A 72,089-nucleotide genomic window follows, 5' to 3' on the forward strand; every position below is an offset into this window, starting at 1 on the left:
ATACCGTGACCTATTTATGTACATGTGTTATATCTACAAGGACATATGTTTGTTTGTTGTGTATATATCTATTAATGTATCGTGTGTGTATAGATATATATATATATATATATATGTACATATATACATATGTCCATATATGTCTGTACATTCCTCATTTCATAAATTTCTTTGGTTTAAGTCTGTGGATATATGTGTATACACAGATATATATATATATATATATATATATCCATATCATACCTTTTAACTGTACAGATTTTTGCAGAATGTACAGATGTTTGCCTTTTATCTTTGGTCCGTTTTTCATAACCTTGTGGCTATCTGGCAAATTAGTGGCATATCATTAAAGACTGACGTTGGAAAATAATGACAAGCATTTGAGGTTACGACTTCATACCCTTCTGAGAATCCATGCTAGTGAAGCACCTGTTATTCTATCCACTTTCTATGTTTGTTAGGGCAATATTTGGGAATTGTCCCTATTTGTACCAGTTGTTTTCATGGCTTTGTCCAGTTTCTTACTTTACGGGGTTAACAGGTATGAGCCATATATATATATATATAACGTGGAGAAAACAGCATTCATTTGCTACGCTGTGAGCAGATTACACACGTGCAGGCACACTTGCATATCCTTATTGTGGGTTACATATGTTTAATAAATATTTGTGCTTACATGGCCTTTCCTAATTGTGACCGTAACAGTTACATATCTGTATTCCAGTTTACGGACATATGCAAAAACACCGTTCACCTTTACATATTTAAATGTGTTTATTCATTACACTTTAAACTTATATGTGCTGTGGTCGTAGTTCAACCGGGACTGCATTCACGTTGGCCAGATGCCGGAACCACTATTCTATTGGTGTTCTGCCTCATTGATATGCATATCCATAGTACTTAGCTACATCAACATACGCCTCACCGCTTCACTTACAACACAGGCATCCATTCTCCTGCTGGGAAAAACGTGGTACTACATATTACACATTCCCTATTGCCTACTGCTGTGGACCCCAGCTGCATTGTTAATCACTCCAAGGATATGCAGAACACCAAGGCTTATAGTTCTGGCACATACAGGTCTTTGATTGTCAGGGTGTTCATGTAGTGATCTGGGTTTAGGCTTGTCTGCCTGGTGAATGGTACTTCCCTGGCCGAGTTTAAATGTCAGACGAAGCACATGGGCAGGGGATTTCTCCCTACTATGACTTTTTACCTGTGTTTACAGACACAGGTGTTTGGGCACCTGTCAGCAGCTTATTCTGTTGGCAATACATATTATGAGTGGGGTTGTTACAGTCCATACTCCACAGTGAGGGGTGTTCCCATTCACATTTGACTATTTCCTGTATTCAGTCATACGGGGATTATTATTTTGGACATGAAGTGACTACAGGTATGCAGTTGTACATTACACAAACGTGAAAGGTTGTTACTGTAAATATGTACGGACCTCTGTAATATGCTGTTGTGTTCTGGCACAGCAGTAGCTAATCATTAAAGACTGAAGTCGGAATGTGATGACAGACAGTTGGGTTTCAGACTTTTCATACTCTTCATGACATTAATGCCAATGTGCAAACTGTTTTTCTATCAGATTTCTATGTTTCTAAGAGCTATCTTTACAAATTGTCCCTACTTTTGGGCCTTTGTCTCACATTTATTCACGGCTCTGTCCAGATATCTTGCTCACACAGGTTGACAGCTATGGTCGGTCACGCCTGCACACAGTGAGTGTCCCTCACACTTGATCAGGGTTATCCTGTTTATGTCAGTGTCATCATCACCCTTATGACGTTTGCCACTGTGCGAATGTGTGCAGTATATTCTCCCACCTATTCGTGTCGGCACACGTGCGTCACGGGAAGGTGTTTTATCCTGGGTAGTAAGTTATGCATGACCACTTCAGGCTGGACAGTGTCATGAACCTATACTGCACATTCTGACTTGTGTCCAAATGTCTACAGGAATGGACATCGTGTCTTAACACCCATTCTACTATTTACACAGGTTAGTTATCCCATGAGGGATATCCCAAAAATTTGACAAGACCAAAACAAGACAGATTCCGAAGATTTCTGTGGCTTTATGAAAATGTGCAGGGGGTTTTACTTCCAAGGGATACATGGCTTGCAATCCTGAAGCTGCCTAGGGTGACACTACCTACTACATATGCGTAGGTTTCACTATGTGTAGCTGTGTCTGCAACGAACCAGTAGGCCAAGTACGGCTGGATTTGGTGGACGTTCTGGTATGGGAGCGGGTTGTGTGATGTGGAGGGGATGCTGGGTAGGCCATTATGCATCCATGTGTGTTGCATTTGTTATGGCCAGTTCCATCAGGACCAATCTGTGGGTATGTGACGGTGACATATCTATACATTTGTATCGCACATTTCCATATTCATATGTTTGTGGGATTGTGTTCTACACTATGGCCTGTCTGTTTGTCTTGCAGCTGTTTCTACATGTGTTTGTGTTTCTTTCAGCTTCACCCGCTCCCCTCTCCTCTCGTACACCTCCGGTTCACCTTTTCTGCATACGCAGTATCGCCTTGGAGGATTTTACCATTACCCATCCACCCCTCAGACGCAAATTCCTCACACCCCATAGATCACTACTTTGGTTGCTGGCCCATGACATGGCCAGAGTAACACATTGAATACCCTACATGTGTCAGGTACCTTTATGGTTGTGTGGACTACCCTGCCATGTTTGCTTTCCACATGCTATACCTCACGCACATAGGTACACGCCCATACTTAACTTTCATTACTTGGTTGGTATACCCGGGTACTACCCATTCGACTGTGTCACATACAAGTTCGGCTGAGGCCGGTGACTTCTGGATTTTGCCTGCCTGTTGTACTCATTGGTAGGATGGCACCTTTTCCTATGTCCAAGCTATTCCTTACACATATCCGACTGTTGTGGACAATGCCTCCCCACAGTCGATGGTAGGGATTCCACCTTTTCAATTGGCCACAGTGTGACATTTGCGATGAACACATCACATTTTACAGGCCAACACATACCCACGGTCAGTTGGGCAGATAGAACTTACAATTCTTGCCTATATCTAAGCTTATTATATTTTTAAAATAATTTTTTTCTACTTTGGTTATTATTTTAAATAAAACATATTAAATTTAAATTGATTATTAATTTAGACTTGTACCCAAAATAATATGTCGTAGGCTGTAATGAACATCTTGTAGCATTTTGGTGGCTTATTCTGTTTCTTATGACATTTATGTAATATACATACAGAGAAACTCTTTAATGCAACTATTACATAATGTCTAAGGAATAATTATGTCCTATAATCTCTGGACATTTGCCATTTTTACAAGTTTGTGTCAGGACACATCTGCCCACAGAGGGACTGTAGCTCACAAACTGGGACAGGTGGTAATCTTAGTCGACGTTACGGATCCTACTGTTCTTTTCGGCCTACATGTGTTCTTATTGTTGTAACTGTTTATATGCTCCTTCTGTTTCATTTACATGCATATTCTATTTCCTATCACATTTGGTATGTGAAATGAGGACATAAATCTACATTTCTCCTCATGTATTTTGTTATGGACACATCTGTCCAGCTATGTACCCTCCCTCATATTATGGGTCAGCTGGTGACCCTCTCCATTGGGCTGGACGTACCTACTGGCGGTGCGCTAACATATGATGCATTTCACTTCCACGTGGTATAGCTTATCTACACTACATTGGACTACGGACACACGGTTTTCCATGTCATTTATTCAAGGGTTAGAGACCCGTTATTCCCTACCATGCATTTATGTTTGCTTATTCATTTTCTGTTCGCAGGAACTATCTTGCATGCTTTGCATACATTTCAGTATCCACAGACACTGATAGGTGCGATTACTATTGCAGGCGGAATATAATATTCAGCAGTTTAGGTTGCTCATCGACAGCCGACATTGACATGCCTCCGTGCGCAACTTCGATACACCCCATGCACTCGCGCACATTTCCTATGCACGTGGCTTTGGCGGCTACGCGCCTTCATTAATATGCATATGGTGCTACTATTCCATATATACGCCACACGGCCGGCGCAAGCCTTATGCCGGCCTTGCACCGAGCTTCATGAATCCCGGGGAATATCTCTTTAATCTCTCTTTAATCTTTCCCTTTTATTATACTTGTGTACTCTAGATACTATTGTTAATATCTTTCTCCCTGTTTCTCTCCTTTACCCTTCTGCATTTTTTGTAGTGCTTACTACCTTTGTAGGTAGTCCCTTTCTCCCTTTTTTCTTGTTCTTTAAAAAAAAAAAAGAAATATTTTTCAATATATTGATAGCTATTTCCTTAAGTCTTGTTGTCTTTTTGTTTGTACTTATAGTTTTTCTGTGTGGTAGTTGCTATAACCATTTGTTTTTGAGCTAACATGGCTGACAAAAAAAAACCCTGTGGGTTTTAAGAAATGTGGGAAGTTTGGTCAAAAAATTCCCTTCTCTGACTCACACACCCTTTGTATTTATTGCTTTAGTCCACTCCACTTGTGTGATATGTCATGTATTCAAGCCACGAGCATTAGTGGAATGCAAAAACAAATTAATCTTAAAGGGACTTTTAGCTTCTTCCTTTGGTGATGCAGGAGAAACCAAAAAACTGTCACGCTCCTCTCCAAACTCTTCTCCTGTTTTAAGACATTGGAGAAAGTGTCAAGAAGACCTTCTTTGGATCCAACAGTTTCCTTGGATTCATCCAAGAAAAAGAAAATTAGGCTATCAAAGCCATTAGGTGAAAGAAGTGGTGATTTGTCTCCCCAGCTATTTGGAATAGATAAGTACCTGTGTTTAATTTTGTTGAATGATATCTAAATTATCATTAAATATTGTCAAATATGAAATTATCCCAATAGAGTTCCTGCACTACAAGGCCTGTGTAATATCTATTCTAACAAATGCCTACTAAAATCTACCAACGAAGCACTGGTGGACATAACCAAAAGCAACAATAATTCCAGAGACGCCTTGTACTCCACTTTTGTTGCAAAAGCATGGAATTCCATTCCTGCAGATATTACGACCACAGACATCCAAAAGTACTTCAAAAAGCTGCTACAGTCCCATTTAAATAGATCTTGGATATGTAATTGTTCTGACCCAGGGTAGCCTCCCTTAATGATCTTACCATCTTTGTATCTGCTATGTATGCTTACAACAACTCCTTTTTATACTCTTACTAAAACAATGTATGTTTACTGTATTAGCCACTGATAAATGTAACCATATAACAGAACAGAATTGTCTTTACAACTGTCTTGTTTATTGTAACACAATGTGCTCCTTATAGTATACTTATTTAATGCATCTTTCTTGACCTAGTTACTGTATCTTATTATCTTTCATGACTTTGCACTGTATCTTATTAACATGTGCATTGTATTTACTGTACTAATCTTTGTAGAGCTTTTCTCTTCAGGCCTCCGCAGAAAATAGGATTCATGCCCAGTTGGACTCTCCCAGTAAACAAATGTAAAATAAATAATTAAATACATATCTTTAATCTCTCTTTAATCTTTCCCTTTTATTGTACTTGTGCACTTTAGATACTAATCTTAGTGTCTCTTTCTCCCTGTTTCTCTCTTTTATCCTTCTTTGTTTTTTTGGAGTACTTACTACCTTCGCATGTAGCCCCTTTCTCCCTTTTTTCTTGTTCTTTAAAAAAAAAAAAGAAATGAAACGATTTTCAATATATTGATAGTTATTTCCTTAAGTCTTGTTGTTTCTACTTATAGTTTTTTTTCTGTGCGGTAGTTGCTATAGCTATTTGTTTTTGAGCAAACATGGTGGACAAAGAAAAAAACGCCTGTAGGTTTTAAGAAATGTGGGAAGTGCGGTAAAAAAATTCCCTTCTCTGACTCACATGCTCTTTGTGTTTATTGCCTTCATCCCCTCCACCTGAAAGAGAGTTGTGGGATATGTCATGTGTTCAATCCTTGAGTGTTAGTAGAATGCAAGAACAGATTAATCTGAAAGAAATTTTACCTTCTTCCTTTGGCGATGCTCGACACCTCCAAAAAGGTGTCACACTCATCTCTGAACTCTTCTTCTGTTTCTTCTAAGATCTTGGAAAAAAGTCAAAAAGACCTTCTTCAGATCCTATAGTTTCCTTGGATCCATCCAAGAAAAGGAAAATTAAGCTATCAAATCCGACCACCTCAGATCAGGCAAAAGTAAAATGTCTTTCTTCAGATCAGACTGTTTCTTTGGGTCTGATGGCTCCAAAAATTAAGGATTCATCAGATCCGCCATGACTACTGGATATACTTCCTAGGACAAGGTACTCCCCATCTGTGTACCTGGTCCCATCAAGAGTGATTCCTTACTTTTTGTAGACCAGATTCTCCTTCCAGACAGTTGTCTCAGTTGTATAGAAGCCTCACTGTAGAAGATGTGGAGAGGGTAGTGACACAGATCCTTTCGGTGCATATCCACCTAGTTGTTACTTTGACTCCCACTCTTTTGGGTCAAAATGCCCATGCATCTAAGGCACCGCTTCTAACATTTCCTCCTCTGACTCCCTCTGTGGTTTTGGAGCCCTTGGATCTGAGTTGTCCTGTCCCATTTCTGAAGATGGCTGTATCCTCTGATTTGAAGCTTGCTCTGAACTCCTCTGTGCTATCAGATCCAGAGAGCTCTTGGAGCCAGTTCTACATTGTTGGGTCTGAGGTGTTTCAGTCAACTATGAGAGCTTCAGAGCTGTCTCTACACCTCAGAGCTTTAGCAAGAATTTGTCTGGCTCCAACTTCTGCCTCGGTGACTTTTCTTGGAGCAGGGAAGGACCAGGGATCAGAAAGCCCTCCTTTCAATCCCAGGTTCCTATCTCTCTCCAGGAAGGTCAGCCTTTAGGACTTTGGAGAAAGACCTAGCAGCTACCATGACCCAGATAGGCTCTATGCCCTTTGGTATTGCATCTACATCACCCCCATCTCTGCATCAAGAGTCTCAACTAACACTCCCATAGGGATAGCCAGTACCAAATCCCCAGGACACCCAGCTGGATATTTCCACCTCTTCTGATACCTCCTCAGATTATCCCACTGAGGAGGTCCCTTGGAAGAGGAGATGTAAGAAGAAGCATCCATAGTCTGGTGAATGTGTCACAGAAGATACAGATTTTTAAGAGGCTGAATCGTCCCCACAGTCACCTCCTGTGGATGTCTCATTTGGAGACATCCTCAAAATCCTAAAACAGAGAGGAGGCTGGAAGCCCAGCAACCCTTTGTTGGAAGAATCTGTGCTTCTGGAGGTGTTTGGTACTGGTCCATCTACTTCTTGGGTGATTCTGCCTGCTGACAGGCTACTTGAATTGTTTTCATGGCAGGCATGGAAGGAGCCTGACACCACTGAGCCCATTCCAAGGGAGCCTGATAAAATTATGACGTCTCTGGAGGATAAGCAGTTCTGATCCAAGGGCCCCCCTGTTGATGCCATGATCATAGTGGCAGCCACCATAAAGAAACTACCTGACAAAAGTTCCTTTGAGTCTCCCAACAAGGAATCACAGTCAATGGACAGGCTTGAGAAGCATGTCTACACTTCAGGGACCTTTGCCTTGAGGTCTCTGAACTATGTAGCACATTTCACCAGATTACAAAGGGATCCGATAAAAGAACTTTCAGATACCCTTGCAGGAACCGTGTCTGAGGAGGTTAAGGATTCCCAGCACCTCATAGCTGGTGAGCCTACAATCAATATCAAACTCGTCAATGAGGCTTATTTCCAATATTGCAGAAGGAATCTTAGGGGTAGTGGCTTCAAGCATAACCATTAGGAGATATGCCTGGATGTGCTTGTGTGATGTTGCAGAGCCTTTTCAGTCTATGTCCGTCAATGCTCCTTTTGATGGCATATCTCCCTTTAGCCCCAAAGTGAAGATACATTGTCCAGGTGTGAGAAGGATGGAAAGATGCTTTCTGCCATGGGTGTGCATTTTTCCACCCCACCCCCCCATAGAGGAATCACTAAGGAGGGTGGAAAGATGCAGTTCAAGAAATCACAAGGATCTTTCCAGGACACATGTGGAGGGTCTTTCCCCAGAGGCGGGGAGGGGATTCAAATGGTAGATGCCATGCTCATAGCAGAGGACACCCACAACATCAAGGGTCCAGACAGAGAACCATTCTTTAGCAAACCCTTCCTGCTCTCCTGAACAGAGGCCTGATTGTTTCTCTGGAGGTAATCAGGGGTCATTTGTCCCTGCACTGGAGAGCCTGGCTAGAGATAACAAAACGTACTTGGGTGCAGAGGATGATATCCATTTTACCATCCTCCTCCAATTTCCAGGAAAATCCCTGATATTTCACCCAGTCAGAGGGACCAAGTAGCCATACAAATACAAAAGCTGATAAGAGTAATCCCCCAGACCAGAAAGGATCCAGAACGTACTCGGGATTCTTTTTAGTGCTAAAGAAAACAATGGACTGGAGACCAGTTCTGGATCTCAGCAGCCTGAACAGATTTGTTCAAAAGACAAAGTTCTGGATGGCAATGGTTCAGTCCATTCTTCTGTTTTTGGAAAAGGATGACTGGATTTGCTGAATAGATCACCAGGATGTGTATTATGATATAAAAATAAACAGGAAATCCTGGGGATTTTTATGCTTCCGGCTAGGAGACGGTCATTATCAGTTCAGAGCACTGGCCTTTGGTCTCATCACAGGTCCCCGGACTGTTCACCAAATGTATGGCCGTAGTAGCAGCTCAGTTGAGACTGCAAGGATTCTGTGTGTTTCCATAGACAGATGACTGGCTCATTAATGCTCTGAGCAGGCATCAACTCATCATGACAACAGAATAAATCATTCATGCTTGCACAAGGTTAGGAATGACCATAATTTTTGAGAAGTCAAATCTATAGCCAACTCAAGTTCTAGAATTCATAGGAGTGTTACTAGACACAAGGTCAACAATAGCCTCCCTTCCCCTCTCCAGAATTCAAACTTTAAGTTCACAAGTCAGCAAGATGCTTTGCAGTACCATGCAGCTTGCCTAGTTCTACAAGCTCTAGGATCAATGGCATCGGCGAGAACTCTTGTTCTGCTAGCCAGGTTTCACATGAGGATTCTTCAATGGATGGTGACATCTCAGAGTTCAGTTCTTCAACTACCCAGGTTTCACATGAGGATTCTTCAATGGATGGTGACATCTCAATGTTCAGTTCTTCAACTACCCTTGTCCACTCCCATACGATTTACCAACTCATGCAAGAAAAGTCTGATGTGGTGAATCTAATTGGAACAACTGCTACAAAGCTGTCCATTTTTCCCCTCGCAGCCCAAAGGCATAGTGACCACAGATGCGTCCCAGCTAGGATGGTGGGGCATTACCTGAGAAAGTCAGTTCAAGGCATGTGGTCCCCAGAAGAGTCCAATTTGCATATCAGCATAGTGGAGTTGAGAGCAGTGCTTTTGGAGTTGCTCTTCCATCAGGAACAATTGCAATGCAAATAGCAATATGTCAGTAGTTTGGTACATCAACAAACAAAGGAGCAACCAGACCATACACCCTATGTCAAGAAGAACTAAGGGTGTGGCAATGGGCAATATCTTCCAACTGTTTCTTTTAGCAATGCACATTCCGGGGAAGTCCAATATGCTAGCAGACAAGCTGTGCAGGTGCATTCTGTTACTTCATGAATACTCCCTCAACCAGAAAATTGCAGAACAAATTTTCTGCAAGTGGGGCTAGCCTTGCTGCAATCTATTTGCATCTCTCCTAATCAAGTGAAGTGCAACAGCTAATTTGCCTTAATCCTCCCACAGAGGGAGTCACTGAGGGATGAACTTCTCCACAACTGGCCCCGGGATTGCTTTACGTATACCTCCAATTCCCTTAGTTTGAAAGTTCCATCAGAAAGTTGCCAGGTTGCAGACCAAGGTCATTCTCATTGCCCCCTTTTGGCCTCAACAGATTTGGTTTCCCTTCCTGTGGCCTCACTTAATTCACCCACCCTGGATAGATCTCTAGTCTCACCGGACGGGCATGACACATCCGGAGCTTCCAAACCACAAGATGACAGCTCATTTCTCCAATTCCAATAATAGCCAGACAGTTGATGCTGTCTTCCCCTGTTCATCACATCTTGTTGTCTTCACTTAAGCCATCCACTAGGAAACTTTATGCTAGTATGTGGAAAAGATTTGTACAATGGGCTCTGCAAAAGCATGCAGACCCTTTCCCGGCCCCAATCAGTCACTTACTGAAGTTCTTGACACTGCTTTTCAACCAATGGACCAGTTCTTCAATAGGGAATGTCCAGTTGGCAGCAATTTCTAATTTCCACACTGGTTTTGATGGCCATTCACTAATCTCTCATAAACTATGTAAAGTTTTCTTATGCAGCACAATTCCTCTCAAACCTCCTATTAAAGATCCCATGCCACCATGGGATCTGAATCTGGTACTGCAGTCCTTCATTCTTCCACCCTTTGAGTATAAATTTTTGTCTTCAAAGAATTTATTCTTAGCTGCCATCACTTCCGCCTGTCAAATTTCAGAAATTCAGGCATTGTCAGTGAAACCTCTTTATCTCTTTTTCCATAAGGATAGAGTTTCCCTATGAACCAATGCATCCTTTTTGCCCAAGGTAGTTTCACATGTCAAGATTAATCAATGCAGCAATCTACCGGTCTTCTTCCCGAATTATTCCAACAAAGGAGAATACTTGTAACATTTGCTAGATGTGCCCAATTACATTTCTATCTACATAGAACAATAGCTAGCAGAATGACTGATTAATTGTTGTTATATATTGCTGATCTGAAATTGGGCTCATCTGTATCTAAAGTCACCCTAGCTAAGTGGCTTACTGATTCTATTTCCTTTATTTACAAACGAATCACATATGAATTTGCCATACAAAGTACGCCCTCATTCAACTAGAGCTGTAGCTACCTTCTCAGTTTTCCAGTCAAGAACTTCCATGGATGAAATTCATGCAGCAGCAACTTGGGCTACCCCACACACCTTTACCTCTCATTATAAGCTGAATCTGGTGTCCAGAGGTAGGGCATGTTTTGGCTGAATGGTGCTCAGAAATATTCTTCCTTGAATCCACCCAGGGCTCTAAATAGCTGGGGACTCTGTCCCATCAGTTGAGGATGGAATGAAAATTGACATCACCAGATAAAGAAGTTATGTACTTATCATAATGTTCCATCTGTGTTGTCCATTTTCATTCTTGCTCAGCTACCCACCCACCAACCTCCAATCTTTTTAGGTTTATTTTAGAAGAGCGAGCAGATATAACAAATTTGTTACATCTTACAAATATTACCAGCTCCAGATGTGGCACTGCCTAGTTCTCTCTATTTATCTGATATATATATATATGTATGTATATATATATATATATATATATATATATATATATATATATATATATATATATATATATATATATATATATATATATATATGCAAATGTATAGATATAAAGTTATTATGAGTACATCTTTTTTTATAGCTTGCAAAGAAGATCTGAGGTAATGGGGGTGGTGCATTGTGGGTAAGGGAGAAGTTTGAGAGTTCTAAATTGCTATGAGCTCTTACAGCAGCCAAGTCAGATACAACACTTAGGATCCAAACCCATCAGTCGAGGAGGAATGAAAATAGAAAACACAGATGGAACGTTATGTTAAGTACATAACTTCTTTTTTAAATATGACTTTCAACAAATTGAGGTATAATCTTACAAAAAATCATTACTGTTTTGCTGAAAATCAATAATGTATTTGACAGAGACAGCATAAAACAGATTGTCTAAACTATTCAGGCTACATTGTAATGTTTCAGATTAAACATAATACATTTTTCCATTGACGTTAATGTAAATATGTTGTGCTCAATGTATATTAATCACTTATGTCCATGTTGCAGAAACATTGTAACAAAATGCAACATCCTGTTTTGGTAAATATGGTTTTGATAGAAAATTCAAATATCCCTGTGAATATAATGTAGAGAAAACTATAAAGCTGAAGCAAAGTATATTATACAATGTAAGGATTATAGTTTTCATATATTGTGCTCAGACCTCTCAGCTGTACTTTTGTATGTACATACCTTTTTTCTGTTTTGACTTATTCCAACATATAACTGTCTAAACCCCCACTAACAGTCACACATGATTTTCAATCTGTTTGGTACGCAGGGAATCCATTTATATAACCAATATACTAGTTTGCCCACTTGTTTAAAGAAAGTGTACCTATATCTTACATTTCCTTTTTTTCAGAATCAAAAATAAATGACTTGGTAATGCAGCTTGTGGCAATATCATTAGATTACAGAGGAGGAGCAGCTGATCTGTGATATATAGCAATACGTAGCCTGTTTTTTGCTTATCTATAGTAGTTATTGCTTATTCTAGATATTTATAGCAATTTTATTGTATACTGCATATTTGTACTGTATTTCATAGCTATTGGCTCACTTGTGATAAACATTTCTGTAGTGTTTTCTGCCTAAAATAGTTTAGGTAGTAGCTATGAAATTCTCCATATTGCTGATTGTGTTGTGGGCCTAGTTGTTTGTTAGAGGCTGTTTTCTGAGCTCATTGTCCAGGCCATTGTAGTTAGCAAAGACCAACCCCCACTTCAGTGAGAGTTTAGTGTTTATGGTCATTGTCTAGTTGGGTTGCCAGGGCTATGGCTTGGAGAAAGCACGTCACTGGTTCTTTTGTGCTTTTTTTAAAGTTGTTTCAGGTTTCAACTTTCTGTTAAGAAGTTAACTTGAGTGTTTCAGCCATTACACACAGAGCTATCTGAGGAGGAGCAGCTGATCTGTGATATATAGCAATAAGTAGCCTGTTTTTTTTTTTTTTTTTTTGTTTGCTTATTTGTAGTAATTATTGCTTATACTGCATACTTGTACTGTATTTCATAGCTATTGGCTCACTTGTGATAAACATTTCTGTAGTGTTGTCTCTCACCCTCCCTCCCTATCTCTATTGGTATTTTGTCCTTATACCTGCTGGACCTGCAGTTGCTCACCCCTACTCTAAATTTGATCTTGGACACTCCTCTCCTCCCATTCTAGTGTCATTAGTTAATTCTACCTAATACAGAGAGAACGTCTGAGAAGGCCAACCCACTCAGTTTCTTTCCTTCTGTTCCTCCTTTCTCCCTTTCTTAAAAAAAATTGAATATCCTTGTGTTCTGACTGTGCTTCTTAAACATTTTGGTAATATAGAGTATACTTTAGTGCATTTATTAAAACTGGATTTGCCTTAATATTTCAACAACTCAAGTGTTCTAGGTTGTACTGCATCTGAATTGCTTAAGTGTGTTTTAGCTGCTTTTCTGTATATATAGACTTTCTATATATGTAGACTAGCTACTTATTCTAGTGTATTACTGCCTCTTAAATAATTTTTCAGTTGTGCACTTGCCTTGCTTCATTTAAAAAGTTTTTAAATTGCTAATTTTGTAGAGTTCCAATTGTATTTAATGTTTAGGGCTACACACTCAAGTGCGTTAGCCTTTTCTATGTTTATTTATTGTATTATTGCATTGTTTAGCCTGTTTTAACAAAAAAAAAAAAATACTATCGTTTGCTCGTTTCCCACCTTTCCTAGCTAGTATAGTCCAGAACCCAGGCTTTGCTGGTTTCAGGACTTCTGTGTTCAGAGATATCCAGACCTTGCTGTGGTAGTCCTACTGTTTACCAGTGGGAGTGGTGAGCATTGTGCTGCCTGTCTAACACTAGAGGAGTGGTTTCCAGCTCTGAAATTGTAATTTTAGCCATTCTGGGCTGATTTCTATCGCTTTCAACTTTCTGGCTTAAAAACAAGCATGTTTGCACATTTTTCACATCGTGCAGCACCGCGGGGCTATGGTTAAACTATTCCAGGTACCAGAAAGTCTGCTCTTCAAATTTTCCCTTAGAACTAGCTGGTTTCTCAGTAGTAGCACTAAAATCTGAACCCCTGTGACTAGCACTTGCTCTAGAACCTGCTGGAAAGCACTAGGAAACCTTAAACTGACACAAGCACTCAACTCTCCTTGTTAATAAAGGAGAAATTAATCATAGGCACTAAACAGCCTATAATTGCAAAGTACCTTGCAAAGGTAAGGAAAAACAGCTCTTAAACTTTACATAAAAGCACCTAAACAGGCATGTCCAAGGGTCAGCTTCCGGTGATTTCTCCTGTCCACCTGGTGAATCTGGGCATACTGGGGCAACGCAACAACTACCTAATGTACACAGACAACCCTCTCCTCCTACCACCCAACACTACAAACTGCGAGAGATGCACTTACATAGCTAAACTGGAAGCAAAGCTCTCTCCAGCCAAGATTGTGCTAAGCAGTCAAGAGGAGAAGGTTAACACCTACACTACACCTCAAGCAGCATATAGCCCTTCAAAACCCACACCATCAACACCCACACATAGCAACACTAAACCCACATATGTGGAGGCCCTTAACATTAACCTGTCCAAGCAAGAAGGACCTCTGAAGCTGAAATGCAAATAAACCCCAGTCACAACCAAAGTGACACATAGCTAACAACACCAGTGTGCCACCCAACAACAACCCCTAAGGCAAGACAACATACCCAACACTTTAGTCATAGGTGACTCTATAGTCAGGCACACTGATGTCCCACTCACCAGGCTGAACAAGGAGAAAATTACAGTCAGCTGCCTGTCGGGTGCCAGGATCCACCACATAACACATGCACTCAAGTCACTCCACAACAAGTACAAATACGACTCTGTCATTGTCCATGTTGGAGTGAATGACTTGAGACATACCTCCCTGGACTACATGAAAAGAGACATGGAAGAGCTCTCAGATCATGTGGTCCAGGTAGGTATGATCCTAGCCCTGAGTAGCATCCTGCCTTCGCCCAGAATGATACAACAGTATAAGGACAAAATTATTGACTTCAACAGTTGGCTAAGCTTCGGGTGTCATTCAGAGGGGAAACAGTATCTGTCTGCCTGGGATAACATGATCGGCAAACTACGATGCAACCCCTGGGATTCAGGTTACTGGCTAAAGCTCTTGCCACCCCTATAGTGCCTTTTTAGGCAAGGTTCAAAGGATAAAAACACCACCGTACCAGATACAAGTATGCAAAGTCTGAAGGTAATGCTATTCAATGCTAGAAGTCTAAACCTCAAAATGCACTCTCTTGAGGCACTCCTAAAAATGAGAACATCGATATCTGTGCAGTAACTGAGATCTGGTTCAAGGCTCCAGAGAGCACCCCTGCAATACCAGGCTACAACTCTTACCACACTTTTCGGCCACCAAACCAAGACCGAAACACTAAAGGTGGAGGAGTGTCCATATTCACCAAGTATATTCACACCTCCAGGCTAGTTGCCCAAACTGAAATTCTCCAGGTGCAACTAACACTAGGTAAGACTGCAATCCAAATTGTAGCTTGATACAGATCCCCCACCATGCCTCAAGATTCTCACCACACCTTTCTAAACATACTGGAAAATATTAAGATACAACCAAACACTCTAATACTGGGTGATTTCAACTATCCTGCCATTAACTGGGAAAACTACTCAGGTACCAACACCTTTTTCCAATGTTTTTTGGAATTCATAAATTCCAATGCCCTGGATCAACTAATCCATTGTCCCACCAGGGGCTCCAATAGCCTAGACCTGGTCATTACCTACATGGGAGATAGATGCTCCACACAAGTGGTCACCCCCTCATTGGTCAGGTCTGACCATAAGCAAATCACCCTTGACATCCACATCCCATCCCCACCTTCCAGTAAGGAAGCCTCCGTAAAAAACTTCTCCAAAGCCAACGTCATGCTATTCAAGTCTGAAGTGACAAACTTCATGACACCCATGCAGACGGGAGCAGAAAGTTTGACTGCTGAATCTTACAATAAGGTACTGTATGAGCACATCCACTCGAGCATGAATCGTGCCATCCTAACTAGAACCAAGATGTGCTCCTCTAAAAAAAGGAAGCCAATCTGGTGGTCCCCTGCCATAAACAAACTATACAACAGAAGAAAGAAACTGTTGCATAAAAGAGGAAACTCCCAGGATGCAAAAAACTCCCTTACCAGCCTCAGAAGAAGCTGAGATCCCTCATAAAATCCTCCAAATCTAGTTATGAAAATAAAATTGCCAAAGATTCCAAAGACAACCACAAGGCATTCTATAGTTATGTCAAGAATCTAAATGGCAATGCTCAGATATGGTCTGAGCTACAACAGAATGGCATTAAATATACTGATCCCAAGAATATTGCCAATATCCTGGCAGATTGATTTAGTGCCAACTTCACCCCCCTATCATCCCCTAAAGGGCCCATCTCAATACCAAAAGATTGCCAAATTCCGGTAATCATTGCCACACAGGTAGAAACCGCACTCTCCGAAGCTAAGAATACAGCATCCATGGGACCAGATGACATCCCAGGCTGTGTACTACATGAACTACAAAATGAAGTGGCACCTCACCTAAGTGTCATGTTTAATCATAGCCTCACCTCAGGCTTCGTGCCCACCAAGTGACGGACAGCTACAATTATCCCACTCCACAGGGGAGGATCCACCTTGGATCCCGGGATCTACCGTCCCATCAGTCTGATGAGCCTTATCTGCAATGGCATGGAACGCATTATCATGGAACTTATAAACAAAGACTTTGGCAACCTTCAAACACTGGTCCCCACCCAGTTTGGGTTTGTGAAGGGCCAATCTTGTCTCCTGAACCTGCTTGACTTCTTTGAATAGGTCTCCAGAGCTGTGGACAAGGGTAAGGTGGTCCACACAGCCTATCTGGACCTTGTCAAAGCCTTCAACACCATCCCCCACTCTGGAATCATAGATAGACTTACTAAGCTGGGCAAAAATCCCTATGTCACTTGATAGGTTGCCAACTAGATTACTGACAGACTGTAAAAGTAGCTGACTCCAAATCCAGCTTCAGACAAAGTGACAAGTGGAGTACCTCAGGGTTCAGTCCTGGGACCGCTCTTGTTTGGCATCTACTTCTCTGAAGTACAGGTCAACACTAAGGGACTCTGGCTAACAAAGTTTGCAGATGATTGCAAACTGGGAGCCATTATTGAATCTCCAAATGATGTGGATATTCTACAAAAGGGCCTTAAGGAAACAGATGCTTGGTGCCAGAGCCATGGGCTCAAGCTTAATGCCAAGAAATGTCTGGTTATTCCCTTTGGCAAAAACCATGTACCCATGAATTTCCACATAGGTGGCAGTACACTAAACACTGAAAGTGTGATGAGAGACTTAGGGAGACATATGGACAGTGGTCTCACATTCGATAACCCCATTGCCACAACAGTCAGGAAATCCTTCTATGTGGCACACCTCATCACTAAGGGCTTTTCATCCAGAAAAAAGGAAGGCCGCAGAAATACCTCACTAAAATAATCACAGGCCTAAAGCAGATGCCCTTTGCTGACCATCTAAAAATACTCCAGCTATACTCTGTGGCATATCGTCTACTCAGAGCTGATCTTGGCTTAACATACAAGGCCATGTCAAACCCTGAGCTGTTGGACATGCTCCACTTAAAGAAATCCAAATCCCTCAGAGCCACATGATCCAGGGACCTAAACCTTGTCATCACAATGAACAAAACATGCTGGAGGGATAGGTTCCTGACCTAGAGACTGCCCATACTCTGGAATAGACTGCCCATACATGTCAAGCAGAGCACCTTTTTGGCCCTCTTCAAAAGGAACCTTGACGAGGAAATTCACCCCGGGGATCATGTCAGTCACCCTGTGAGACAGGGGTCCATGGAAGTAAATATTGTGGGAAGAAATATTCAGGGAATTGTTATGGTTAGGTTTGTATAGGCCCTAGGGCCGATAGCCTAGTACCAACCTATTAAAGTCAGAGTTTTCACTGTGTCTCTCATATGGTTTACTATGGTATGTTCGAAAGGGTTCAGTTTGAACAGTTGCAACATCGTAAAATAAGGCTGACTTTGAAAACAGTGGAAGACAGGAATGTCAAAAATAGAAAACACGAAAATGTGTATTCGACATTTTTGACATTCCCATCTTCCACCCATCTTATGCAGCTTACGTCTACTATTTAATAGGGGGGCTACACCCCCCCTGCACCCCCACCTCCTGCACATTAAATATACCAACTCCGAGATCGCACTACAGTGAGGAAATGGGCTACTTCCCTGTTCCTCACTGAAGCACAACTTCCCTCCACAGTCTCGGCACATCACTTGCTGAAAGGTCGAATGCACTATACAGCTTGACTAACCATGATCAACCACTTTTGGTTTGGTTTCCTGTCCCTTGGAGACCGTGATTTCAGACATAGGCCATTTGACTTGCTGCCATTCGCATAAGTCATAGTAAACCTCTGATATGTTTATATTTTAACATGCTTTTCAACTGACAGTGTTTTTTAATTAGTGTTTCTGAATGGTGTCTTACAATCTTAGAGGAAGTGGCAAGTGTCATGTGTTCTTTGATATACAAATTTTATGCTACTTAGATGCACCCAATTTGAGACCATCTCTATCTATACTCAGTGTCTCCAGATTTAGAGATCTGATTGCATTCCTTTGCAGAATGTGAGATTGTAGACGCCTACAGGTTTTCATGTTTTTTATTTGGTTGTTGGCAATTCTCTTTGATACATTTTAATTTCTGATACTAACTGTGCATCTAAATTGCATTTTGGCTGCTGCAGCTTAATGCAGGCCAGTTTCCTGGGTTAAATGACACCATATCTATTAGTAGTGTGTTAAAATTAAGAGCTGTGAAATTATGAACTTCAACAAATGTGGAACTTCTGCTGTGTTATGGGTGTTTTCTTTAAACATCTATTTGTTTTTAATTGTTAATTTCCCTAGAATGATGGAATGTTAACAAAAATAAAACATTTCTTTCCATTATAATTTATCTTTTATAATTAAGCTTAAGCATTTTATTTGTATTTTAAATAATTGGAGTTGCATTTATTTATTTATTTATTTATGTTTATCTTAGCAGGCAAATGCACTTTAAACCTAGGTAACAGTTTAGTCATGTGACTGCTAATTTGGGTTATTTAAAGTTGTGACATGTTTAGAAATAGTTCTGAAGAAGTCCTGATTTTATGGATGAAATCACTTAAGTTCTCTGTATGTTTCACTATATTACGAAATTCATCAGAGTTGGCTCATGTGGCTTATGGCAATGCTGCAACATTAACAACTGGAACTCTAGTTGCTGAGTATTTTATTAAATACGGGATTACCCACCTTTGATACCTGCGGACAGGGATAAACCTCTATTGATCATAATTTGAACAGCATCTTAAATGCCTATTCTTGTGGGGACAGAGAGAGAGTGTTTCCAGCCCAGCTCAGGCTATCTACTGCCAGCATCTTGACTGTACTGTAGAGGAAGGAGACATGAGCATGCTATTCCTTGCTTGTGGCAGTAGCCCTTGTTGGCACATATAGGGGAACCTGAAGGTGTGGACAGTATTCCCATCAGTACCGGGGATAAGGTTGAGCAATTAAAAAAATAAATGAAAAATGCTCTCACTGCCAGGATGCCAACATAAATCTTCCTTAAGACTGCTTGTATGACACACACTGCCTTGAGAAAAATGAGTGACCAGTTGCAAACTCCACCAACACAGAAGTGAAGAGTACAGTCAATACTGTTCACCCCTCCATGGCATACTTTCTCTGGAAGAGCATCCTGGACCATTTTCAGCACTCTGGACTGACGGTGAGATAGTCAAGGCACTCTGCTTCTTTGTTGTGGATTGACAGATCCATTTCAACCATCCCAAACCCCTTTTCCCATTTTTGCACATGGGCTTGGGGTGTCACTTCAACCATGACAATCATCTACAGCCAATGTTTACATGACCAGATGGCTAGCCTCCAACATTAGTTCTTCTATGCCACACACACTCACACATATGGCCAATTTAGAATGTCCAATCCACCTACTGCATGTCTGTGGAATGTGGGAGGAAACCAGAGCACCTGGAGGAAATCCACATGAACACGGGGACATGCAGACTCCATAAAGAAGGCACCCTAGCCAAGGATCAAACCAAGGAACCTCTTGTTGTGAGGCAATAACACTAACTGCTGTGCCACTGTGCTGCAGGTCCATTGTTGCTTGCAAATATGTAGAAGGTGGTAAGGATTCAGTACTGAAAGATCTTCATCATTATACACCAGTACTCTTCAATGACATTCTGCATTATGCTTTCTTAACAGGCCGCAGAGAGACCCCCGGATTCACCAACCCTTCCATGCAGGACTAGCTTAGTCCTGCATGGAAGCGGCAGTTTATGAGCAGGATGGCAGTGCGCCATGCATATTAATGAAGTCATACTGCCTGAGCTCCTAAACTTACATGGAGCATGTACGAGTGCAGGGGGCATGTCTGCGAGCAGAGATCTCAGAATATACACACCCCTACAATGAAGAACAACAGAGTATCAATGAAAGAATGAGTGAGACAATTCATAGGTGTCTTATACTGTTGGCTTGATTTCAGACCTAAAAGGACTGTTTTCGTATTTGTACATACTGAGTCATAAATATATCATTGAACAGATGAGTTTTTTCAGTAAAATTCAAGATGCCTGAACCTTTGCAATAATCAAGAATTCCAAATCTAATGTTTTTTTATAGATATGTAAACCAGTTGCACTCCCTGAATATTTAATTGTTGATCCATTTTGCAGATATACGCATACCCTCAGCAACATCCCCCCACATTTACAAGAGCAATAGTTAAACATAAAATATAAAGAATATTTTTTTTATGAAACAGATTAAATTTAACCATAGGTGCGAGGGTTTGCCCATCGCTTAGCTATGGTTAATGCAGCTTAAATAGCACAAGAGGATAAAAAGCAAGATATATGCAAATGAAGCAGTACAGCAGTAGTGAAGTGGGCAGAGCATTCACCTTACGAGCAATCATTCCCGATTCGAGTCCCACTCCAGTACAATCCAATTTCCATGCCAAATCACTGTATGATCAATTTATTTTGTTGCATAACCTATGATAACATATATTTATAACATGTACATATTTATAACATATATTTGTGAGCTGGAGTACTGCATTAAATGCAGATGTGAGGTGTCAGTGTCATAATGTTGCAAAGTCCACAGATAATCACAAGTGCCCCATACAGTATATGTACACAGGAATCAGGCATACAAATAGAAGGTAAAATATGTAATGAATGATAACTCCATACAGTTTCCAAATCCACCACCTACCCAAGAATCATTAGACATTACTGTCTAAATTAGCGCGGTGGTAAGCGGGACTAAGCACTAGTAAGCAAGTGTAAGCACTAATAAGAAGTAATAAGTGGGAGTAAGCAAATTTAAGCAGTAGTAAGTGAGTTTAAGCTGGTTTGCACGGGGTTAGGCAATGCGCACACAGGTTAAGCAATACTGAAGCTAACTCTCTGTAAGCATATTTAACCGAAGGTTAGCATTGCTTACCTTCACGCAAACCTGCACCAACCCGCTTACAATTTCTTAAAAGTGCCTTAATAACTCTGTATGCAACAGCCGCTGTCCTGGCTGGAAACAAAATAAATAGCCTTTGCAAGTCTTGAACCCAGGACCCTGTACACTATAGTCAACCACAAAGCCATCACAGCGGTACATATGATGAGGTATCACCAAACAGATCCTCACTATTGGAAAATCAAACTGAACATGTGAAAGGAATCTATATACAGTTTTATGTTATATAACGTACTACATAACATAAATATGTGAACTGAAGTACTGCAGTAAGCCCACATGTGAGGTGTCATTGTAATAAAGTGTTGAAATCCCCTAATAAACACAAGGACCCCATACAGTGTATGTACACATGAATCACGGATACCAAACAGATATATTACATATAATGAATAATAAATGAATGCCAAAAAGCAAATATAATACAACTTAAATATTAAGCAATGCTGAGCATTGCACAGCCCAGCTTGGTAGGTGTAAGCAATGTGTAGGCCAGCTAATTCAGTATGTCCATTGGTATACTTTCTTAAACAATGCCAACCTTAGGTAAGCAGGTTTTCCCATAGCTTAGCATTTTCAAAATCATCCAATCTCGGCAAAGTGCAGGAAATTGGCCCTATTTAAACACAACAGGTGGGAATACATCTCATAACTGGTTGTAGTTTCCCCTTGTAGGCAATATGTCTGAAATAGGAGAGGGTATCCAGGAGTCCAGAGTCATGGCAGGACTCCTTGTGAAAGACCATGACCAGAGACCACTGCAGGGCCAGTACCACGGTTCCCAATATAAAGCAGAAGCCTGGGACTGTCTCACCCATGACTTCACCAGTGCCATTGGAATACCCCGAACTGGTGAGCAGGTCAGGCATCACTATGCTGACCTGAAGTGGTGAAAGGGGTATCTCTTGGATCAGTGGATCCAAGATGCTAGGAGGACAGGGGAGGTCCCAGCCATGTGTAAGTATCAGTCCACTACCTGTTTAATAATTGACAGTGCATGTATATTATGGATAGGTATAGCTAAATATTCCTCTTATGCCCTTCACAGTGGCAAGTGAGTGGGCTATGAACCAGGAGGCCCATGGATTTCTCTTGGAGAGGTTGTGATGCAAGGCCGGTTAGTAATACTCTTGCATGTACTGTCATAGGAAATAAATGTAACAGTATTAGTAAGTTAATTGCCTGTATAAAACCTGTATTGTTTAAGGCATGTACTGCATACACCAGAGAATATGGCAGGATGAGTCTCATATAGGCTGTATGTAAATAAAAGCATAATAGCCTGACAATAAAGGACTAACTGCTGGACTGCATGTGTTTACCCTGGTATCATATGGTAATGTAGATTTGCAATCATTCAGTAGTACTGTTGGATTAAGCACTCTTACCCACAATGTGCTACATAAATAAAATGTGTAGGAATGTCTGTATAAGACTGGTGTAATCCCAAGAGGTCATATAGTACAACTGAGAGAGACATAGACAGAAAACAGAGAAAAGACAGACAACAAAATCCAAATAGCACACTCAACTGGCACGTGAACTGTTGTAATTTTAGCACACACAGCCATGGTTCAAATCCTGGGAGTGGTAGTAGGCTGCATACAGAATCATACCCACAATTGTACAGATATGTCCTGAATGTCAGGTAAATCGGACCATATCTGCTGCCTGTCCCCCTGTCCCCCCTGGGAAATCAGTGGGATGATCCCAGATGTTTAGGCAGCAAACAAGAAATACAACTGATTGTCAGACATCTATGAGAACAAACCTGTCACCCTAGCAACTCCCCAAAATGTTATGAGAGTAATAAGCCAAATATGTCCCATCTACACCCCCATGTTGTCAAGCTGTGACCAGAGTGTGTACAGTAACCGAGTGAGATTATGTGCATAATAGTAATGTGGAATCTGGTAATTTGTGTGGCAATATTCAGGTAGTGCTAACAAACATTGCTCCCACAGGTCTGTCAGATATGAACACTGTGCCTAGAAATAAAAGATTGAAACCCTGTACTGGTACTTACTGTGGTATTGTATGGCATTGATAGTGTTGCAATTGCTCTGAATAATAAGGTATCACTCATCACTGCCACCCATACTCTGCTACATAATATAACTGTCTAGGAAATCCTGTATAAGAGTGTTGTAATTCATGAAAGGTTTAAGAGGACAATAGTCAAAATATGTCCCAGTTCACCTGCATGTGGTCAAGATATGCCCAGAGTCTGTGCAAAAAGAGAAGGACAGGTATGTGCATAACATCAACCTGGAATCTGGGAGTATGTGTAGAAACAGTTGGTGTTAACAAACAATTCCTCCACAGGTATACCAGATAAGAGGTGTATAAAGCAGGTAAAACCAGTTCATGTATATAGTTGTCGACAGCCATACCACTGTCCAAAGTAAGGCAGTAGGGTAGTGTACTAATACTTGTAAGGTACACATAACAGCACTGACTAATAAAGTAATGTGAACTACAGGAATATACTAGTTGTTAATTGACATCTTTCTCCCCCCCTCACCATATCTGCAATGCTAAAATACCCAACTCAGTTGGTATGTGCTGACTTAACTCTAATGTTGGGACATATGTCCTATTGTTCGATAATTATTTAAATCTGTTTCTGTGTATGCGCTATGTTGAAATATTCACACATTGGTGGCATGGTGCCATCAATGTACCTGCATGCTGTTGTAATTACCACTGTGGTCCCATACATACATGTGTTCTGTTTGCTATGCAACTGTTCCATATCTTGTGTTTGGGTTAATGGGAATATCTATGCCTGCTGTTATACCTAATCCTGGAATGTGCTGACTATTACTAACCCACATATGTTGATAAAACATAAACACCATAGCATGTATGGGAATGCAGGTTGTAGTGGACCCACCTGTCCCACCTCATCTGGCTGTGGCACCGGGCACCAGAACATCTGGCGCCCACCCTGGGACCTCCTCATCCGCTGGCCTGCACCACCTTTGGGTAGAACCACCTCAGGGGATGGGGCTCACCACCGCGGGAGCAGGCACAGACAGGACACTGTCACCCATCGCCAGGTCTGGGGCGTGATGCATAGCGAGCTCCACAGGGTTTTGAGATTGCTATGCCAGCTTGAGGGCCATGTGTCACAACTAGAGGGTTGACCTGGCTCTCTGACTCAGCCCCCAGCACAGCCACCTTTGGGGCTGTGAAGGTGCAGTGGTGAGTGCCCATGGGTGGGGACCTCAGTCCCACTGTTTCCACTAGGGGGCTCATGGGCTTCCAATTTCCCATCACCCCTCCCCATCAAGGTGTTTACCCCCACATGTGTCATATGCCACCCTGTATGCGTCTTGTTTGTCTTGTCTGTTAACTTACCCAACCTACCTCCCCAAATATACCTACTATCCCTCCCCAACATCCCACTCTCACCTGAAAGAAAAGGGCAATGTGTTCCAAAAAAAAATCTCGCCCCATACATAGCTGTCCATTTCGCACACATGTCCACTGGACACATGTAATCTGGTCTAATTGGCTTAACATATTATTGTTGTCATCACCCTTCTCCCAGGGGTATGACTGTCCAAATCTATCTCCAAATTCAGTGTATATGTACAGCTGCTGCCATAGAAGAAATGGGCAGCTATGGACCTTCCTGCACATCCCTAGCTACTTTCCCTCTTTGTGTCCCTTTTCCACCACTTTCCTATCAACCCTTTTTCATTTCTTTTAAAGAAAGTAGCATGAGGGTATGCAGAAGTAAGCACTTTTTAGCAGCAGTAAGCAGGTTTAAGACTATTTGTACACGGGTAAGCAATGCATACACAGGTTAAGCCATTTAGAAGCTAAATGAGTATAAGAAACTGTAATCAGAAGTTAGCAGTGCTTACCTCCATGCAAACCCACTTACAACTGCTTAAAAGTGCCTTAATCACTCTGTATCCAATGGCCCTTGTTCTGCCCAGCATAAAAATAAACAGCCTCTGCAAGGCTCAAACCCAGGACCCTGCACACCATAACCAAAGTGATTCACCACTAAGCCATATTAGCTATACATAACCCTGATGTTTTCACAAACATATCATCCAATACAGTCACTCAACAGTACAGGAAATGCATTTATACATGTAGATGTATGTGTGTGTGTCTGTATATATATTTATATCTATATTTATATATATCTATATATATATATATATATATATATATATATATATATATATATATATATATATATATATATACACACACATATTCTTCTTCTGGCTTTTCCCAGTTAGGGGTTGCCACAGCAGATCATCTGTCCGCTCATGATTGGCAGTGGATTTTTACAGTGTCGAGTTGCCAGCCTGGCACCCAACCTTCCACAGAAGGTACACACATGCACACCTAGGGCCAATTTAGAGCGTCCAATCCACTTACTGCATGTCTTTGGGATGTGGGAGGAAACCAGAGCACCTGGAGGAAACCCACACGACCACAGGGAGGACAATGCAGACTCCGCACAGAAGGCACCCCAGCCAAGGATCGAACTGGAGAACCTCTTGCTGTGAGGTTGCAACGCTAACTGCTCCACCACCATGGCCGCCCCCTATATAAATATCTACGCACACACACACACACACACACATCTATATATATATATATATATATATATATATATATATATATATATATATATATATATATATATATATAATATGTATATATACAATATATGTATATATATATATATATATATTTATATTTAAGTATATATATATATATATATATATATATATATATATATATATATATATATATATATATATATATATATAAGAGAACATAGCAAATACATATACGACCACAGGCACCGTCAATGGGGGTGAGGGAGCCAAGCAACATACGTCTTGTACGTATTGATACCCCCCCCCCAGTCAAACAGTTCTGTCCTGCAGTACAGTACCAACTGTTGCAAATCCCATAACCAGGACCTGACATAACATGGGCACACGATGTTAACAGTAATCCATCCCACCTGTATGATGTCAGGCTGGTATCAATATCATATGCAGTACAGTCTGACTACCATAGGGAATGTAGATTGTGGAAGCAATAAACATTCCTAAGATACATATACACACACATATATATATATATATATCTGTAACTACACATACACACACAGAGATATGTATAGGAATATACATATGGAGAGGGTGCACACCATATGCAACAGCCAGTATGCCTACAGTTGCCACTTTACCAACTGGACACTGTATGAGTCACCCATACAAAAGACAATTGTTGCCTGCAACATATACCCTCAGAGAGGTCAAAGGATATAACACCACACACAAGTTTGCATACATGAGAAACCTTTATTTGTGTACTATTACAGTTGTATATGCCATGTCATAGAGCTGATTAGACTATGAAATACATATAACAGACTAATGCAACTGTCAAACAGAAAAATTAATACAGTATTCTGGAAACCATTACATAAGTTACTGTCCAGGCTAAGGCCTTCAATTAGTACAACAGTAAAGACAGACTGGGCCACAAGATAACAATCGATCAACAGTAAGTAATGCAGATATATAGTCCAGCAGCCTCTATCTGCACTGTACACAATCCTTAGGGGGTAAACACCTCAGTTGACACAATGGGGATGTATCCATTACATAACAAGGCATAACTAAAACCATCACAATCACACTGACAAACAGAACAGTCTGTATGGCAGGAAGCAGTAGGCCTGCATTTACCCAAGGTGAATAGTATGGCAATGTGCATCCAGATACCTTAATGCAGCTTACTCCTGATACCCTCACATGTTGTAACAGCCTAGGTTAGTGATGGTGCACCCCCCCCCATATAGACTGACATACAGGGTCATATACCACTGTTACATACACTGACCTCTGGACTGCATAAGGGCACACATGTATTGCGCAGATGAAGCCCACACATACATGGACCCAACCTCACAATATGTGTGGGGCCACAACAGCAGTAGAATGATGGCATGAAAGGCAGCATGACATACTCACAGACCACTACATAACCCCTGACAGCATGTCATATGGACAAAGCCTGATATGTAGGTGGAGGAGGCTGGAATACAGGCCCATATGTGAAATAGTGTTGTCATATACACTAAGCATGTCACTGGTGTTATGGGATAGTCTGCAACATACCCTTAGTTAGGGATATGAAGTCAGAAACACAAATGGATGTAGCCATGTACTGATAGCACTCAACACACACACAGCCAGTGATATATCTGACACAAGACCTGTGTGGTGGACAGGCAAAACATAACACACACACCTCTGGCCATCATGTGTATACGCACACACTTGAGAGCTATGCAGACAGACTGCAGTCCATGTTAAACTAGTATGTACACGCAAACCCTGCAACACTGCTGCTATACAATGCATACAACAACAGTACTCACACTCTATTTGTAGTTCTGGAACCTCATACAAATATGTAGCTGCCCTGAGTGTGCAAGTTCTCTTGTAAGAGGTATTGCTACCTGCTGTCTGTAACACTGCTGCCCACACACAGGAAGGGTGTCCACTATACTGGAAGGTTAAGGGGACCACGCCCACATGATGTAGGGATTTATAGTAGTGGGTTGCCATGACAGTGGTAATTGGAAGTACTACACAGCATGCTGCATGCAGGTAGCAAGTGGAAGACACTTATTGGTGCAGACGCTATCACCTGATCATGTGCCTCACCCACAAAAGCCATGCTGCAATCTTTTCCAACCAGCTCAATCCATTTATTGGCGGGATTGAGAGAGATGGAGAGAGAGAAAGAGAGAACAAACAGAAAACATAAAACAGATCCAGAACCACGACAACACCAAAAAAGAAAACATATTCAGAGGCTGAGAACGACATTGTGCTGAACTATCTCATCCAGCACTACCCTGTCCTGTTTGGCTGGACCACCCATGAGCAGCAAGAGCAAACTGCCCTGTGGAACGACCTAGTCCACAGGGTCAATGATGTCGGACTGCATAACCGCAGTTATGAGCAGGTCCGGCATCATTGTTCTGACCTGCTTTGCAATGCCCATCGGTGTGCTGCTGCAGTCTGGGGGGATCACCTCACAACGGGGGGGTCATGCTATCCATCCCCTCCTGACACATGTTGAGTAGCTCCTTGTCAGCCTCGTGGCACCTGCCTGTCCGCACAGCCAACAATTGCCAAACACCATTGTGGAGGTGGGTGCTACCCACACACTGGCTGAGGACTGTGCAGGTAAGGCCACAGGGCACATCAGTAGACCACTGCTGTGTATGCATCTGCATCTGTACAGGTAGATCATGTATATCTAACATGTCATACATATAGTTTATTGCTGCATAATAGTAATAAACAGATGTGCATAAGTGGTAGTATTGTGGACTTGTACTGTTGATGTACTGTGATGCTGTACCCACCCTGTAGCAATGCCACAGCTGTGACCACTGACATCGCATCTGTCACACTCTTATATAGGTCCCTCTGGTATACCACCAAGGCAACAGCCTGTGGCTGGTGAGTATGGTTTATGTTGATGCTTGCCAATACACCGGGCATGTAATTTCTATGGTATATTCCATGCACGCATCTAACACACCTACCCATAATGCATGCTGTACATGTTCACATATTGTTGCTGTTAAATGAACTGCATCATAGCGGTGACCACGATGGGGTATTGGAAGCATATGTCAGACATCTGCAAGATAACTAACATCCTGTCATTGTGAAGTGTATCCACAGGGATTAACATAATGGTGGGGCACATGGCCTACAATAGGGACATGTGTGAAACATCACCCTTACACAGTGCAGCAACAGCGTATTTACCAGCAACTGTTACAGATCTACACTATGTTGTTATATCATAATGTACACATATCAGAAACATACAGTGAGATACATCTGGGAAGGTATACACAACCATGATGTTTACACATGACAGGAATATGGATATGTACATATGGTTTACTATTGTTTATTCAAACAGAAAAACATTTTCTGTTCAAATAAATGAATGGTAATACTGAAAGTAAAAAAACCTACCGTTCGCAATGTCGAACCAAATGCTAGATGCATTTGACTCAACATTGTTGTTGAAACCACCACATGATAGCCATATAGGAGCTGATATAAATCAAACTCCTATACAGCTATCACGTTTTTACAGTGGGGGCAAGCCCCCCTGCTCCCCCCATGTTGGGGGCTGTGACTCCCACACCCCCCTACTTATATATTCTGACTCCGAGATCGCACTACAGTGGAGATGTGGATGAATTTCCACTAGCCACTGTACTGTGATCTCCGTCCAGATAGTCAATTTCCACTTATGCGAATGCAGTTGTGTATTCGCATAAATGGAGTCAGCTATCTTGTGAAAAACTGCATTTGACATTCTGTTTTTCAGCACATTGCAGCTGGTAGAATGTCATTCGCACAAACAATAGTAAACCTATACATATACATATGATGATATATGTCTATATGTACATACACATGTATATTCATACATATGTCTGTCTACACATTTGTATAGTGCATCATACATTTGGCCATTTGTAGATCTCTTGTGTATATATATATATATATATATATATATATATATATATATATATATATATATATATATATATATATGCACATCCTATGTGTACAGATATACCTATTTATGTTGATATATATGTAGATATCTATAACTATATGTGCATACATATCTATTCAGATATACCCATTTATGTTGATAGATATGTAGATATCCATAACTATATGTGCATATGTATCTATATCTCTATATGTGTAGACATATATTGCTGTGTATATGTATATATTTGAGTGTTTATTTGTATATATATATATGTACATATCTATATTCATACATGTATGTAGATATGTATATGTGTATATATCTATATAGACATATGGATAAATATATATACATATATGTTTACCATGGCCTCAAGCTAAATGCCAAAAAGTGTATAGTCATCCCCTTTGGCAAAAACAAAGTGCCCACAAATAACCACATAGGTGGTAAAATAAATAGACATGCTGGAGGGACAGATTCATACCAGAGAGCTCCCCCTTCACTGGAATAATATCCCAGTCCAGGTTAGGGCAGAGTCCTCTTGACTCTCTCTTCAGAGGAATCTTGGAGTGGGATGAGATCATAGGGGGTTTACGGGTATCATTTCTGTGTCACTGTTAGACAGAGGCACAGTATACTAACTCGAAAAGGGCATAGCAAAAAAAAATTTAAAAAATGGGTGGCTAAAAGCCAAACACATTCTGGCTAGGCTTATAAATGCCCTAGGGCAGATAGCCTAGTATGAACCTATGAACCTATATGTCCAGAACATGGAGTGGAGTCCTACCTCAGCACCAATAGTCCCAACCTGTTAGTGCAAGTGGATGTCATGTATGTATTGCAGTTATATATGTAGACTGTTGCTACTATAATAGGAGTTGTCTTAACAGACATGTTGTGTGTGGGAGGCCACATCTGCTTTTGACATGTGCACCATTGGCTACTGACAGACATCCTAAGGACATCATATTAAAGTACCACTGCCAGCACAGTAATGATCCTGTGGACTACAGCAGAGATATGGCCAATATATGTTGACAGTCTGCCACTCTAAGGTCAGTCCAGAGGTGTGCGCATAACCCCTTCATGTGAGACATGTGGACCACACCTTCCAATGTGGATGTTAATAGCCATGTACATAGGTATATCACATAAATACTGGACTACATATGCCCACACAGTTTATGCATGCACACACACCAGTCTGTCCTGACACACAGTACCTGGTGGTGCAGTCCTCACATGGCCACATACTACCTAGTAGTTAGTGGCATACATCTGTAGAGAATCCCACTGCTTTGTCAGAAATATACAACAGTTATGGCGGCCTGGAAGCAGTATGTCTTGCAAATAACTCGACATAACAGCACACTGGGTAATTACACTAGGCTGCTAGGCATGTCACAAAGCACTGTGCAAACTACAGGCAGACTGCCACAACACTGGGCAGCATTTTGTATGGGGGAATTCACATGTACCTGCGATTACAGTGGGCTCTACACACATCACAGCTCAGAGTAACAGACACCTGTGAGAAAGTGCATGCCCACAACCAACGTAAACACTGCCACAGCCACATATGGTACACAAGCTTAATATGACACTATATGGACTGTCTGATAAACACCATCCTCATATGTGCCCCTCACACACTAACCCTACATGCACTGGGTCATGGCACAGTGTGGTCCAATGGCTGTCTGTGGTATTGGGCATGTGTGTGTCTGGCTCTACAGACATGTGAGCCAATAGGGTACCATACACTGGAGCAGCATGTAACATCAGATAGAACAGGACCAATAACAATGGCATCTACCACAGTCTGTGCACAGCCCAAGGTACGTATGTGCAATAAACATACTGTCGACAATCACGCTAAGTACACAGACCCCAATACTGTACACACAACTGCAGAATACCCAAGTTATGTCCTCAGAAACAACACCTACTATACATAACATGTCTAGTAGTCTGATGCTTGACTGGCTTGTTATCAGGCATGTTGTCAATAAATAATGGTGTACAGAACATATGCACCTCTTACTGCATGACATATGTACAAAGGTTGACAGACTTGTGACTGGAGCTATGAACACTGGCCTAATATTGGCATGTTGCTGTGATAACCTTATACATTTACTGTCGTACCAGGGTTTGTTGTGACATATGTCATATGACAGATATGAAGTCAGTAAGACTCATGGCTGTCACCATGTACTCACTGAATCCTCACACTATGCTTCTGCAGTTCTCAGATAGGTGTTCTGTGAGTAACACAAGAAACAAAAGGCTCCACACACTGCCCAGTCTGCAGATGACATTACAGAGGGGAGTTTCATCATAAACAGAGCACTGCCACGACAGCTATTAAAGCATGTAGCCAGTCATATTCACACACACCCTGTTAAACCAACATTACTCCAAATGCAAAATAGCAACACTTATCATTTGGCACATACCCCTCCTGTCTGTTGGCCTGTTTCCACAGTGTATGTTGTTAAAGGTAAATCCCAAAACCATCTGTGATGCTGTTTGCCAAAAAACAGATCTAGGTCCTGCTCACAGTGAATGAAAAGGCCCAACACCAACATGATGTTCCTAGATATTGGAGTGTGCTTCCATGCAATTAGTTATGGGAATGTTACCACAGCTGTTCCACATGCAATCAGCTAGAGGAGGGCTGCAATTCATGCAGAGGCCAACAGCTGATCATGAGCATCACTTACAAAATACAAACTGCTGCCTAACCAAAGCAGGTGTACTTCTCCACATCCACCAGAGAGGGAGTGAGACAGACAGACAGAGACAAAGTAAGTCAGGGAGGGGGTGGTAGATTAAAACCTAAGCATCTTTGTGTCACACACCTAGCAGTACAGGGTTTGAAACCCCTGACTGCCTATGTATTGGTATTACATGTCTATGGAGTTATTGCATGCACCACATAGCTTACATATCGGGGAACTGTCCAATTCTATATGTGATGGTGAGTGACATCTGTAGCAGTGATATAGTAGCGATACGGTAGGTGTAGTACACATGCCTGTCCACATGAACAGGTGTCAGCATCAACACAGCCACACTCTCTCAGGGACTCACACACATTGACACACTTGGCAGGGCCAGGATTACACTTCCTAAGTAGTTAGTTTGCCACAATACAGTAATGCGCAGGTATCACATGCACCACAGGGTTTATCTGAAGGTTATATGGACAAAGGGTATGTGAAGGTGTCTGACATCAGACAGCATGCTTCAGTATGCCAATGAGAGTAGTAGGGAGTGTGAATGTGGTCAAAAGAATCATACACCACACACACACACACACACACACACACACACACACACACACACACACACACACACAGTTGCCATGTCCAGGATTAGAACTCCTACCTAACTAGTTTATCACACTACAGTATTACACAGTTATAGGATGCATCATGGAGATTACTGGACTACTCTTTCCCAAAGGTGTATTTCACTGGGAATGACATCAGCAGGCTTGCCAAAGTAGGGCAATGGAGGTCGTAGTGACTGTGAATGGCCTCAAAAGCATTGAACCCTACACAGACAAACAAACACACACACAAACATCCACACTTGCCATGTCTGGGAATAGAACCCCTCCTGAACTACTATATCACACTACAGCCTTATTCAGTTATAGGACACAACACGGAGATTACTGGACTATTCCTTCTCCAAAGGTATATTTCACTGGGAATGACATCAGTAGACTTGTCAAAGTAGGGCAATAGAGGTTGTAGTGAATGTGAATGGCCTCAAAACATTGCACCCTACACAGACAAACAAACACACACACAAACATCCACACTTGCCATGTCTTGGAATAAAACCCCTACCAAACTACTATATCACATTACAGCACTACACTGTTATAGGACACACCACGGAGATTACTGGAGTTCTCTCTCCCCAAAGGTGTATTTCACTGGGAATGACATCAGCAGGCTTGCCAGTGTAGGGCAATGGATGTCGTAGTGTTTGTGAATGGCCTCAAAAGCATTGCACCTTACACAGACAAACATCCACACTTGCCTTGTCTGGGAATAGAACACCTTCTAAGCTACTATATCACACTGCAGCATTACACTGATATAGAATGCACCACAGAGATTAACAGACTGCTCTTTCCCCAAAGGTATATTTCAAAGTGAATGATGTCAGCAGGCTTGCCAAAATAGAGCATTTGAATTGTAGTGAGTATGACTAGCCTAAGAAGCATTTCTTCCTAACCAGACAGCGACAGATGTAACTAGTTTATCACGCTACAGCATTACACAGTTATAGGACACACAATAGAGATTACCAGGCTATTTCTTTCCCAAAGGTGTATTTCAAAGTGTATGACATCAGCAGACTTGCCAAAGTAGGGCATTTGAATTGTAGTGAGTGTGACTAGCATACAAAGCATTGTTTCCTACACAGAGACTCACACAGTTGCCATGTCTGGGATTAGAATGCCTATCTAACTAGTTTATTACACTACAGCATTACGCAGTTATAGGGCATGCCACAGAGATTACTGGGCTATTTCCTTCCCAAAGGTGTATATCAAAGTGAATAACATCAGCAGACTTGCCAAAATAGGGCATTTGGATTGTAGTGAGTGTGACGAGCCTAAAACCATTGCTCCCTACACAGACAGAGAAACACACACACACATTTGCCATGTCTGGGATTTGAACTTCTCCCTATCTAGTTTAGCACACTACAGCATTACGCAATTATAGGATGCACCACAATGATTAGTGGGCTATTCCTTTCCCAAAAGTGTATTTCAAAGTGAATGATATCAGCAGGCTTGCCAAAGTAGGGCATTTGAATTGTTGTGAGTGTGACTAGCCTAAAAAGCATTGCTCCCTACACAGACAGAGATACACACAGTTTCCATGTCTAAGATTAGAACTCCTAACTAACTAGTTTATTACACCACAGCATTACACATTTATAGAACGCGCCACATAGATTACTTGGCTACTCTTTTCCCAAAGGTGTATTTCAAAGTGAATGACATTAGCAGGCTTGCCAAAGTAGGGCATTTGAATTGTAGTGAGTACGACTAGCCTAAAAGGCATTGCATCCTACACAGACAGAGAGAGAGAGAGACACACACACACACACACACACATAATTGCCATGTCTGGGATTAGAATTCTTACCTAAATTAGTTTATCACACTAAAGCATTACGCAGTTATAAGATGCGCCACAGAGATTACTGGGCTATCCCTTCCCCAAATGTGTATTTCACAGTGACAGACATCAGCAGGCTTGCCATAGTAGGGCTATGGGGAGGGCAGTGTGTGTGCATGGGCCATAACCCATTCAACTAGATGTAGACACACCACACTCAGGCACATGCAGATTTATATTCTGCAGCTACATGTATACAACTGCTACATGACTACTGCCTTGTACAGTCATGTTGCACAGCTAGCACTAGCACCACAGAGTCTTTAATGCTGAGGGATTCCAATGGCTAATTTATACAGTGAGTGTCATTTACACATCATGTGGTTGTAACCATTTGGCTGTATGCTGGGTTGGACAGGCCACATGATGAATGGCTCTTTGTCACTGTCACTCTCTTCCACACATCTATGTATGTGTACTTTTGGCATATTACACTTTCTTCCGCACATCTATGTATGTGTACTTTTGGCATATTATAGTGTGTTGTCCTTGGATATATGTGTGTATTCCTATCCAGTGTGTGTGCAAAGCATGACTGGTGCCTACTGAGGAGTGTATGCACTAACATCTGCAACTGTCAGATATGTATGGTCCACTATTGTTGGCAGACATGGACTTCATTTGCATAAGTGTGTGAGCATGCCCAGTATGACCTTTCAGTATGTTGTTGTCTGACATTGCCTTCATTTCTATGTGTATGAGCATGTCCAGTATGCCCTTCTGTATTGAATGTGTGGATCCATTCCAGGTAGATTGTACTCCAGTGCAGCCCTTTGTGTTCTACACCTACAGCTAGCAAACTGTTTCTGCAGGATATCTGTTGATCATTTGGCAATATGGAGTCAAACTGTGCAAGGGATAGTGTGTACTGTAGGTGACTTTGTCTGTGCTGCTTCTGCTACATGGTACTGCTGTTAGCAGAGATATTCAGACATGTACTGTTATGCACTGTGATGTTTTATGTCCTCAAGTAATGTCAGGTAGAGATTTTTGCTCACAGTGATGTCATGGGGAACACAGAGTGAATGCAGCTGTGTCGTGTATTGTGGTCAAACACCTACATATTCCTGGAAAGTCATGCCATTCTGGAGGGGGAGCTGCAGACACTTGCTGCTGGGTCTGTGAATCCAGTTCAGCACCTTGGTACAGTGATGGCAGAGGATCCCATATGTGTACATCCATCAACACAACAGTCTGGCCTTATCTTGCTGTGGCAATACTTCACAGCTGTACAGATTCACGCAGGTTACCTAAAGGCAGAGGTCATAATAGGTTCATAGGTTCATAGGTTGGTACTAGGCTATCGGCACTAGAGCCTATACAAGCCTAGCCATAACAATTCCCTGGCTATTTCTTCCCACACTATTTACTTCCCTGGACTCCTGTCTAGCAGGGTGACTGACATGATCCCCGGGGTGAATTTCCTTTCTCCCATCCAATCATCAAGGTTCCTTTTGAAGAGGGCCAAAAAGGCGCTCTGCTTGACATGTATGGGCAGTCTATTCCAGCGTCTGGGGAGTCTCTGGGTCAGGAACCTATCCCTCCAGCATGTTTTGTTTATTGTGATGACAAGGTTTAGATCCCTGGAGCATGTGGCTCTGAGGGATTGGGATTTCATTAAGTGTAGCATGTCCATCAGCTCTGGGTTTGACATGGCATCGTATGTTCAGCAGAGATCACCTCTGAGTAGACGATATGCAACAGAGTATAGCTGGAGTTTTTTAAGGCGGTCAGCACAAGTAATCTGCTTTAGGACTGTGATTCTATTAGTTAGGTATTTCTGCGGCCTTTCCAGTTGTTGCAGGTGTCTTGAGAGGTACATACCAAATGGAGCATTGTATTCTATAATGGGTCTAATTTGAGATGAGTACAGTGGGACAATGACCTCCTTTTTCTGGATGAAAAGCCCTTAGTGATGAGGTGTGTTACATAGAAGGATTTCCTGACTGTTGTGGCATTGTGGTTATCGAAGGTGAGACCAGTATCCACCTGTATCCCTAAGTCTCTTATCACACTTTCGGTGTTTAGTGTACTGCCACCTATGTGGTAATTCACGGGTATATTTTTTTTCCCAAAGGGGATAACTATACATTTCTTGGCATTGAGCATTAGCCCTTGGCTCTGGCACCAAGCATCTGTTTCTGTAAGGCCCTTTTGTAGAGTATCCACATAATTTGGAGATTCAATAATGGCTCCCAGTTTGCAGTCATCTGCAAACTTTGTTAGCCAGAGTCCCTTAGTATTGGCCTATACTACAGAGAAGTAGATGCCAAACAAGACTGGTCCCAGGACTGAACCCTGAGATACTCCACTTGTCTGGAGCTGGATTTGGAGTCAGCTACATTTACAGTCTGGGTTTTATCAGTAAGCCAGTTGGCAACCCATTGAGTGATGTAGGGATTGATGCCCAGCTTAGTAAATTTATCTACGATTCCAGAGTGGGGAATGGTGTCAAAGGCCTTGGCAAGGTCCAGATAGGTTATGTGGACCGCCTTAGCCTCGTCCACAGCTCTGGAGACTGATTCAAAGAAGTCATTCCGGTTCAGGAGACAAGATCGGCCCTTCACAAACCCAAACTGTGTGGGGTCCAGTGTTTGAAGGTTGCCAATGTCTTTGTTTATAAGTTCCATGACAATATGTTCCATGGTTTAGCAGATCAGACTTGTCAGACTGATGGGGCAGTAGTTCACGGGATCCAAAGTGGATCCCGACTTGTGGAGTGGGATAACTGTAGCTGTGCTGAACTTAGTGGGCATGAAGCCTGAGATGAGGCTATGATTAAACATGGCAGCTAGGTGAGGTGCCAGTTCATTTTGTAATTCATGTAGTACACAGCCCAGGATGTCATCTGGCCCCATGGATGCTGTATTCTTAGCTGTGGAAAGTACATTTTTTACCTGTGTGGCAGTTATTACCAGAATTTGGCAATCTTCCAGTATTGCGATTGGCCATTTAGGGGGTGAAAGGGGGGTGAAGTTGGCACTGAATTGATCTGCCAGGATATTGGCAGTATCCTTGCGATCAGTATATTTAATGTCATTCTGTTGTAGCTCAGAGCAGGTCTGAACATTGCCATTTAGATTCTTAACATAGTTATAGAATACCTTGTGGTTGTCTTTGGAATCTTTGACAATTTTATTTTCGTAAATAGCCTTGGAGAATTTTATGAGGGATCTCAGCTTCTTTCTGAGGCTGGTAAGAGAGTTTTTTGCATACTGGGATTTTCCTCTTTTCTGCAACAGTTTCTTCCTTCTGTTGTAAAGTTTGTTTATGGCAGGGGACCACCAGATTGGCTTCATTTTTTGGAGGAGAGCATCTTGGTTCTATTTGGGATGGCATGATTCATACATGAGTGGATGTGCTCGTACTTTGCCTTAGTGTAGGACTCAGCAGTTGAACTTTCAGTTCCCGTCTGCATGGGTGTCATGAAGTTTGTCACTTCTGACTTGAGTAGCATGATGTTGGCTTTGTAGAAGGTTTTTTATAGAGGTTTCCTTACTGTGGGGGTGGGATGTGTAAGTTAAGGGTGATTAGCTTATGGTCTGACCTGACCAACAAGCGGGTGACCATAGGTGTCGAGCATTGATTTTCCATGTTGGTAATGACCAGGTCTAGAATTTTGGAGCCCCTATTGAGACAATGGATTAGATGATCCAGGGCATTGGAATTTATGAATTCCAAAAACCATTGGGCAAAGGTGTTGGTACACGAGTAGTTTTCCCAGTTAATGGCAAGGTAGTTGAAGTCACCCATTATTAGGGTGTTTGGTTGTATCTTAATATTTTCCAGTATGTTTAGAAAGGTGTAGTGAGAATCTTGGGGCATGGTGGGGGATCTGTAGCAAGCTACAATTTGGATTGCAGTCTTACCTAGTGTTAGTTGAACCTGGAGAATTTCAGACGCATTGTGTTGGGCAACTAGCCTGGTGGTGTGAATATCCTTGGTGAATATGGACACTCCTTCCCCTTTAGTGTTTCGATCCTGGTTTGGTTTCCAAAAAATGTGGTAAGAGTTGTAGCCTGGTATTGCAGGGTTGGTCTCTGGAGACTTGAACCAGATCTCAGTTACTGCACAGATATCGATATTTTCCATTTTTAGGACTGCCTCGAGAGAGTGCATTTTGAGGTTTAGACTTCTAGCATTGAGTAGCATTACCTTCAGATTTTGCATGCCTGTAAGTCAGGATATTACTCCTGTTGTGGTGTACAGGCAGGTTTGTAGCCACCCATTTTTGTGTTTGCAGCCAGGGATAGTATGTGCACACAGCTGTGTTTTGGACTTTGCTCATTCCATGCTGCCCATGCTCCCACCCCCATTATTCTATCCTCTTCCATTCATTATGCAAACATTCTCTGATAATTCCTCTATAGTTATCACCTCATCAGAGCTGTGTTTTGGTGTTTGTCCACAGTTCATGCAGTGGGACATGGTGGACATGTTACTGTGGTTTGTCCACATGGCCTTGTATATGGGCTATTTGGAGTGTGTTATGTTGTTATTTGGGTGCCCATGACATAACATACCTTGGCAGTTCGAGTGAGATGCAGGCCTTTGGCAGAGGCAAGTAGGCCATTTGGTGGTGATGCAGGCCAGCTGTAGCAGGCCGTTGCATTCTGTAACTCCTACAGTCCCAGACTGCCATACAGTATATTCCCCTGGGGTGACAGGGAAGGTGTATGAAGTGTTCATGCCAATACTTTCTATTAGTATTGATCCGGTTGTGTGGATGCTGGCAGGGTGCTTCTTACAGCTAGGGAGACACATCTGCATGGGACACCTGCACTGCATGCTGCATTCTTTCACTATTGCCATACACAGGTGGGTGTCATATTGTACCCATTCCCAACAGCAGGGATAAGACTGGAGAGGTACCTGTGGGCAGTGTTTGGGTGAGCTGGGTTCATGTGTGCTATGGACACTACTTCCATCTGACTCACAGATATGCATGGGGCATTTCAGTTATGCTGGCTTGTGCAGGGACATCCACTGTTTCTCAATACATCAATCCTATCATCTTTGTGATCTACAAGTGTTCAGCCAGACAACATCGGTATTCCCTACTACAAGCCCAGATAATGTGATGCATATCTGTATGTACAATTCCAAGGGTGTGTCCATTTCATGTTTACACATTATACACAGTATGTCCGGGGTATTTTTCCCTGTGTACTGCTTGTATATCTAGCCCAACAGTCATGCCATGTCCATCTTTCAGATGGTGACACATATTACTGCCATACATTTACAATGGCTTATTGCCAGAATGTGTAATACTGGTGAGTATTGTCTTTGGCACTGCACTTTTGAGAACTTGGCCCTGTCATTGGCAGTAGTGGGCAAGGATCACCAGGTCAAACCTCAACATGTATACATACTAACCACTCTTACACAATATGAAACACACACCAGCCTAACACACACATACCTGCATATTTTACATTACATCATTGAACTCACAGGAGTTCGAACTATGTAATATCAAACCATGAAGTTCGAAACCCAAAGATTATGAAAACAGAACAGCGATTTTTTTCACAGGGAAAAAATCGCTGTTCTGGTACAAAAAAATATATATATACACGTACACTTTAAACTTAAACTAATGTGGGGGACTTCACTCCCCACACCCCCCTACATAAATATACCAACTCCGAGATCGCACCACAGTAGAGGAAATAGCAAAGCCGTGAAAACAGCCCACCGATTTTTTTTCCCTGGGAAAAAAATCGGTGTGCCGTGGCTTTGCTATTTTGGGATTTCAAACATTTGGGTTCAATATTACAATGTTTGGACTCCTGTGAGTTTGACGTTGTAATATAGACCCTATCCTGTTACTTTGGCCACCTCAGGTCATATGTGCTCCACTGGTATTATACCTACACATACATGTTACTACATGTCTACATCAGATTGGAGGGGGGGGGGCACACCTGACTGTTACTACATTTCTACATAGGATTGGGAGGGCACACCTGACTGTTTCTACATTTCTACATAGGATTGCAGGGGGGCACACCTGATTGTTTTTACATTTCAACTTAGGATTGGGGAGGCACACCTGACTGTTTCTACATTTCAATATAGGATTGTGTGGGGCACACCTCACTGTTACTACATTTCATTTCTACTTAGGATTGGGGGGGGGCACACCTGACTGTTTCTTTATTTCTACATAGGATTGCAGGGGGAGCACACTTGACTGTTACTACATTTCTCCTTAGGATTGGGGGGGGCACACCTGACTGTGTCTACATTTCTACATAAGATTGCGGGGGGGGGCACAACTGACTGTTTCTACATTTCTACATAGGCTTAGGGGGGCACAACTGACTGTTATTACATTTCTACTTAGGATTGCGGGGGCACACCTGACACTTGTACACATTTGCTATGACTGTACTGGTATGTCAGGTACTCCATTTCTTTCTGTATTGTAACCTATCATGCTGACTAGAGGCATATCAGTGTACTACAGGTCTTAGGTTTGATTGACCTGCATATCAGTTTCTGACTTCTTACCCTTCAGAACTGTCATCCCACTGCCTGACCTGATGTAGTCTGTCTGTGTAGGCCTGGGGGGTTACCCATAGCCATCATTCAGAGTCCTTAGCACGGCCTTTGTTTGTGTTACTGTTGTTGGGTATGTGAACCTCCCTGACTGGCATGTGTGTGTCATATGGAGACACATGTGGCCCAGCACATTTCCTGCAATGGGTTTTGTTACCATGTGTAGTACTGGCTACTATGGTGACACCAGTATTTGTTACAGATCACATGCTGCCACTATAGGTGTCTGCTATCTGCTGACATCCCATTCTGCCACCCAATCCCCTTGCATGCTCACATCCATACCATAAATACAAGTAACAACACATACTACTCCATTCAGCAGTTGGTAAGAAGAGTGACATACCTTGTGGGTGTGCCAGTATTGAGGATGGTGCTGGAGGGCTGCCTATGTTGGATGCACATAGTACACTCCCTATACATGGTTGAGCACAGGTAGTGTAATGTTTGGCATCCCTTTTACTGTATGTGTGTGTCAGAGAGAGGTATTATTCCCTGGGTCCCTCCTGTGTCAGTGTATGTGCTATGCATTGCCTCTTTGCCAAAGCCAGGGCACACTGGGCATGCATCCTTCTACCTACTGGGGCAAGCTCAGGTTGTTCCTCCTCCGAGTCACTCTGTGGCTGTGCAGGCCTTGGCAATGGTGGGGGGCTGTGTGGCCCTGCCTCATGCTAATCCTGCTGCAGCTGTTTCTGTAGTATCATATTGTGTAGCATGGCACATACGATGACAATTTGAGTACATGTAGCTGGGGAGTACTGCAAGGCTCCACTGGATGTGTCCAGGTACCAGAACCATGACTTGAGCATCCCAAATACATGCTCTATTATAATTCTAGTCTGTGCGTGTGCCTCATTATGGAGTTCTTGTTCAGGTGTGTGCATTTCTGACTGGTGTCATCAGCCATGGCTCCAGTGAGTAACCAGCATCCCCCACTAGGTGACCGTGAGGGATGTCCCCACTGGAAAATCTTTGGTACAGTGCGTCAGATGCCAGATATGGGAATCATGATAGTTTCCAAGGCAGCCAGCACACACATTCATTATTATGCCCTGGGTATCTAACATGACCTGGCAGTTGATGGAGGGGAAGCCCTTGCGGTTGATGTAGACCATCCCCCGCTCACCAGGTGGTGTTTTGATGCATATGTGCCTGCAGTCTATAGCACCCACTACCTCAGCATTTTCTGCTATTTGGTGGAAGAGACATATTGCTGGCCAACGCCTCACGGGTGTTGGAGAAATGTACGTGCTCACCAGCATGTGCTGACATGGCATCCAGCAACTGGTGGAGTACCCTGGATATTGATGCCTGTGAGATCCCCATTATATCCCCAGTTAGCCTTTGGAAGGTACCTGTGGCTAGTGTTCTTAGGCCTACACATACCGTGCTATCCACTGGGATGGGTTCCCCTCTGTTAGTTCTGTGTGTCAGGTGTGGCCATCACAGCTCAACAATTTTGGCCAGCACAGCTCAACAATTTGTTGTAGGAGGTCACTGTCCACCCTATAGTGCTCCACTATCTCCAGCTCATGTAGCCCCTGGTAGGTTACCCTGGGTCTGTACACTCTTTTCCATCTCCTCACTGTGGGTTGGTCAACAGCATTCTCATCCTCACCACACTCAGCCTCTTCCACATGTTGATGTATGACAGCTATTGCAGCCCCTATCATTTTGTTGTTTTTGTTTGTTAAAATTCCCCCACTTGTAAACACCGGTGGTGTAGAGTATGTGGGTAAAACCAGAGGGAGAGGTGTTTGCATAGTTAGTGTTTTGGGCTGGGCTGGTCTGCTGCCTGTGTAATTGGCTGGTTCTGATACATTTCATCTGCCAGCTATGCTAGTTCTCCCTGATTACCTTCCTACTGCTGTTTCCCCTCCCACTGCCTTCCTGTTTAAGCCCAGGGGTGCACCGTGCAAACACAGTGTTCAAATTTGCAGAGAGCTGATATTTCCTGGTTTACTTTTTTTTTGCCTTTAAAACCTGGTGCGTGGCATGCACACCCACTTAGGCAATGTAAAGAGTGCTAGGCAGCCTCAGACATACTCCCTTGCTTAGCTCTACTAAGCTAAGGGCAAATCCAAGCCTCGGGGCTCCAATCCACTTACAGTATACCTGACACCCCCCCCCCGATGTCAGCTATCTCCTAGGCTTGCAACAAGCTAATCCTGCTCTTACACTGTTGGGTGCTGACTAGCATTGAGGGGAAATCTGGAATTCAGTATCATTCTCCTCATTTGCCTAGGATTTACTGCTGATGCATAGTTACAGGTCCTACACTGAGCCTCCCCCCTTAGCAACCACTATTCACTTGCCATGTTGTCTTCTGCCTGCCATTGAGTATAATGGCAAAATAGTGATTTTGGTTAGAATGTTTATTTCAGGGTTTTTTTTTTTCGCCTGATCCCGTTTGCACGCTGCTGCCCTACACTTAAACAGCCGAAAATGGCTAAAAAAAAATAAGTTTTTTTTTTTTTTTTTTTTTTTGCAACTGTTTTCCATGCCAATGGCCATATGTTTGGCCATTGGCCTGCTTTTGACAGAATATACACCCTTTGTTTGGAGCTGTCATGGCTCCATTTGTAGTTTGCAAAAATGTACTTGGTTACTAACCAATTACACTTCTGCAGACTACACTAGTCCTGCACGGCCAGCTTCCTGGATTGCAAATTCACCTCATTTGCATGGATTTCACCTGCTAATGGGGTAATTTGTATACAGGAGCTGAGTCCATGCAGGACTAGTGCAGGAGTGCTTATGCACATCCCTGCAGCTTATTCCTGGATTACACGGCAGACATATTGCCTGCTGGAGCTCCTGCACTAGTCCTGCAGGGCTTGCAGGGCTTGCTGAATCCGGGGGAGAGTGTGACAATACCATTCAACTTCATAGTACAAGAAATCTGGACAAAGCCTAAAATAATGAGAAGACAAAGCACTAAAAATGGGGATAGATTTTAAATATTGATCTTACAAACTTAGAATGCTGCTAAAATAACACAATTTGTGTTAACATGCATTTTTCTGAAGAATATTAAGACTGAAACTCAAATATATGTCATTATTTGGTCACTATTTAGTGACTTCAGGCTTCTGTAATTTGCCAGAAAACCACAGATTTTATGAGAAACAGACCAAATATCTGAGGCAAAAATCTGGACATCCTGCAAAAATCTGTTTAGTTGAGAGGAATGAGTGTGACATTAGGTATAACTGGCAAAAGTATAAACCATATATTATTATGAATCTGGAATCATCTCCTGCATTAATGTATCCATGACATTCTACCACAGGCACATTTTCTTGATCATGTCACTAAACGTAAAGCAGTTTCTAAAGAACTCAGCAAAACAAAGTCTCAAATGTCACCTCATAGATATCTCTTTGCTCATTTACCCTGCAATAATCCCAGATGGGTTACATACCAGCATTTCAATAAATGAAGAACTGCTTGGACCATGCAGCCAAAATCACACTTGCCTAAAATCAAAATCATGAACAAAAAAAAACCATAAAATGTGGCAATAGTAGCTCCAGCAATATCCTGTAATCAAAATGGTCTAAATCTCAGTTTGTCATACCTGGAAGCACTTGGTAGTTCATTGGTGGGAGAGGGTTCAAATTCTGATTTGGTGTTTTGCATTTCATCTGGTATGTGTGGGATTATACATTTTAAAATGTTATCATTCATAATGTCACAGTACCATCTCTTTTTTTGTCTTTGTACATTACAGCTAGAACTATTGCATAATTCACATCATTACATATCTTAATCTCCCCAAGCTAAAAACTCTGTATAGTCTGGCAGTCCCTAACATTAGTCTTGATTTCTCAATTTCAGTGAGATATTTCTCTTGCAAGTTTTGGGGGTCTACACAAACATTCCATACAAATAGAAGTATTAAACACTGCAAGCGTCAGTGTTTAGACCACTCATGCTTTGCTGTTCTTATTATACATTGATGTTTTATCAGTTCTAGATATGCATAATCTGATTATCCTGCCTGAACTAAAATTTAAGATAGCCATCACTGATTAGAGTGTGCAAGAAGAGAAGCAAAGGTTGAATGGCCAAGACTAAAAGAATAATCTGAAGAATGGAATATTTGGATATATAAAGATGACTGCATGCTAGGGACATTGCTAAGATTGTGAAATGCTAGCAGCACAAAGATTTTGCCCTGCTTTCTTTTAATTTTTCTGACAAGATTTTATTATATAAATTCAGCAAAAACTTGTTTTCATATACATATTCACATCCCATAAACAAACTTGGGCACTATTTTAGAAGAAAATCAAGTTTATATGATTTTGCATTGACTTGTTCCTCTCAGGAGTTTTTATTGACTCTTTGGACAAATTGAGCCACTCAAAAATGAAGTCTCAAGAAAATTCAGTAAAAAAGGAACTACAATCTGTCTTGGGCAGTATCCAGGAAATTTCTATTAAAATAGATAAACTTGAAACAAAAATGGACTACATAAAAGAAGACTGTAGAAATCAAATGCACATGTTAAATGATGTTATAAAACAACAATGTGCACAGATTTCATCAATAAAATATGCAGTTAATAGCTTAGATGGAAGAATGGCAGAAAATGAGAACCATCCAGAATACACGGTTTTGGAGAAAGTATAAGATCTAGAAAGTGGATCTAGGAGAAATAACATCGTAATATACGAAAGGAAAAAGAAAAGGAAGAAGGGGGCAATATGTTGCAGTTTTTGAATAACCGGTTACCTAAAGCTCTTAACCTGCCAGAAGCTCTCTTTTGGCATTGATAGAGAACACAGATCTCTTTGAACTTCATCATTGAAAAATAATCCTTAGATTTCCAGATCTATCATTGTTAAGTTCCTTTCTAGTCAAGATAAGGATTTGGTACTGAAATCTGCTTGGTCTAATTCTTTAATAAAATAAAAAGAAAGTAGTGTTAAGTTTGATAATGATTTCATCTCTCATAACTAAAAAGAAAAGCCTGCATTCCATTTATAAAACATTTAAAGAAACTAAACATAAAAGCTCAATTAAAACTTCCCTGCCAGAATTAGAATTTCTTTACTTGATGGTCAAAAAACTTTTAATACACTAAAATGATGCTTTGGAGTTTTCTCCAAAGAAGAAATTATTAGATAAAACTGAAGACATGGACTGGTTTCTTGCAAGTTTAAAGAGACAGCGACAAAAAATGGTTGAACTTCTAAAGAAAAAAATGGCAAAAAAATGAAAGAAAAGTCAACGTACTGTTATTTTGTTTAAATTGTTTATCTTCAAACGTATAATGTTGCCTTCTTTAAAAATCCTTCATCAGGTATAAAGTAATTGTCTTTACTTTTCTTTATTTTTCCATTTTCTTCTTATTATAAATAATTTCCTTCTACTAAGTATAGTTTTATTGCTATTTAAATACTACATAAATACTACTATCTCTAACATAAGAAGTAAAAGGTAAGCATAATATATATATATATATATATATATATATATATATATATATATATTATAATATGTTTAAAATAACTTTCATTTCTAATATATTTAATTTTGTATTCTCTATTTCATATATTTTGAACTATGTTGATGTTTGGCTTGGTGGTGCAGTGGTTTGAGACATTGAACTGTTTCAATTGAGTATCTGTTGCAGTGCAGTATTTGTCTCTTGTCATTTTATTTTAATGCTTTTAGATGTATAAATGTAGTGTGCATATTCTTAAAATAGTGTTGGGACATTGGGGAGGCTCTGTTTTGTCTGTGAAATGTAGCAGTTAACTTTAAATGGCATTTTTAATAGTTGTAATACTCATTTGTCTTAAGTAAAGCTTAAATGCCATTTTTTTTTCATTCATGATTGTAAAATGTGATTGTGAGCACTTTTTAAACAAAAGAGTTTCGCCTTCTTAACCAATTTTCCTGCTTGGTGCACATTTTACTTTGAAAAACTAGATTATTAACAGCACAAGCTTTGTTTTTTTGAAAGCAGCAGCTGCTCGGACTTTCTCTAAATGCAGAAGCTACAGGCATAAAGGCACTGAACTTTGACCCAGCTATCAATAGGAAGTGATCAAAACGAATGTTAAAATGAACAATATGAAAGGGAGAACCAGGTTTTCTAATAAATACAAGTGTGCATTAAATATATATCACACATTTTGTTTGTAGATGAATTAATTTAAAGTTAACATGATTTAATGATGGTTTATTATATATTACTGTTGTGAACTGTGAAGTGTTTCAAATTTAATAGTTGCAAGCTTTTAAAATATCTGAATGCTTTTTGCAAGTGTATTATCATTAGATACATGCAGAAGCCATTTATACATTAATAGGCATAAATGTATGGCAATGAATTAATGAAATATTTTTTATTCTTTCTGAAATGTTGTGCACATATTATTTATAATATGTTAAATGACTTAATACGAATGATGTATATTATGTCCACTAGTAGCAGTCAAAAATAGTAAATATAGAAAAGTAACTGGGCTGTTATATCCTAAGTAATAATAATATTATACATAAATTGAATTTTGTTTTGTTCATAAAGATTTTAAATTATTCTGAAATGGCTATGATTGCTACTAGTTTTTTAGGGACTTATATTCAATCCAAATCCCAGCTGCTTAAAAGCTATTTAATATGTATAGTGTTTTGTTGTTTTTTATGTCAATTTGGTTCATCAGTAATATGATATCCTGGTATATCCTATTATCAGATAGGTCTTTCCCTTTCAGAATAGACTTTATTAAAATTAACCTTTACTTTGTTGTACTAGTATGCTGATGAATAACAATGTTATATTGCAACCAAAGAAGCTATATTCATTTTTAGCAAGCCATAACTTGATAGTTACCTATGCCTAAAGTAGTTAATACCTTTTTTGATAAGAATGGTATGTTGGGTTTGGTGGTAGTAGAAATAAACAATTTCACACTTTTGTGAATTCTTATTGGATACCGGGAATTGTTGCAAAAATCTTTTAGACAATATAACCTTGTATGGAAATGTGAAATGCTAACTGCAGGAGATTTTAATTGTATTTTGTTTAGTAAAGATACTACATATGGTAGAAAACCCAGACTGACCTCAGTTGCTAAACATCTAGAAAATGTTGTTATTGATTTAAATATGCATAATACATATGATTTAAAGTTAACAAAATCTCTTAAATATACACATTACTCATACAGATTTGGCACCCAAACTAATATTGACAAAGTTTTCACTTCAAGTAGTCTATGTACTAAAATTGAAGAAGTGTTGATTATGTCATGTCCATTATCTGACCACAATGCTATTACTTTTACTATAAATTTGAAATCTAGAAATCTGATCCATTATTAGAGAATTCCTGCTTATATAGCAAAAATGAAAGATTTTAAAAAGTGTTTTTTAAGGGAAATAAATCAATGTATTGATTTTTGTAATAATGGTGAAGTAACATGGGTTGAATTGTGGGATGCAATAAAGGTGTGTCTGTATGGAAGAATTAACAATTGGTATCTATGTGAAAGAAGGGACTTGGATAAAGAATTAAAACTTTGCAAACTAATATAGATATATTAAAGGTAAATTTAAAACCTAATTATGAAGCTGCAAACACTGAATTAAAAATATTAAATCAAACATACCTTGAGATACTTCAACATATAATATCAATAAACCTGGAAAAACAAACTACAGTCATACTAAATAAATCCAAAAAGTTTGCACAAATTAGCCATTAGATCTAATAAAAAAATAAATGCAAGTCATATTAAAGAAATAACATTAAAATGGGGAGATAAAATTAAAGTAGTGACTGATTTAAAAGATATTTTAGAATGAATTAGAGACTGTAATGAGAAATTTGATAACAAAAGTATAATTTTTGAGAATACTATTATAACTGATACATTTTGAAAGACAATATGCAATTCAAATTAACCAATAAAAAAAGCTAGAATTGATAAATAATTTTATTTCAAAATATTATAGATCAAATCAATAACCTTAAAGCAAACAAAGCTTGTACAACTTATTTCCAGATAATAAATTACTTATTTTACTTAAAGTGCTTGGACAAGTTAAAACTACTCCAAGTATTCCCCCTTCTTGGCATTATTCTCTTATATCTCCCATCCTTAAAAAAGATAAAGATCCCAAACTTTGCTTCTCTTTCAGATCCATATCAATGCTAAATGTAGATGATAAAATGTCTATTATTGCAAAAAGATTAAATCTCATTATGCCAAGATTAATAAATGATAAACAAACTGGTTTTATATTGCATAGAAAGGTCCAAGATCATATAATTATACTCTATATGTTAGTTGATATAGCTAATAAAAATAAAAAAATAATTATCAATAATAAGTTTAGATTTACATAAGGCTTTTGATTCAATCAGGTGGCCCTACTTGTTTAAAGTACTTAATGAATATATTTTTTCTGTAGAATTTATAAATATAATGGCACACCTTTTTAGTAACTCATTTTCTTTTGTTAACTTTAGTCCATTTCTATCCAGCTCCTTTAAAACCTTAAAAGGCACTAATGGATTCACAACAGAGAGTAATCATAGTTGTAAAATTCAAGTATTTGCAGATGATATTTTGATAACTAGTGGAGACATTGACTCCTCACTAGAAGACATAATATTCTCTACAGATTATTTTGAAAAAGTTTCAGGCTTAAATTTAATAATTCCAAAACTAAAACTTTACTTATAAATAAAAGAGTTACTAAATATTAAAAAAACCTTTAAGATATTTAACTGGAATAATTCACAAATTGATTACCTTGAGGTAATTATTAGGCCTTCTTTAAAGAATTAAATTTTAGCAAATTACAATAATTTAATAAGTATAATTACTAGGTTAATCAATAAATGGAATGAATCCTTTTTCATAATGGAAGATAGACTCGCTTTGATAAAAATGGTAAGTCTCCCCAAAATTTTATTTGTTATGCAATCTTTGATAATTCTTCCTTCTAAAAAATGTAAAAAGTTGAACTCTATTCTTATTAAATTTCTGTGGTTTCCAAACAAATCAACAAAATCTTTTGATTGGCATTTTAAAAGTTGGCAAGAGGGTGGTATATGTTTCCCAAATATGGAATTATATTCCAAACTACCCTTCTGAATATACTTTCACTATGATTAAACCCTTCATATAAATCTAATTGGAAATCCATCCATAAAAGATTATTTGTCATAAATAGATATGTTATGAATTCTTATATGCAATTTTGAACAAATACATTTTATTGGATTCTAAAATATGTGTGTATGAATGATAGGAAAAATCTCAGTTCTTATCCATTTGTGGACTATATTATTCTGACTTTTAAATGGTTTGTGAACTCTAATTATTTAGTTAAGGAATTATTGCTCTTATTATTCCCTATACCTAATACTAATGGCTGTTTAGAAACATTTAATAGAAGTAAAATATCAAAACTTAAAGATACAGGTTTAATTTTCTGGCATCAATTTTAAATGGGAATAAAGCATATACAGCAGACCATCTACTTGTTAAATATTGCTAAGATAAAAATATTTGTTTAAATATAAAAAGTTGTAAAAATATATAACAGATAAAATTAAACTCTCTATGAATTTTGAAATAAATCTTAGATCTTAGAGTGTTTCTTTCAAATCAATAGTATTCTAAGTGGTGATATATCCTACTTATCAGTAATATATATAATTTTAAGAGGGGAGTTCACTTTTTCAAATTCATGCTTTTAGAATTTCTCTTCTAGAATCAGTAAGTTTGATTTCTCTGATAAAGTTTAATTCTGAAGTCTGGGGGAATCACATTCTCTCTTTAATGGAAAATTTATACTTCAAATTTTTTTCACAATGACTTTTTTAACTCCTCCTGAAATTGAATCAATTTATAAAACTGGAAAAATTAATTGCTGGAGATGTAATATAGACTATATTGTTGATTGACTCCATAAGACATTACATTGTAGAATGGTTGCACCATTCTGGATTGAATTTAGAAATGTTATTTACACACTGTGGACAGATAAATGTAATATAACTAATTCATTGATCTTATTTAATGCTCCAATTCCAGATTCTATCCCTAAATTACATGTTCCTCTGTTTTGGTCCATTTTAGCCATAGCAAGAAAAATAGTTACAAAGAACTGGAAATGTAATATTACTGTATCTTTTAGTCAATTTACATGTTTGGCTAAAAGTTTTTGTAAAAAATAACTGTCAACCATAAAAATGAAAACAACTAATATCACACATCAGTATAGGTATTGGTTAAAATTAAGTGATTTACTAGATAAATATTAATGGTTTGGTTTATTTTATTGTTTTGTTATGGATCTTTGTAAATATTTATGACTTTGTGTTATATAGATTTATATATGTTTGTTTAAAAAAAGATAACTGCAAGCTAATGAAAGCACTTTACAGTAGTAGAAGCATGGACTCCTATGTTTAATCCCATAAGTGCAAGTCAATAAATGTACTTTATGGTAGCGAACATATGGACTGCAAGGATAAAGGTATTTAAGTGCATGCTAATCACTGTATTTTACAGCATGAAAACACAAACTCCTGAGATTAATGTAGATAAGTGCACAACAATGAATGCACTTTTCAGTAATCTAAATATAGACTCCTGGAATAAATGTAGTTAAGTGCAAGGCAATCAATGCATTTTACTGTAGTGAACCAAGGATGGGCTATAGCCTCATAAGGTTATTGCTGACTCACATCAAAAGTGAGAGTTATAGCAAACACATTTCTGGGAAACATAGCTTATGGAACTACTACAAAAGTAGATGTTTAATCCTTGCATTTCTCTGAGTGCATGCCAAGACAGATCTAAAGTGTATTACTTGTTAAATAGTCCAAGATCTTTTGTATAAACAAAAAGGAAATGCTAGCAAATGGTGTCCAACCATGTTTTTGTGGTGTCAGTACACAGGCTGAGTATCATCTGGATTATGTGTAAATGATTCTAAATGTTTTTGTCAGATGAAGGAATAGTTTCTGGCAGAACATTTCTTTTTTTTATTTTTTTAAATAAAAATTACAATAAATAATTATTTTATAAAAATACAATACATATAAAATATTTATAATTTACAATAATATTAAATAAAAAATTACAAAAATAAATACAATGAGTACAAAAAAATAAACTACAAATAAAAAATTTTATAAATTATATAATAAAATAAAATACAAATTAAATATTTTGTAAAAATTAATTAAACAAATTTTATTTTCTATTTTCTATAATATTTTTAAAATATTTTTAATTATTATCTTGTACAAGTTTTTATTTTAATTTTTCTTATTTATTATGAATATTCTGTGTTTATTTATAATCCAATTTTCCCTAGAAATTAAATTTTCTGTTAACAGAGAAGACCATTTTAACAAATTGAATTACATAAGGGTTGAATAATATATTTAATTTAAAGATAATTCAAAAATTTATTAATTATTTTATGAAAAAATTCAAAAATTATAAGTCATAAAAACATTTCAATTTTAATTCATTAATTCATACATTGTAATCATATAAAATTTTAACATTTATACAGTATATCAGCATTGTAGAATTTATAGATTTATTTAATTACATTAATATAGTTACATAATTTATTAAAAAATCATATGTATAAAAAGATCAAAATAATATATCCAAATTCATGTTCTAAAAGTTATAAGAAAGTTATTGTTTAATTTGTTCAATATATTGTCTATACTGTATTTTATAAATTGTATAAGTGTTAGAATTTATGTATAAAAGTTTGTTGTCTGATAACTTTATGTATGTCTTTATGTGTTTAATTTCATTATTTTTTATCTTTATAAATTTTCTAAAGTTTTTGTTTATATATCAATTTTATTAATATAATGTTCTTTAGATCAATTCTTTAAATAGAATTTATAGACATTAGATGAATTTATGTTTCTAATTTATTGTCTAAAGTTTTGAACTCTTTACATTCAACTTTCTCTTAAGATTTAGACTGATTTTTATCTATTTCATCTTTATCATTTTTAATCATGATCTAAATCTAGAGTATACTTCTATTATCAGATATATAAACAAACCCATTCCAATACTAATAGTTTAATAATATACAAATATATTTCCTATAATACTATATATAATGCATAAAAATATTAAACAAATATAAATAATAATAATATTTAAATAATAACAAACCATATATATAGGTGTAATAACAAAACCATAAAATTCCTTTAGTAAGGTGAAGTACAAAATTTGTGATTATTATTTTTATGTGTTAAGGAGATTTTCATGAGTTTTATGTGTTTTGCTCCCAATAATCTTTTTTAATAAATAAGGAGATTTTTTTAAATTATATATAAATATAACAATAAAAGAGATAGTATATATATTAAAAGTTCAAAAGAATACCCCCATGAGATAAGCTGCAAGTATGAAAAATTAATTGCCCCTTTATCTATAGCTATGCCCAAAAGAAATTTTAGAATAGTGGTGTATTTTCTTGATAATAATTTAGTTTGTTAAGTATTATTATATTAGATTGTATTAAGTATAAAATCTTGAAGTATAATTTTATAATAAATGGTATTATAAGATTTTGTTAAGTAATAAATTTATGTATTATAAAATTTATTAATATATATTATATAATTTATATATTATATTATTATATAATATATATAATATTTAAAGATTTTATTATTAATAAATAAGTTATCTATATATAAGTATAAACATATTTTAGAAAATTATTAAGTATATAAGTTTTCTATTTTGAATAATCTTTTATAAATATTAAACCAATTTGTGTTTTTAAAAAAGAGATATAAAAAAATATTATTTTATTCATTATTAAAGTTAATAGAGTAATTAGATAAGATTGAATTAGATGTTGAATTTTCTAGAATTGTGTTTAAAAAATTTTCAAAAAATTTTTATGATTTATTTGTTTCTTACTCAGTTATTTCAAAACATCATTGTTTTGTACTGCTAGCCCCATTAAGTTAACAATAAGACAGTGGTAAGCCTTTTTTGTTTTTTTAACCTTTACATATATAAAAGTTTTGTTAAATTTATGTTCCTACCACTATAATGGTTTTTTTCCTTAAATATTCAATTTTTTCTTTTTTAACTCAATTGCATTTTCAAAAACTGAATCAAAACTTGAACAAATGCTTAGACTAATAAGAGTTACTTTCCCATTTTCTGACTCTTAATAAAGACTCATATCTTTTTATCTCTTGTTATCTATTTGCAAAATCTATAAATGTTTAAATTCTTCTTATATTATAAATAATATATCTATAATTTTCTTCTGATATTATCAAAATCTATTAATTGTTTATAATCTATATTACAATAATATAATCATAATGATGAAAAACAAATATAAATAATATAATAAAAACAATGTAATAAATGAATATAAGTGTTTTGTAGTTATATGAGGTTTTGGATTTTTAAATAAGTAAAAACAAAATTAGAAAATAATGGATTAAAATATATTTATTTTGTTAAGTTTAAAATTATATATTTAATATTAATTACCAATAAATTTTTTAATTATTTTATATTATGTTTTTATAATCATTGTTATGTATATTAATTTTTGCTTTATTATTTGTATAATTGTTTAATTTGTTGAAATTATCTAAATGTGTAGTTTAATCTCCTTTATTTTATTATTATTTTATTTTTATTTTATATGTGGTTTATCTTTTTTATTATTATTAATGGTTTTATTTTATTATTTTTAATTTGTTCTAGTTATTTCTGTATAATAAATCATTTCTTCTTTCTAAATATTCTTATTTTTTCTTTCTTTTTTTTATTTTTATTTTTTTTTTTTTATTTTTTCCTTTTGTTTTTTTTTTGTTTTATTTTTTTTTCTTTTATTTTTGTATTTGTGAGAAGACATTTCTTTTTTTATTTCTAAAGTAGTTTTTATATTCTTATTATCTTTTTTCTTTTCTTTTTTCTATTTATTTTTTTATTTATTTAATTTTTTCTTTCAATAATATTTTTTTTATTTCTACTTTGAATATTTAACAATTTTTATTTTTGAATATTCCTTCTTTTATTATCCCATATATTGATTTTTTATTATATCATCTTGAGACTAAGGCATATATTATATAATTTTAAGGCATTTTATTATATAACAATGGAGATAAAAGGAGTGTTATTTATATAAAATGTTTTACTTTTATAGTATTTTAAAATATATTTGTTTTAGTTGTTTTTATTTTCTGTAGTATTGTTTTTTATTTTTATTACAATTGTTATATGACTTTTTATCACAACAATAAAATTTTTTGAGAATTGATTAATAGAAAAAATTGAATTCAGAATTAATTGAATAAATCTGTTTTGAATAAGTTAAAAATTAAATCCTGAAAAATTTTGTGAATGGTAATGATATTATCTATAAATGATTTGAATTTTGATGATTTGAATAGAATAATATTATTAATATCAAATGAATATTAATTAGAAAAAAATTCTAAATATGTTTAATTTACAAAATTCTTTCTGGTATTACGTGTTAGTGTCACTCTTAAAAGATAATTTAATTAGTATTACTATTAATGATATATCCTATTAAGAATGATATATATGATATGTATCAATTCATCCATATATTATTATCATATATTTAATTAACTGTATTAATTATTCCCATTAATTTGTATTTAATACAAACATTAATTTGTTCCTTCATCCCATTAATTCTTTTTTTGAATTTTTATAAAATTTTTACTTATCAAATAGCCATTCTTTTCTGGTTTTGTCCTCTGAGTTCTTTTTTTTCTGGTGTGCTCTGTATATTATTTCTACTTGTTATCTTTTATTTTTTTCAATTTTTGGGTTTTTGAAGAGATAGTTTTCTTGTAGTGTAAATTAATATATCTTATTCTTATTACCTTTCTTTATTTATTTGCCCTTTACATAATTTATTCAATCCATTTTTATTTATTGTCAATTTTTAATTTTTAAACTTTTTAAGAATTAAATTTAAAAAATAACAAAGAATAAGTATAATACAACTCCTCCTTTTAGGTGTAACTTCTTTATATAGGTATTTATTGAATCTCTTATTTTATTTAATTTGATTCAATTTTGTTTTATTTTTTGTGACAATGAAAAAACAACATGGTATTCAAAACTATATACAAAAATAAATGACAAAAATAAAAACAATGAACAATAACTATGAACAAATAGCCAGCCTGGAGTTTGAGTAACCCAACTTTATTAACACTTTTTAACCTAAGCTTAACTAATAACCACTAGCAGCAGTCAGCTACCACCTTATATTTTTTTTACCTTAGTAGTTTTTAACTGAAGTTAACATTTTTCAATTCAATTATCTAGCAACACACAAGTTAACACATTACAAAACACACATCATAAAACTTTTTTTTTTTTTTTTTTTTTTTTTTTTTTTTTTTTTTTTTTTTTTTTTTTTTTTTTCATACATACTATACTATATACAACCATGTAATAAAAAACAAATGTATTCAAAATCAATTCAAAAAATAGAGAGAGAATAAAAGAAAACAGAGAATAGATTTCCAACATTCATTTAAATGAAAACTTATAAACATATATTGGCTAATACATTACATATAGGATGCATCTATTTTAACAGCATGTAAAAACAGTTAAAAGCTTCCAAAAAAGACATTTTATTAAAAATTGAAATACTTACTTGAATAAAAATAAAGATCAATAAAAAATATGTATAGAATAAAATATAAATCATACTTCACTTCACAGTTATTTACATTCTCAGAAACATACATACACACACACACACACACACACACACACACACACACATATATATATATATATATATATATATATATATATACATTATATATAAATATATATATATATATATATATATATAGATCATATATATATATATATATATACACACACACACACACACACACACACACACACACACACACACACACACACACACATATATATATATATATATATATATATATATATATATATATATATATATATATATATATATATATATATATATCTTTACTGAGCACCATCTTACAGGCACCATTGCTGTCCCTGTCCCTTCTGTCTAAATCTGTCTGCTTATACAAAAACAAAGCACACACAGCAAAATTTTTTTTAGTATTTTTACAAACATGCTATACTAAAAATATAAAATATATCACATGACAATTTCTTCCAGTAGTTATTTTATTATTTATTATCATCAGATAGAAATAAAATGAGTTAATATAGTAATATGTATATTTGGGGAGTTTTTTTTAACATATTATTAATCTGCTATTCCTGTATCTCTGATGTGTGTCAGTGTGATATTATTTAGGTCATGAAAAGGAACAGCTGCTTTCAGCTTCTCTGTGAGAATTCTGAGAGTTGAAGCTTTTGAAGTAGCTCATGGATACTGTTGGCAGAACATTTCTTGACTAACAGGAATATGCTACTAAATGGAAATGTGGACTACAAGAAACGAGCAGGTTGTCAGACAATATTGGGCAATGAGGGAAGAAAATATCCCAGAGGGAAGATAAGGACAGAGCAGGTATCAGTTGGCAGGACAGCTGTACAAATAAAACAACCAGTTACATCAGCATATGAAGCCGCACACATACATACACAGAATACTTAGCTGTACTGTCTCACACATCCTAGATCTCCAATTCAATTATCAGGTAGAATACTATCTGTCCAGTCTGCATGCTCCTCTCTATAATCTTGTAGGGTTTTCTAGACTGTCCTTTTTTCCCCAACATCCCAAAACAGGTCATAGGTGAAACTACAGTCCACTAATTGAGACACGTGTACATTCAATACAACAGGTAACGTGTATGCATACTGTGAAAGGTTGACAGTTTATTCATGATAAGCTTGCATGCCTCATTCCCTGTGAGTGCCATGGCAGACTCAAGGTCCTATGTGAGCTTACATTTGATTAAATAGGTAATCAAAGGATCAATGAATGCATGGTAGAAAGAGAAAAGAAAAGAAAAAAATATTTAGTGCTATTTGGATAATAAATTGTATACTTTAAAATGTAAATTTAGGGAGCACATCATGAATGCTATAATGCAAGATCTGGGATTTAGCACACAAGCAGAAACCCTTTCTATGTATTCCATTTATCAATTTTTACTTATTTTCATGAGTTTTTTTTTTTATTGTGGATTACTGCTTCCCAATAATATCATTAGGCTGCTGTAAGTGAGCACATTGGCAATAGAATAGAGCTTTATACAGTGTTACACAGTCACTTCTATAACAGCACTGTACTTTAGTGGAAGAATGGAAGAAGAAAGGCAGGTTACATCAATGCATGCAATATACAGTATGAGAAGCATGCCAGAAGTCAAATACAGAGCCTTTGGTCAGGAAGCAAGCACTGACGCTAGAGAGGGGCTGCTCTTTCAGGCTGTGTATTATGGCTATGCCTCACTAATGGATTTAGAAAGCCCTTCCTCCAGTCCAAAAGGTAATCCTGAGAGGATGGCCCAAAACACTGTATGGAAGGGGATGGTAGTTTGAGTGAGTCTATATTAGAACATCGAAGTTTCAGAACTTTGAATGTTCTAATATCGACCCCTATTCAGCGAACGTTGAAAACAGCGAAGCTACAGGAAACCAAATTTTTTCCTAGGGAAAGAATTTGGTTGTCTGTTTCTGTCACCTCGCTATTTTCAGCACTGTGGTGGAAAGTTACGGGTCACGTTCAGGTTAAGTGTGTGATTGGGTGTGGGTTAGGAGAGTCAGGGTTAGGGCGCGGGTCAGGTAAGTGTGCGATTGTGTGGATGTGAGGGTTAGGGCAGGTTAGGAGAGTTAGGGTTAGGGCGCAGATCAGGTAAGTGTGCAATTGTGTGGATGTGAGGGTTAGGGCAGGGTAGGTGAGTTAGGTTTAAGGCGCGGGTGAGGTGAGTGTGCCATAGTGACGGACCTTAGGGTTAGGGTTTGGGTTAAGGTAAGTGGATAGATAGTGGTGTATGTATAGTTTAGTGTAGGGTTAGATTTAAGATTTTAGGTGTATGTGTGTGGATTGCTGTTTGTTTGGTGTGCTTGTGTTGTGTGTATGTGTTTAGTAACATAATTTTTTTTCCCTAGGAAAAGATTTGCTGCTCTGTATGTTCAATGTTTTCAGCGTTTGCTGAATAGGGGTCGATATTAGAACATTCAAAGTTGTGAAACTTCAATGTTCTAATATAGACCCAGTTTGAGTGTGGAGAAATGAAGCTTGCTTTCCTAAGTAGGGAATTCTAGCATGTCTGAAATGGATTTATCTTACTTATCTAGAAAAGCCAGAGGAATTCTACAAGTATTGCAAGCCTTTTGGTCATATATTGGTATGTGCCTAGTCAAGAGATACAGGCACCTGAAGCACTCAGGACATGTTTGTTAATATTGACAATGTAAAGTTCCTGATTAATACTGCCATGTATGTCTTACTATGGGAGGACTCCAGAGTATACTGCACAATCTTCAACCTGTTCTACAGTGAAGAAACTAATTTCATCTAGATTTAAACAACTGGGGTTCCTATTAGATTACCAATCTTGGTCAAACTTAAAACAACAAAATGGCAAAATAGCGAAGTGGCTTCCCTTGGAAAAAAATCGCTGTTTTTGAGCTTTCGAGGTTGTAAGCTTTCATTTACATGGGGTTGATTATTCATTGTTTGCTTTTTTAAGAGTTCGATGATATAATATAGACCCAAACAGCTGTCAGAGTTTATCAGTAAAGCTTTATTTACTACTGAAATCTACAGTCTCTGCTTTCCTAGTGTATGAGTAGCAAGAAATATCACAAGTGATGGAGAATTTTAGCAAATTTCTGATTGCTGCTGCTGCTTATCTCCTAAAAACTGCAACAGTTGTGTTACTGGAGCTATACTTCAAGTTTTTTGAATGAGGGGGAGACGCTCATAAATGACTCCCAGAAGATTCATTATTTTGTTCCTTCAGGCTGCTGCAGGACTAAACTTACTGCAAGCGAATGCCTTCCTCATGTAATTTGTAAATAAAGACACTTTTCTTTTAAACGGCTTGGTGCTAACAGAAAATGACCTTATCCACCATGCGTGTTACAACTTTGCAAATAGCTTTACTGCAGGTGTCGAGTCCCGCACCAAAACAAGAAAATAACTAAAGCATTCAAGAAGGCTGTTACAGCCACTAATGATCACCTGAACACATTAGGAGAAAGTAGTGCGGCTGCTACAGCAACTGCTAAGGAACAACTGCTAAGACATATAATGCTTTTAAAGAAAAGTCACCAACTGTTAACTAGCATTTGCTTACTTTACAATAAATAAATAAAAATCAATTCCATACTGCAGCAACTAGTCACTTTGATGAGTCAGTTAATGACTAGGTTGAGAAATTCAAGTATTGGTGATCAAATGTAGAATCTTGGCTCAAATGTCAACATGGATGTTAACCTGATAGCATTTGAGAAATACACAGAGAAGGAAAACTAGTCCTAAAATGAGTGGGACAGAACATTTTCATCTTGTCATCTAACAGATTAACCAAGTCCAACATGGAATTGAAGGACACAGATACATAGTTATAAAAAATGTAAGAAATAAAAATAGTCAGGGAGAGCATTTCACCTGAGACCCAGGCATTTAGATTCAACAATTAAACATTCAATATGGGCAAGTCCACTAAGGTCTCAAAGAGCAGACTGAGCAAATTAGTAAATTGTAGTTAAAAGATGGTGTGAATAATGTAAAAACATTGTTGAAACTTTAGCTGTAGATAAATCTGAACACATCAACTTAAATAATTTAAGAACGTGCATAGCCCTCGGTTATCCTATGCTTTCTAAACATTTTTTTTTTCAGTAGAGGCATTATTGTTACCTGAAAGCTTTATGACTGACTTGCCTGCACCAATAAGCAAGCTTTCACTTACATATGTAGCTAGGTCTACAAACAATTAAATAATGTATAAAGGGTAATATAGCTAAGCATTGTCCAGTTAATTATACCAATGTTATATCAACAAAGTATGTTAATGATAATCAACCTTGTCAGGCAAACCACACCTGCAAGTAAGCCCACATATTGTGATAATGTTGAATCATTAAGTAGCATAACTTTGAAATCAGTCTTCGTAGTGGTGCTACTGTTAAGCTTATCAAATGTAATTGAGTTGTGAATGGACAGAAATCAAATGATTGTTACATTCAGGAAGCATGATTAGTCTCGTTAGGGGTTAATTTGTGTATAAAAACAAAACTACTAGTAAATAGAAACATGAAGCTATGTCTGTGTATGGGGATATGAGAGTGTAACCCAAACCCAAGAGAAAATGCAAACACTTTTAGATTTCAGGTGTTTTAATGTCTAATATAACATAAGGTGTGATAACTGGGAAAAACTTTCCACAGTTTAAAAAAAATTGGAAACTGAAGGAAGAGGGACAGTGCAGTCTGAAAGGGACAGCTCTAGTAAAGACACAGATGCTACATTAGAATCTTTAAAAGGCACTAAGATGCCTGATTCCAGAGTGCATAGGGATCGAGCCCTAGCTATGACCAAGGTATCTGGGGATTGCCTAGTAGCCCCATCAGTGGATGACCCAGCAGCAAAGAAGAAGACTGAAGGGACATGCCCCAAACAGGATGGAGGTGGGGGGTTGATTATACACACTCAGAGAGCACATGGGGCAGTGTGATTTCTCCTGTGGAGACTCAGGTTCTATCCCAATGTTAGGAGATGGGGGACAAAACTACTCGCCAATAATACCAATTTTTAAGTGTCCAGCACTGTCTATTAAGTCACTGCCCCCCCCCCCCTTCCCATGAGATATGAGCATGTAGGCATGAAGGATTGTAGCCCATATCCAACCAATGTTGAATTATCAAAAATGGCTACCTAAATTAATGGCATCTTCCAAGCTGGTCATCAGCATGCTAATGCAGATCAAATGGGCCAGTTAGTTGGCAGGTGACTGATGGTGGGAAGGCAGTTATGGAAAGAAAACAGCAAAAGAAAAGAACTAGCTCTCAGAAATGGGTATAAAGTATAGATGAGTCTCATACTGGCTCATGCTAAAACAGTCATGTAAGAAGGCCATAGAAGTAATTCTAGAGACTGATAGGCAATGGCTTACAGTTAGCCATACACCAAAGAAGCCCAATGTAATCATAAAGATGAAAGATGTCAGTAGGTAAACTGATTTAGGAAAGCTTTTATTGTAGAGATGCAGGAAGGATCTAATGATGTAATGAACAAACAAAGGCCAAATCTTCTCTCTGCTTTAACTCTGCAGAGAGCTAAACAAATATAGAAGTAGGTCTCTAAGGTTAGAACAAGTAGAAATCAAGATTAACTGGATAATGAGAAACTGATAGTACCCCAGATGCAAGATTATTTCCATGAGTTACACTTTATAGAGAACCAGTTTGATGAAGGGTGAAGCTGTCCACATCTTTGTAGATAATGGGGCAAAACCCTCTAGTTTAAGTCAGGTTACTGAAGAAAAAGTAATTCTGACCTGGATGAGATTCAGGACTATCATGTCAATTTTAAGTTGAAGTAAGAGGATGATACAGTCAGTAGGAACGGATAGAAGACCATGAGGATGCCCAACTTCACATCCATACCTTGACCTAAGAAATGACTTCATCCACAAGATAATTCAAGAATAAAGAACATACACTGAAGCATGTACTGGTACTTTAGAGCCTTCCAATGAAGCTAGCACTTAGTAATATCAGCATATGGGCTGGTCACAACAGGGAAAGCTACTGGGTTTCCAATATGTGCAGTCAGATGATGTTGCACTTATTAGTGCAGTCATTTACTTTCCCTAGTGATGTTACTCAGCTTACAAAGCTGAGTGACAAACCAGCAGTACAATAAAAAAACAATTAGGCAGAAAGGCAATTTCTCCCTGCTCAACCCTGTAACATTGCTAAGCTCCTTTGAGTGGGAGTTCCAACAGCACCATGTCTCCTTATTGCTAGAATATCGTAGCGGCACTAGCTTCATCTTCCTTCCTAATAGATACAAGTTTAACAATCACTATTTGATATAATGGAAAAATCCCATTACAACTACAAATAGCAATTTAGTAAATTATACGATGCCTTGTAAGGTAGTTTCTAAGCCACTCTTCAGTAATGTATGTTGCACTTTACGTAGCTGCCGTATCTCTTGCACTGTGCAGTGCCATACAGTATAGCACTTCCTTTCATGAGGATTAATGGAACATAATATACCAATCAGTGCCATGTGCACATTTATGCCATTCATAAAAGTCAAGTGTTTTCTGTAAGCTGCTGTTTATTGCAGTGACTGATGTTAATGACCTGTAAAATGAATGGCATCATACTAAACAGAGTGCACAGGCTGTGTTAATGCAATTGTGCACTATGTTTGTAAATACCAGAGCCACGTTTTATGAATGGGTACCAATTTTGTGATATTGCTTTAGAGTAGTAGATATTATGCTAATATCTGTTAAGGTTATAGATTGTGTGTTTTACTTAGATTAATGATATTTATTGTAGTGTATCAACTTTCAGTTCAGACCCATTTTGCTAGTAGTGGCATTTTCTGGCAGGCTAGTTGCAGTTGTGATTTATTTATATATTTTACATTTCTTTAAGTCTAATTTTGACAAATTCACTTTACATGTCTTGGAATTATGTGTTGGTGTTAATGTTTTTGGACCTGTATGTTCATTTTTGTATATGCAGTGTGCAAAGATTCTTTCTTCACTTAATGCAATTGGGGGTGAGTTACAGTGATTAAAAATGACACAGCAGAAGTGTTTATATATGCCTAGGTATACATGTAAAATAAACTTTGAAAAGCTTGTAGTTATAGGTAAAGTAATAAACAAAAATATCTGCACTCTGGTTTAGATGAGTATTTTTCTCACAATCATTTCAATTTGCATTGGTAGGAATTTTTATGCAATACAGATTTTCTCAGGAGAAAGGGGGTATATCCAATATTATACATTATATATACATACATGTACATACACATCTGTGCATGCACACAATGCATATAAAAAAATGGACACATGCACACACACACAATGCACATAAAAATGCACCAAAACGAATGGACATACGTATACAAAAATATGTTCAGAAACTCTATAAACATGGCCACTCACACACAGTTCAAACATATAATTTAATCACATTCAAACTGAATGCATCATACATCAAGACTAGAACTAAAATGTAAAATATTGGAAATGGATGCATAAATACTTATTCATTTGGACTTCAGGACTAAAGATATAACCCATCTCTAGAAAAACTGGCCACGTCTCCTGCATACATATGTTATATCTATATGAGACAAAGTCCATTTCTCCACAAGTTATCCATTTTTCTTAATACATGAAGTCCCAAAGAATTTTATCATGAAAGCAGACATTTGTCTTTTTAATGGCATTCACAGGTGATTTTTACATTTAAGATTTCTATGTTTTACCAGCAATTACGATAAGCATGGCTTATATTTTAAATGCACCTGACAATATGCATGCATACAAAAAGGTCGTGACTTTGCAACACAAACTTGCATAACTGTGTGAGATTTTACAGGATGTAGGGTGAGACAGCAGTAAGTCAGCAGGTTTCATGATTGATGATAAGCAGGAGAGAATGAATGAGCAGAAACACAAAAAAGCTAAATGTGCAAGAATTTTTATTACTCAGCTATCATTTATTTCCTGTTTCCACCCACCCACTCAGCACCATTTCTTGGTGAAGGGATGATAGTTCACTGCCAAGAATGCATGCAGTAACCTTCGGTGTGACATGTTTGTATGAGCTGCTACATTTTGTCATTAAAAGAAAATGATTTGTTAGATGATTTATGCCTTGGAAACTCATTCCTACAAATTGGATTAAGTCCCATCTGGCAAAGTACTGCAGCTACAATGAATCTAATTCATGTTATGTACCTGCTATAGGTTGTGGCGATTATGGGGATATAAACAGATCACATTTATGTTTATGAACTGAAAGTGACTATCTATGAAGCCTAAACAATGCCTTTCTGGCTTCCAACCACAATGTGAATTAAAAAAAAAGTTTTTTGGTTCCTTTGTATATGTAGTTTTCACTTTCTTTTTATATGTATCTACTCATTTATAGTGTCAACTATCAACTGCAGTTTCAGTTTCTTATAATTTTCTATAACCATATGGCTGTGAAATTACAACATCATTTTGTACTCTATATATATATATATATATATATATATATATATATATATATATATACACATACACATACATACATACTCACACACACATTCCTTCTAAAATTTGCATATAATATGGTAAGGATATCTGTGCTGTAGCAAATTTGTGTATGCATTCACTAACAAATATTACTGTAGGACACTTTTCCTGAAACACTACCGTTTTTTTTTTTTTTTTTTTTTTATAAATTCTCTGATGACATGAGCTGAGATGAGAGATTTAAAGACATACACTACTGAAGAATTCCATAATGATGTTAGCATTGTTGTTGCACCAGTGTTAAAAATATATTGTTCCTGCAAGATCTACATGTCTGTGCATAATGCATTTGCTCATCTCATAACTGTTTATTTTTGCTTTGGGGGGGGGTTGGGAAGTGGATGTAAATGTAATAACTTGATCGCTACAATTGTTTTTGTTTGCTCTTCACTTTAAGATCTGAGAGGTTGTGCTGCTGGCTTGTGGTATTGGCCCAAGGCACTGACTGAGCCAACTGTCCTTCTGATTATAGGTAATGAAAACTACAAATAAAAACATTTTAACTGCTGCTTACAAAACTGCTATTTTAATTTTCTACAATTTTAACAGTAAAAAAAAAATGTAGCTTCTGCATATATTTAGGTCTTTGATTTAGTTTTAATTTTATCACTAGCTAAATTTGTAGACCCAGACTGCAATGGTGACTTCATTCATGGCCGACTAGAATGCACTGTTGACTAAAGTAAGTTGGTAAAATTCACGCTATTTTTAAGAGGAGATGGAGTGAATCAGACTTGGTTTCTTTATAAAGTCTGTTATCAGCTCATATATTTAAGCATTTCTGGTCAAATGCCTAGTAACATATATCAAACGTAAGATAAAATGGTTAAAACTGGCTCAGAATAGGGACACACACACAGGATTATTAGTACAGTGATAACATAAGGAGAGAAAGACTATATTATCTAGTATGCTGAAAGACTGCACAGTATTGAATGTCTGTCTTTTTATAAGGCATCTCAGTATTAGAACTTAAAAAGTTGTTGTTTGTCTTTCGGCTTTTTCACGGTAAGGGGTCGCCACAGCGGAACTCCAGTCCGCTAATGATTGGCAGTAGATTTTTACGAAACGCCGAGGTGCCAGCTCGATGCCCAACCTTCAACGAAGGCACGCCCATTTACGCACGCATGTCTTTCGAATGCTACCCAACCGTGGGGAGGACATAAAAAGTGCTATAAGATAAAATGAACAACGGTAAAAGAAGAGTTAAAAAAAACACTGGCAACGAGGAAAACAGAAGATGACCCAAATTTGGCAACTAAGAAAGAAAGTAATTTAACAGGAAGAAAGTGACAGATTGCAGTAATCTACACTTACACTATGAAAATAAAAGAAGCTATGAGAATTTGATAAGACTAATGGAAAATTTCATATTATTCATTAGGAACAAAGTCATACACACTTGTGTGGATTGCCACCCCACAAAATACCTTGTTGCATAAAACTTTATTTTGGATAATTTTGGAAAACATGACTTAAGTCTATCAATTGTTTAAGTTGTTTTATTTGAGAACTTTATATAATTAAACCAATATTTCTAAAAATTATATTACTCTGATTTGACCATGCTGTAGTTGTTCACATTATTGATTCTAGAACAGTATAGATTCCACAGAGGTCAGCTAAAATCCACTCAAACACCCTGTAATTTACTATAGAAATACACTATGCAGGATTAGAACTTCTTGACAAACTTGGTTTGTTTTTTTCAGTAATGAAATAGCACTTTGAAAAACCTAATTAAAGTGCTCAGTAAAAGCTCAGTTTGTTACAGATAATTAATCCTGTGTCCTATTCTTCTCATGAGCAATTAGTGCCATACTGAGATTTTGTCACTTCCTTTTATGATTATTCCTAAGGTGATGCATAAAACACTCATGTTAGTTTTCCTAGATGAATTGTATCTCATTAACTATACTGCAAAATGTACTCAATTTCATATAATTAGCTACCTAGTTTAGTAGCGTCATAAGATTTATACTTTTCATAAAGTTAGTTTAACATTCAATAAAATGTTAAATAGCACACTTGCTAAAGATATTTACTTTTTTTTTTTTTGGGGGGGGGGCATGTGATAAAGTTAAGCAGCCAATATTTTAGCACCACCAAAAACTATTTCATACAGACTACATTATTTTTATATTGTCAGCCAGATTCAATCTTTGGGCTACACACCAAAAGCAGCTCTAAGTTTAAACCAACATTGAGTGTTTTTTTTTCATGAATGCTACTGCCAGGTGCATATCGCATAGAATAAATCAGAGTAGAACAAAAATTTTGCACAGGCCTAAGTGCATTACACCAGATATCAATGGCACACAAATTGCCATGATAGCACATATAAAGATGGATTTGGAGGGCTCAGCAAGACAGGAAGTATAACACGGCAATCAGGCTATACCTCCATATAATTATTGCAGGTAGTAGTCTAAGCAGCAGGATCATATAGATGGACAGATGATATGGCAGCAAATGTGCCATATACAGCAATAGCACAATGCATACTAAAATGCAAGAATGTGTTACTTGAGAGGCACACTTTATCCCACTCAGTGCAGACATGTGGCATACTGTAAACCAGAACTCTGGCACATGAACAGAAGTGAACACAAACTTTTCTTGCACAAGTTTGCACTATGGCAATATAGAAGCTCTTCAGTACTAGAATTATGCTATTTTCAGTCTAGGTCATTGCAATGAAAGGCACAGACATATGTTCAGCAGTTGTCATTATGAAGATGGTTTCAGTGTGAATGCATTCTGATCCTTCATGGTAGAAGCTTTCTTTGAAATCATATTTAATTCGAATTAGTGTCCATTGAGTATTTCCTATATACTTATAATAAACATCTGTACTGCCTATTAAATGCTTGTTATCTCATGCCTTTGGCTGTGTCATGGCTGAAAAGGGTCCCTGGACCAGCCAATTTACCCACCAAACAAATATAAAAGTTTCTCATTTAGCTTGTTCCACCTTGAAAGGACTTATCAAACATTCACTGAGGTGATTTAATCTAAGATTCTAGGATGCAATATTCAATCATGTTTTTTTCTTTTATCAGCAAAATATAGTTAAAGAACAAAACTAAAAACTGCAGCTACAGTGTGAATTCCTTGATTCATACATCTCAACCTCTTAGTGCAAGAAAATCTGGACAAAGCAAAATATTGAGGGACAAAAGATCAAAAATAAGGACAAGTTTTAAATATTGCTTGTATAAACTTTGAAAGTTGCTAGAATAAAAAAAGTTTTGGATTAGAATGTATTTTTTGAAGAATATAAAATCTGAAACTCAAATGTGTGTCATTATTTAATGAATTCAGTCCTCACTGATTTGCCAAAAAACACACTTTATGAGTGACAGACAAAAAATAGGAGGCAAAAATCTGGACTTTCTGCAAAAATCTTGTCAGTTCAGAGCTATGCCTTGATTAAAGTTATTAACACACATAGTAACACAAAAACATTCATGGAGGCTCTCGATAATAATCTGTCTAAGCAACAGAGACCTCCAAAGCAGAAACGCAAGCAACTTCCATCCCCCAACACAACCCAAATGACACACAGCCCACAGACTTAGTGTGTCACTCAACCACAGACAATAAGGCAAAACAACGTACCCAACACACTAGTCATAGGTGACTCTATAGTCAGGCACACTGATGTCCCACTCACCAGGCTAAACAAGGAGAAGGTTACTGTCATCTGCCTGTCTGGTGCCAGGATCCGCCACATAACCCACGCACTCAGGTCACTCCACAACAAGTACAAATATGACTCTCTCATTGTCCATGTTGATATGAATGACCTGAGATGTATCTACCTGGACTACATGAAAAGAGACATGGAAGAGCTCTCTGATCTTGTAGCCCAGGCAGGTATGACCCTAGCCCTGAGTAGCATTCTGCCATCGCCCAGAATGATATGGCAGTACAAGGACAAAATGATTGACTTCAACAATTGACTAAGCTTCTGGTGTCATTCTAAGGGGATCCACTATCTGCCTGCTTGGGATGACATGGTCGACAGACCACGACGCTTTGCCACAGATAGCCTGCACCTGTCGCCCCTGGGATTCCGGATACTGGTTAAGGCTCTTGCTGCCCCTATAGTGCCATTTTTAGGCAAGGTTCAAATAACAAATTCACTACCATAATAGGAACAGGCAAGCAAAAACTGAGGGTAATGCTACTCAATTCTAGAAGTCTAAATCTCAAAATGCACTCACTTGAGGCACTCCTTAAAATGGAGAACATCAATATCTATGCAGTGACTGAGACCTGGTTCAAGGCTCCAGAGAGCACAACTGCACTACCAGGCTATAACTCATACCACACGTTTTGGCCATGTAACCTGGACCGAAACACCAAAGGCGGAGGTGTGTCCATATTCATCAAGGATATCCACAACTCCAGGCTAGTTTATCAGCATAATGCATCCGAGGTTATCCAAGTGCAACTAACTCTGGACAAAACTGCAATCCAAACTGTAGCTTGCTACAGATCCCCCACCATGCCCCAGGATTTCCACTCCTCTTTTCTTGATGTACTGGAAGATATTAGGGTTCAACCAAACACTCTAATAATGGGCGACTTCAACTATCCCACCATTAACTGGGAAAACTACTCATGTACCAACTCCTTAGCTCAACACTTTCTGGAATTCATAAACTCCAATGCCCTGGATCAACTTATCCACTCCCCCATGAGGGGCAACAATATCCTAGACCTAGTCATTACCAACATGAGTGACCGGTGTTCCACTCCTGATGTCAACTCCTCGTTGGTCTGAGCTGACCATAAGCTAATCACCCTTGATATCCACATCCCGCCCCCATCCACCATTAAGGAAACCATGGTAAAAAATTTCTCCAAAGCCAACTTCATGCTTCTTAAGACAGAAGTGGTGAACTTCATGACACCCATGCAGATGGACAATACAGTTACAACTGCTGAATCCTACACAAATGCACTATATAAGCACTTCCACAAGTGCATGGATCGTGCTATCTCAAACAGAATCAAGACACTATCCTCAGGAAAAAGGAAGCCAATCTGGTGGTCCCCTGCCATACACAAACTGTACAACAAAAGGAAGAAACTGTTGCAAAAGAGAGTAAAATCCCATGAGTGGAGGAGCTCCCTGGTCAGCCTCAGTAAGAAGCAGAGATCCCTTATAAGATCCTCCAAAGCTAGCTACGAAAACAAAATCATCACTAATTCTAAGGACAACCACAAAGCATTCTATAGCTATGTCAAGAATCTCGATGGCAACACCCAGATCTGCTCTGAGTTACAGCACAACGGCACAAAAATTACAGAACCAACTGATAATGCCAACATCCTGACAGATAGGTTCAGTGCTAACTTTACCCCCCACCCCCCCACCCCCTAAAGGGCCCATATCTATACAGGAAGAATGCAGAGACCCTGTAATCACAAATATGCAGGTAAAAGCTGCACTCTCTAAAGCCAAAAACACAACATCCATGGGACTGCACAACATCCCAGGCTGCGTTTTACAAGAACTTCAGAACGAACTGGCTCCCCACTTAAGCACCATGTTCAATAATAGCTTTGCATCAGGCTTTGTGCCCACTAAATGGCGCACAGCAACTGTTATCCCACTCCACAAAGGGGGAGCCACCACTGATCCTGGAAACTATCGACCTATTAGCCTGACGAGCCTGGTCTGCAAGGCCATGGAACGTATCATCATGGAACTCATAAACAAAGACATTGGTAACCTCCAAACTCTGGATCCCACCCAGTTCAGGCTTGGGAAAGGTAGCTCATGCCTCCTGAACATGATCAGCTTCTTTGAGGCAGTCTCCAAAGCCATAGATGAGAGTAA

This window comes from Protopterus annectens, chromosome 7.part0 (assembly GCF_019279795.1).
Source record: "Protopterus annectens isolate FY-2018-M chromosome 7.part0, PAN1.0, whole genome shotgun sequence".
NCBI classification, from domain to species: domain Eukaryota; kingdom Metazoa; phylum Chordata; order Ceratodontiformes; family Protopteridae; genus Protopterus; species Protopterus annectens.